The sequence below is a fragment of the Nuphar pumila genome, chromosome 7, assembly GCF_984573655.1.
Source record: "Nuphar pumila chromosome 7, dmNupPumi1.hap1.1, whole genome shotgun sequence".
Lineage (NCBI taxonomy): Eukaryota > Viridiplantae > Streptophyta > Magnoliopsida > Nymphaeales > Nymphaeaceae > Nuphar > Nuphar pumila.
This window is the reverse complement of record NC_143255.1, coordinates 109,756,245-109,828,333: the sequence shown is the minus strand read 5'-3', so window position 1 is coordinate 109,828,333 and position 72,089 is coordinate 109,756,245. Positions and strand designations below refer to the sequence as shown.

The following is a 72,089-nucleotide window of genomic DNA, read 5'->3' as shown; positions in this document are numbered from 1 at the left end:
GTTACGTTTAACCTGGAATCATGGAGTCGTCCACACCTAATGTGCTAATCTATTTGACATCATTGTTTATTGTTCAATTCTATAGACAAATTGTGGTGGATATTTATCATCTTGTTCATTGTTCAATATGTGGACAAATTGTAGTGGAGTTTTCCAAGTCAAAAGCCTAAATTGGTCTAATTGAAATTTGAGAAACTTAACTGATTTAAATTGGGTGGTCAAAACAAAGTTTAAGTGAAATCTTTGGACAATTTATGTCAAATTGAGGTTCAGGATTGTCCGGATGATTCCTTTTACAATTTAACAAATAAAAAAGTTGGAACTAACTCCTTTTCTTGTTCCTTTTTCCTTTTTTTCATCATTCAGGACATAAAAGTTCAGTAACCTATTATGAATGTAAGACCAATATTTTCCTAAACTAAAATAAGAAACCAAAGTGGGGGGTGGTCAGGTGTGGGGGTCGGGGTGGGGTTGGGAAAGAAAAAACACTAATATACCAGGAAACATCCATATACTGGAAGTCAAACTGAATCCCAGGTTACACTAGCCTGGATCCAAATAAGGAAAATCTGTGAAACCTTAAACTGATGACTGATCCTACATGTTTCTTATATGGTATACAAGGAAATCCAAGTAGTGTCAATGCCTGATTGGCAATTTCAAGAGTAACAAAATTTTTAGATATTCAAGACTCTTAAGATCAACCCATGAAAGATCAAAGCCAATCTAGGAATAGATGCTATGTAAGATCAAATTCAGGTTGACCATTGTTCAATCCCTTGTTAAGTATTTAGCATCACCTTTTATTGTGCATATAGACAATCAGCCGTTCCAGGAGAGAGAGAGAGAGAGAGAGAGGCAGAACCATTGGAGTAAGATAAATCTTTTACTATATACAAAATTTGTATTGTATGTATATGGACAAAAGGACATTTTTTTATATCCAATATGTCCACTAAAATTCAGATGCTGAGGTGAAGTTTTATGGATTGAGAATGAGATTGTTATCTCAACAGCATGTCAAGATGTTGAGCAGGGTGACTCTTGCATTGATCAAGCACCAAAACACATCCTCCAACTCATCCTCAACTTCCCTCAAGCAATGATTCGGTGGGGCTGGATAAGGGTTCAGATCTGCCAGGATCCAAAACAGACTGTAGTCAATCTATCCTTGCTGGTGAATGGTCACTCCAAACTAATTATAAGTAATATGGAATTTATTAGATGCTTGTTACCATAGTTTGAAGCATGGCATGGTGGTGTATGATTATAATACTGAAAATTAGGCTCTCCCCCACTTAGAGGATATCATCAGCATTATTGTCTATCATCAGCAGCAGGGCTTATACCAATAGAAGCTACAACTTTAATCAGTCTTAAGAATAAAACTAAAACATACTAACCTAAAGATGAAGAGTAGATGAAATGGATACTCATTTAATATAAATATAAAATGGAGGGAGTTGTTGGAGCCCTTAAAAACTTGATGACAATAGCCCACAGAAAGGAACAAAGAGAAAACTGCTTTATTTTTTCCCTTGTTTTTAATAATGATGGGTTAGGTGTGGATTTGACCAAAGACTTCCAATTATTGCATCCATGCTTACCAACAATATGGTACTAGACAAATGACACATACAAAGCAGATTGCTTCACATTTTCTAAGTAAATTCCTTGTCATACATTGCAAGATTTCCATGTGGATTGGATAAAAGGATGATGAAGAATCAAAACTTCCAATCTTTAGCTCGTGTTTGTCTTTGTTCAGAGATGCACACGATATAAGAATGCATTACAGCAAAGGTTAAAATTTTAAATCTTAGTATTAATGTATTCTTTATCATATTATTAATGTCACTTCCTGTGAGGAACTTGACCCATAGACCATAGGAATGCTCCAATCTGGAATAGCTTAGTGAATCCATTAGACGTTTATGTCATCAACTAGGGATGTCAATGGGCTGGCTTTGTGTCACTTACCTGGCCCTACCTGAACCAGAATATCTGGGTATGGCAATAAAAAAGACTGACCTGAATATCATTTGAGTTAACTCGAATCCGGCCCGCCTGGCCTGAGTATTATGTATGTATTATTAAGTGTAAACATATGTTTTAAATAACCTTTAAGTCTTACAGATCAGGTTTGGGATTCCATTTCTTGACCTGACTGGCAGTTATTTTAGGCCAAACCACAATGCTGATGGGTTGATAGACTACTAGGCCCTAGGATGTAAAGAACAATAGGATCAACTGCATTATGTCTAAAAAGGTGTAAAGAGAAACATGCTCAATATGAATGTAGAAGGGTCATACCCATTTTGCAGCCCCATATTCCCGGAAGTGCTAGAGAGCTGAAGTGCAAAATGGAGCCTCATAACTTTTTCCTTCTTGCACCAAAACGGCAGCTCTCAGGACTTGAACCGTGTTTCCATACTAGCAACACGTGATGCGTATGCAAACACCTAGGTAAAATGGAGTTCAACAAGTAATTTACCTATGCATGCAAGATTACTATCAGATAGAGAGAAGTGATAGGTAATAGCTAGCCGCAACAAACTTCACTAGCCATATGGTAGACACTAAATATATTTTCATCATTAAGAAATTATGGGATAGAAACACCCAGGTGGAAAACTTTTCATTAACCAACAAAAATGAGTGGCACTCATCTGCATTTTTATGACATTTTCATGTAAATGCCACAAATTCACCGAGATCTCATACTAGGACAAGGGAAATCTTGAACAAAAGAAATTTCAAGTCTTGTTCACTTTTTTTTACACCCATTTTCTCATATTTTCAAATATTCTAGCTAGTCCAAGTCAGTAACAAAAAGAACAGAACAGAACAAGATTTCAGTAACGATGTTGCAGTTTTACATAATGTTTCCAGCCAACATTTTCCAAATTATTTTTCCGGGACTCTGTATAAGAGGAGCAAGCGTCACAGGACCATATGCAAGGATATTAAGAATTGACATTTTTATCTAGATTTATTTACATATAGTACTTATATGATTTCCAAGAGATGGGAAAATACAAAGAAACCGTATTTATAAGAGAAGAAATAACAGGGGGAAGAATTCTATAGGCATAGTGACATCCCATTATGGCTTTAGAAGAGGCAGGACAGGTGTTGGAGTGGCAATTGATATAGAAGACATTAAGAAGCATTTCCTTTCATGGATTTTTCAGCAGTTGCTATGTATCGCAAGCATGGATCCTATATCAACAAGACATTTTAAGTCAAACAAGAAAAAAGTCTCGCCGGTAGAGTAAATAATCATAACAAAATTCTCAATCCATTTATAGCAACCCAAGATGCTCAGAAAAGCAAACTAAAATGTAAACCATGAATTATCAGCATGAGGTATTAAACCAAGGTTGCCAAACGAGGAAGTGAAAGCGGGAAACGATACGAAAAATTGAAGTGAGAAGCGATGCATTTTAAAATGTATAGGAAACGAGAAGCGAGGAATAAAAAACAATATAAGAATTGAATGGGAATCAAAATAGAACACAAATAAAAACTAAAATAAAAGTGACTATTCTTAAATTTCATGATTTTTTAGTGTAAAATTAAATCTTTAACAAAATCTATAAATGATGACTGCCAATTTAGAGAAAGCACATGGAAGTGAGTGAGAAGCATCGGAGAAACACAAAAAACATGAAGTGGAGTGAGAGAACATATAAGAAGAACAGATGAAGTGTGTGGAAAGCATATGAGAAGCGTGGGAGAATCAAGATTCTCATCAAGTTTCGGAAGCGACGAGTATTGTGCTTCCGAAGTGAGTTTCCAGGAAACGGGCTTCCCATCTACTGCAGAATAAAATTGTCAGAACACTCAACAGAAAGCTAACAGTAAGTTGGTCATCAATCAAATGGTAAAAACATCCCACATTTGATTACCCAAATTTTTGACATACATTAGATTTCTTAAATATTAAAGCTTTATGTTATATTATCTCTTGGGCAAACAAAGAAAAAGGAGTAACTGAAGCAGTTCATCTTGTGTACAAGCAAACAATAAAGCAAGAAGCATTTGCCTAGTGTTTAGTCTCCATTTTATTAGATGCAGATACAGCAACAACAACAACAACAAGGAATGTGTTGTTATCTGCTCCCACACTGACTTTACAAGTGGAGATGAATATCCAGGTAATTTAGTAATTGCATGAACCAACAAGAAAAGGTGGTGAATAATAGGGCATCATAATAAGCACTTCGACCAGCCAGAAAAGTGGAAGCACTCGGATGTTCACATGAAGCTTTACAGCCAAAGCTATCTCATAGCATCATCACTCACCAGACCAAAAAAGAATCTCGCAAGAGGAGTACAGTCACTCCAAGTCCAGAGTTTTAAGCAATCATAATACAATACAACATACAAAATTATTAAGGAACAAACCACGTTTAAGCAGCAGCTCCAATTTATGCAAACCCTGCACAAGGTGTTAAAGACTCTTCAAGACATTAAAGCTAGCAGTATCAAGAACAGAAAGGCTGGAACTGAGAATGAATGGCATCATCCAGTCCAGACAGGACCATGCCAGTTTCCAGCTTTGCTGCTCAGAATAATGTTCAAAATGGTAAGGATAATGAATACGGCTCCAAACCGATGCAAGAAACCTCCTGATTCTAAAGCCAATAAATTCCAGGAAGCAAGTGTTGTCCTAGCCAACCAAAACCTGCCTGACCAGTTGACGGCATCAGTGATTCCAAGAATATAATTGGATTATATAGACTTTCTGATGCAGAGCATCCTGAAGATCCGAGCTTTGAAGACGAATCGGATCCAAATCCAAATCCCAAGATCCAATCTAGGGCAGATCCAATCGTGCAGGACTATCAGGGTCCAATTAGATCGCTGCCAACCCAGACCCATTTTGATTATCGTGCTATAATATCTGAGATATTTTGCATTTTTCTTAGAGATTGTATTTTTATTATTCGATTCTATTTTGGCATGTGAGGAATTACATTAAATATGTTTTTATTTGTAAACTTTTTTTTATTTTTTAGAAGCCGGATTCTTCAGATCCGGATAGTTCTGGTGCCTTGTAGGATCTTTTTGTAGTACTAGAGGGCGTATGGGGAATGTGGGTAGTTTTTATTTTTTTTGCATTTGCATTTTCTAATACGTTTTGTGCAGGATCCAGTTTGTTGCATGTTTTGGATCTGGATCAAGATCTGTTTGCAAAAGGGGTCCTAGTTGGCGCCATTTTGGAGTGGACCGTTTTAGACCTCATTCAAATTCAGTTTTGACTATTCCAAGTCAAAAATAGTTGTTGGCCCTTGTTAATGCTCATGGCCAAAAATAGGCTAGTCAAGCTCGTTTTTGGAGCTTGGCTTGGGAAGGTCATTTGGCTCTTTAATGTGGCCCTTTCCCAAGCCCCAAGCCCCAAGCCTTTTAATGTGTGGAGGTCGACCAAGGGAGAGGGGAGCTTCTTCATTTTCGTTTTTGGTGTGTGGCTGGTTCAAAAGAGAGGAAAAATTTTGTTTTGGTGGTTGGTTTGGAAAAAAAAAAGACTGCTTTGGTGAAGGTGGAACCGAAAGTCATTTTTGGTATGAAGGTGATCTTGTCAAGATCGACCTTGGCGTGTTGACGTTTGTGGTTCGTGTTGGCTGTTGGTTCGAGCTGCGGTTCGAGAGGATTCTTCCCAGTGTCGATTGCTTCTCAGCGACATTCATTGTCTTCGTCATTCGGATATCATATTCCCAGGTTCTCTTGTTCTTACATCTTCGATGTTTTATCATTGGTGTTTTTTTTGTTGTTTCTATTAAAGTATATTGTTTGTGAGTTGCAATAGGTTATGTATTGTTTTTCTAGTGAATGAATAGAAGTCTTTTATGCTACGGAGTGATTATATTGTTCACAAATATCCAGTTTTATTAGTTAATACATAACTCGGATTTTTCTGTCAAAACCCAGATTCCCGAATCTCGAGTTGTCTGGAACGACTCTGAAGAATCACCTGCATCGACTTCGATACTGGTCAAATTCTTGCGTTTTTTAGCTTCCTGAAAAACTAAAACATTTTCCTACAACTTTGTAGTTGAGGCCATTTCGTGAATCGGCCGTCTGAGCCCCTGAAAAGTGTTGTCAAAGTCTCGGACTGACAGGAATCAACTGGCTCTTGTTAGGTTCAGAACACTCCTAGTGGTGTTCGGTGTTTTTTTGTTATCTGAAGATTACCTGCATGAAAATTCAAATTTTTTTTTATTCCGTGAAAAGCTAGAACCTAGATCTACAATGTTAATGTTTTGAGTTTTAATTGATTTTTCGTTTAAATGCCTCAAAAATATTAATCTTTTCTGTTGTCAAATAGTAAAAAATTTAGTTCAGTTATTAATAACTCACACCATTTTCCAGAATTCAAAAATTCGTAGAGCCTTATAGAAAATTCTGAATTTTAATTCGTTGAAAAGGTTTGGATCTGAACTTCGACTTCTCAGTTGGGAGTTTTCGCAAACTCCATTGTTTGCCGGGTTGAAAACCCTGTCGAACAAACTGTCTGCAGAATCTGAAAGTCTGTCATAACCTTGTTCGTCAGTCCCCGTTTTGAGTCCGTAAAACGGACACCGCTGACCCGAATCCAATGTTTTCGGATTTATTGGAAAGTTGTGCGAGTCGCGCACAACTTTTATTTGGACCGCCTCTGTCAAAACAGAGTGCACGGGTCCCGAAATTTTGTTCTTCGGAGTCTTGTTCGGACTCAATATCGTATAAGCTTTCGTGCATGTCAAGATCCATTTAGATCTTGGATCGTGAATCGAAGCGTGCTGAGTCCACATAGTGTTAATGCATCATTTTGGTATCAGAGCGAGGGTTGCCAGATTTTTCAATCTAACACGATTTTCTGTGTTGTGGGGGGTCCAAAAAAATTTAGGATCCATGCGCCATGTCTGGGCGAACAGGCTATAGGAGTCATAGCGAGTATAACCCTGAAAATGAAATCTGTTACCTTAGGTATGGAACTCAAACTCTGCGGCGTAAAATCGAAGATCTAAGTTGTAGGATAAAAGATTTTACCAGGGAGCGGGAGAGAGCATCCGAGCAAAGTCAGTGTGGTTCACGAGGAACGTGTAAGACATTATTATGACTCTGATGAAGAATTTGAGTCAGAACGGGATAATAAAGCTCTCAGAATCTACAAAGTCAACTTTGCGCTGAACAAATGCGAATTGCATGGATAAAATTGAAGCTTTGTGAACTGGAATTAGAGGAAGAGCATCGTCACAGATCGAATTTGCTTCAACCCTTAAGGGCGTATGGGTGGTCCAACTCCGTTCGTGGGTCTGACCCACATCAGTACCTGTATGCGGGTAGAGAGATGGATCCGCCTAGGAGATCCAGTCGGGAGTCTAGTGCTCCAAATCTGAAGGTCTATTATGTAAATTTTTCACAGAGAGAATTGAGGCAGAGTCCTCGTACGCCCGTCTCATCCTTTAGGCCCCGACCCAACCCCACCTCATTTAAAACCGATAATTTTAGGGTTAGGTTTGAGGAAATCTCGTGTGTGAGTTGCGAGGACAAAGAAAATTCTGATTTTTTTGACTTAGGATCTCAACAATTCAAAGAAGTCATAACGGAAAACAAGGATTGGGATAACAAAGAAGAGTCCCAGTGCGAAGAAATTAATCGCACTCTTGTCATTTTCATAAAGGATCATCTCGATGAGCCTTTTCGTGAAATGGTTGGTAGACCGATATTCGATGAGAAAATCGAGAATGAACCCTTACCTTAATTTGAGGATGTTCTTATCAGTGTGTTCATTACTGATCCAATCTATGAAAAGATGTATGAAGAGATGCCCCACATCTCATCATTTTGGGAAATAGAACCTCTAGAAGACACATCCTATGTCAGTCTTGATGATACGGTCTTCGAGAAATTTTATGAGCCCATAGAAGATACAGTTTTGTCTTGAGATACGTTTGACATGATTGTCAACATTAATCCATCAAATCTCAGTAGTGAACCCATTCCCGAGACAAATATCGAAATTGAAAAACTCAATCAATATATTAGAGATTCTGAGGAAATTCATGTCAATGAGCACTTAGATACTGACAATTCTCTTAGTGAACCATTAGAAAATATTGAGCCTCAGTCGGGTAAAGTTGAAATGACAATCATGCATACCCCAAATTTATTTTGAAAATGTCAGGATTTAGTCGATCATGTTGATTCTACATCCTTCATAAATAAACATAGTAAGTTTGAATTATTATTGCATTGTCTTGCTTGTGACTTGCCCTTATAATTGCCAAAATTTTAGTGAAAATTTTGAAATATTGAAAAGCATGATAAATAAGCAAATTTTATCTCTAGTTGACCCAAATTTTGTCAATATCTGCAGAGCGTTGATACAAGGTAAGATTATTAAATATAATGTCTTAGATGCTTTTGAAATTCAATTCCATTGTTCTGCTTTGAATTTATCTGAATTGCATTTTATATAGCATATTGTATTACATTGCATCAAATATTCTTGTCATTCTTATATAGAATTTCCTGCCTTGTTTAGTTTTATTTTATTTGCCTTGAGGAGATTCTGCGCTGATTACATTTTGAATGTGTGCATGGATTATGGAGAGGTGTTTAAGCATAACCAGGCTCCGAGGAAGAAGTCTTTTGACCCAAGGGGGAATGATGCAGAGCATCCTGAAGATCCGAGGTTTGAAGACGAATTGGATCCAAATCCAATTCCCAAGATCCAATCCAAGATGTGATCCAGGGCAGATCCAATCGTGCAGGACTATCAGGGTCCAATTGGATCTCTGCCAACCCAGACCTATTTTGATTATCGTGCTATAATATCTGAGATATTTTGCATTTTTCTCAGAGATTGTATTTTAATTATTCGATTCTATTTTGGCATGTGAGGAATCGCATTAAATATGTTTTTCTTTGTAATCCTTTTTTTATTTTTTTAAGAGCCGGATTCTTCAGATCCGGATAGTTCTGGTGCCTTGTAGGATCTTTTTGTGGTACTAGAGGGTGTATGGGAAATGTGGGTAGTTTTTATTTTTTTCGCATTTGCATTTTCTAATACGTTTTGTGCAGGATCTATTTTGCTGCATGTTTTGGATATGGATCAAGATCCGTTTGCAAAGGGGGTCCTAGTTGGCGTCATTTTGGAGTGGACCATCTTAGACCTCATTCAAATTCAGTTTTGACAATTCCAAGTCAAAAATAGTTGTTGGCCCTTGTTAATGCTCATGGCCAAAAATAGGCTAGTCAAGCTCGTTTTTGGAGCTTGGCTTGGGAAGGCCATTTGGCTCTTTAATGTGGCCCTTTCCCAAGCCCCAAGCCTTTTAATGTGTGGAGGTCGACCAAGGGGGAGGGGAGCTTCTTCATTTTCGTTTTTTGTGTGTGGTTGGTTCAAAAGAGAGAAAAAATTCTGTTTTGGTGACTGGTTTTGAAAAAAAAAAAGACTGCTTTGGTGAAGGTGGAACCGAAAGTCGTTTTTGGTGTGAAGGTGATCTTGTCAAGATCGACCTTGGCGTGTTGACGTTTGTGGTTCGTGTTGGTTGTTGGTTTGAGCTGCGGTTCGAGAGGATTCTTCCCGGTGTCGACTGCTTCCCAGCGACATCCATTGTCTTCGTCATTCGGATATCATATTCCTAGGTTCTCTTGTTCTTACATCTTCGTTGTTTTATCATTAGTGTTTTTTTTTGTTTCTATCCAAGTATATTGCTTGTGAGTTGCAATAGGTTATGTATTGTTTTTCTAGTGAATGAATAGAAGTCTTTTATGCTACGGAGTGATTATATTGTTCACAAATATCTAGTTTTATTGGTTGATACATAACTCGAATTTTTCTGTCAAAACCTAGATTCCCGAATCCTGAGTTGTCTTGAACGACTTTGAAGAATCACCTGCATCGACTTCGATACTGGTCGAATTCTTGCGTTCTTTAGCTTCCCGGAAAGCTAAAACATTTTCCTACAACTTTGTAGTTGAGGCCATTTCGTGAATCGGCCATCTGAGCCCCTGAAAAGTGTTGTCAAAGTCTCGGACTGACAAGAATCAACTGTCTCTTGTTTGGTTAAGAACACTCCTAGTGGTGTTCGGTATTTTTTTGTTATCTGGAGATTCCCTGCATGAAAATTCATTTTTTTTTAATATGTGAAAAGCTAGAACCTAGATCTACAATGTTCATGTTTTGAGTTTTAATTGATTTTTCGTTTAAGTGCCTCAAAAATATTAATCTTTTCTGATGTCAAATAGTAGAAAATTTAGTTTTGTTATTAATAAGTCACATCATTTTCCAGAATTCAAAAATTCGTAGAGCCTTATAGAAAACTCAGAAAATTCCGAATTTTAGTTCGTTGGAAAGGTCTAGATCTGACCTTCGACTTCTCAGTTGGAAGTTTTCGTAAACTCCCCTGTTTGTCGGGTCGAAAACCCTGTTGAACAGACTGTCCGCAGAATCCGGAAGTCTGTCATAACCTTGCTCGTCAATCCCCGTTTCGAGTCCGTAGAACGGACACCGCTGACCCGAATCCAATGTTTTCGGATTCGTTGGAAAGTTGTGCGTGTCGCGCACAACTTTTATTTGGACCGCCTCTGTCGAAACAGAGTGCACAGGTCTCGAAATTATGTTCCTCAAAGTCATGTTCGGACTCATTATCATATAAGCTTCTGCGCGTGTCAAGATCCATTTGAATCTTGGATCGTGGATCGGAGCGTGCCGAATCCACATCGTGTTATTGCGTCACTTTCTTTTTTATATTTTGACTAACCCATTAGCAGTGCCTGTAAGAAAACCTTGACCCCAGTCCAACCAGAAACAACAGGAGCCCAACCAGCCTAGTGGTTCCATCATGCCCATAGGCTGTTTTGGTGGCAGACAAGAACCACGCTGAAGTGGACACTATGAGTTGAAGTAGCTAAAACCTAGAGTAACCAATTTAACATGCACATTTTCTAAAAGGAAAAACAAAATCCTCACTATGTCCAATCAGTTCAAAGTCATGCCCATCCATATCTAGACCTACTCAATTAAAGGAACCTACATGCAACTCAAAACCCCACATGGACACATAGGTCTCCAATATCCTTTGTTCTTGATTAGGACTTGCTTAAAATTGAAATTCTATATGAATTTCATGTGCTAAGATTCACAAGGGTTCCCCTTGTAAAAGTAAAACTAAAAAAACATACTATTTAAAATTCCTTGAAAAAAATTTGTTGCATCGGAATGCTAGAACAATTAAGTTGCTACCTATTACTGCTGTCAGCCTATAGCAACACCAAACTTCAGCTCTAATGCTAGGTAAATTTGGGATATTAGACATCTCAAAAAAAAAACACATATTGAAAGTCACATAGATGAGAGAGAATCGTTTACGGTGGTTTGGACATATTCGGCGAAGGCCTAATGATGCTCCAGTTAGAAGGATGGAGAAATGGCAAAATATATTAGTTAAAAGAGGTCGGGGTAGGCCTAGGAAGACTTGGATGGAGATGATAGGAAAGGATATGAATGCTTTGAACCTCACCGAGGACATGGCATTGGATAGAAATGATTGGAGGAGAAGGATTCATGTAGAAGACCCAGAATGATTTTCTTTTTTGGTTCATATCACCGACCCCAATTGTTTTGGGATGAAGGCGTAGTTGTTGTTGTTGTATTGAAAGTCACATACCCAACTTAACATGGATTTTAAATTTGTTCTGAATATCAATACAATTTCCAGCATTATTCAGTCACATGTCCACATTGGATACTAATCTGGTTAATCAATTGGGAAAGGTTGTTTTAATATAGAAAAGTTAGGGTATCCAATTGAATTATTGAAAATGAAAATTGAAAACTATCCTAAAATTTTGTAATATTTCGGTTTTCGTATCATACAGCGCACAAGAAACTATGTCGCCAGGGTACGGGTGTGGGTGTGGGTGTGGGTGTGGGTGTGGGTGTGGGTGCGGGTGCGACACGGCAAGTTCAAAAAATGTGGGTACGGGGTTACGGCTATATATATATATATATATATATATATATATATATATATATATATATATATATATACATATATATATATATATATTATGAAAGAAAAAAATAATTACATTTTAAATGTAAAAGAGGAATAAGGGGTAAAATGAATTTTTTTTTAAAATAAGAGGGTGTTTTAAAAATATGTGTGTGTGTGTTTGAAAAAAATATAAAAGGGAAGGGGTTATTTAACTCCATTCTCACCGCCTCTCTCTCTCTCGATCAGGATAAGAAGGAGGACCCATACGAGGCAGGTACTCTCTCTCTCTCTCAAGTGACCTTGCCATCGCCAAGAGAAAGAGATAGAGAGAAAGGGGAAACGACAGTCAGAGAGGGGGGGAAGAGTCAAACTAGAGAGAGAGTCGAGAGATTCGGGAGCAAAACCAATGAGAGAGCGTCGAGGGTTTCGGGGGGAGGGGGGTGGGTGGTGGGGGCGATTTTGCTTTTGCTTTTTTCCCTAAGGTTCAGGTTTGCATTAGACCCGACCCACGGTGTACCCATACTACGCCCGATACCTATACTCATGTCGATGCATGTCGCGGTTACCTAGACAAAAAAATCAATAAAGAGGTTTGTCAACACAATTTTATGCAAGTTGTAACTGAATTCGTAACACACACTTTCACTTCAGGTAGTCATAGTGTGTCAAGCAATATATATAAGCCGCACATTAAGGGTTCTATGTTATATCGCAGTTTTATGAGTACTCTAGAGACAAAGTCGCAGTCCCATAAAAGGTGACCCTCACCTTCACACTTACATAAGTCCATCAAAGATGTAAACCTGTTTGAAACACTCCAGCCATAAGGTCCATAGATCTTATTAAGAGTTCAATTCGAACTCAACCTCCGTACATAGGTTTCGAGCACTTGACATCAGGAATGAAAAAATTATTAAGTGCTCAATCCAGTCACTCAGAGAGTTGTTCTTTCCATTGAACCACTCGATACGGTTTGACCCTTATCATGTGGTTGGGTTTCTGTCGATGGTGATTGTTTTTATAGACTTTAACATCATTTTTCTCGATGTCTTAAAGGCGATATCTCGAGAAAGTACCTTTTACAACGGATTCGCCAATTTGACAAAATTTCACATATTCAATTGAGATTACTCTTTACTTGAGCAAATTATTCACATAATTGTGCTTTAAACTGATATGTTTATATTTTCTACCATAAATATTACTTCTTTCTTTGTATATAGTTGTTTGACTATCACAACGTATAACTATCAGGGGTATATGATTATCTCCTAATAGTATCTTCATTAAGAGATTCTTTAGCCACTCAACTTTCATACTAGCTTATGCTAATGTTATCAACTCTGCTTCTATTGTAGAATGGGTTATCACAGTTTGCTTCTTAGATCCTCAAGCAATTGCACATGATCTAAGGGTAAATATCTAACCACTTGTAGATAATGACTCATTGGAATCAAAATTTTAGTTTGTATCAATATACCCTTCAAGTATAGCGAATTCTTTTTCATAGAATATTCTAGAGTTCATCTCAAATACTTTAGGACTTGATATATTACATCTCAACGCTCTTGTCCTGGATTATTAGTATATCGGCTCAACTTACTCATGTTGGAAGCTATGTCTAGTCTAGTTAATTTCATAGCATACATGAGATTACCAATAATACGTATATGCTCCAATTGAGATATACTTCTTCCAATGTTAATCGACAGCTTAATACTATGATCAATCGGAGTAGCCACAGGCTTACAATCATAATGATTATATTTCTTTAATATTTTCTCAATGTAGTTGGATTGAGTTAATGAATAACCATTTTCGTGTCTAATCAGTTTAATACCAAGTATGACATCAGCTAAACCCAAGTCTTTCATGTCAAATTTAGATAAAATAAAACTTTTGGTATTACTTATCCATTTTACATTATTACTCATGATTAGCATATCATCCGCATAGAGACATAATTATAACATGATTATCTTCTACTTTGCTATATATACATTTATTAAAGTGATGAATTTCAAAACAATATGAAATGATTACTTCATCAAATTTTTCATGTCATTGTTTAGGTGGTTGCTTTAAACCATACAATGACCTTATTAGTTTGTAAACTTTCTTTTCTTGACTTAGTGTTATATAACCTTTCGATTGTTCTATATAAATTTTTTCTTCTAAGACATTATTCAAAAAAAGAGTTTTGACATCCATTTGTTGAATTTCAAAATTATAAATTAATACCAAAGCAACCATAGGTCTAATAGATGCAATCCTACTTTCTGGAGCACATGTGTCAAAATAATCAAGTTCAGGTTTTTATTTAAAAACTTTAGCTACCAGTCTAGCTTTAAATTTTTCAATAGAGCCATCAATTCTAAGTTTCCTTTTTAAAATCTATTTACATCCCAAGAATTTAAAGCGAGGGGGTAAATGAACCAAGATCCAAGTTTCAGTTTCTATAATAGAATATAATTCACTCTTGATAGCTTATTTCTAAGAAGAAGCATCAAGAGAGGTCATAGCTTTCGAAAAAGAAATAGGGCATCTATCTATCATGTAGAGATGAAAATCAGGACGAAAATCTTTTGGTTTTCATATTTTCTACTTTTTCGAATTTCAGGATTTCCAAGTTCATAATTTTTTTTCTTGAATTATTTTCAATAACTTTTGGAGCTTCAAGTGATTTTAAAGTTAAATTTTCTCTAAATTCGGCTTAGATAGATTCTAAAATCACTTTGGTTTCAATATCCATAAATCTATATGTGTTAATATTTTGAGAATATCTAATGGAGATACATGTTCTGGTTTTTTGACCTAGTTTGGTTAATTTTAGTTCAGCAAGCTTCACATAAGCAATAAAACCCCAAACCTTTAAATAATTTAAATTTGGTTTTCTACCTTTCCAATGTTCATAAGGTGTAGTGTTTGACTTAGAATATGGAACTCTATTTAAAATATCACATGAACTAAGCAATGCATCACCCATAAATTATAATCTATACTAAAACTAATAAGCATTGAATAATCTATACCACCTCTAAGATCTAAAAGACTTTATTTTGCAATTATAAAAGTTTTCAACCTCAACTTTGAAAATCTTAAATTTTTCAAATGACTCGTCTTTTGTTTTTATGAGGTAGACATAAGCATATTTTGTGAAATCATCAATAAAAGTTATAAAACAATTGTTACCCCCACAAGTTGGAATATTTTTCAAATCACATACATCACTGTGTATTAAATCTAATAATTTTAAAATTCTTTCAACACTCTAAAATGGCTTTTTCGCAAACTTTGCTTGAAATCAAACATCATATTTTCTAATATGTTCAATTTTATATTTAGGAATAAGTCATAAGTTACTCGTGTTTTTCAAAGACTTATAATTTACATGTCCTAATTTAGCATGTCATAAATCATATGAGTCAAACATATAAACAAAAGCATAATCAACTTTATTCATCAGATTGAGCTTGAACAACTCATTGGTGGTGTAGCCTTTGCCTAGAAACTTGTGGTTCTTCGACATTATAATATTGTCGGATTCCATTATAACTTTGAAACCATGAGTTGTAAGCAGATAGGCAGATATAAGATTTTTCATGATGGTAGGTACGTGATACACATTTTTTAGGGTTAAACATTTCACGAAGGTGAAATAAAGTTTCACTCCATTTTTCATGAACTTTAGCTTCATGTTTATCTCTCATATAAATCATATGGTCTTTCATGGTTTCGTATGTCTTAAACATACTTCTATCATTGCATGAATAGATCGTTAATTCAGAATTCACGTACCATCATTTATCCAAGTTAATCATAAATATCTCACAAACTACAGCCACTAGGTCATCACCGGTTTTACTAGCTTTATTATCTTGAAATTTCTTTTTGTGTCGGTATTATCTTGCATAGTGACCGGCTTTCCACAAGTATAGCAAGAAATAGTTCTCTTCTTATCAATGAACTTGGATTTCTTATTCTTGTTCTTAAGTCTGGGTTTGAACTTTGGTTTGCGTTCAACCATGTTTACCTTAGCACAAACTTCTTTTACTTCATCTTTTCTATCTCGAGATAGAGCTTTCTCCTCGATTCTAAGATGTTGAAGAAGTTGTTCTAAGGTAAACTCTTCATTCTTATGTTTTAATTCATTTCGATAATCTTTTCAAGATGGAGGCAATCTACCAATCATTGCAGCCACTTAGAATGATTCATTAAAGTTCATGCCCTTAAACTTGATCTGATTAGCCAAGATCTGCATCTCATGGACTTAAGGTAGCATTGCCTTATCATCGAAGAATTTGAAATCCACATACTTATTAACCAAAAACTTACTATTTTCTGCATCCTCCATTTTGTACTTGTTTTCAGGAAGTGAATTTAGTATGTGTTTGCGACACACAAAGTCATCATGCTTCCACTTTAGTCTCTTGTGGTTTTCGGCAATGGTTTTGTCTTCTCGTTCTTCTAGATAGTCCTTTATAACTACGTACACCACTTTTGAAATTGTGAGAAAGATGAGAATCGTGTGTTGTCATTGTTTGAAATTGGTGCCATCAAACTGGGACAACTTAAGCAGGTTATGGTTTCCAAACTTCATAATAGCCATTTGCAGAACTATCGCTTGAAAATTATTGAAAATATTGCTTAACTTAGTGGGTCAGGCAACTGAGCTTGAACCGAATACGCTTGAAGGGACGCACTATCTTTTAAGTGATAGTTGCTCCACGTCATCGGTGCAATAGGTACTCGTGCAACTATGCTCCTATGATACAACCAAGCTTTCGCCTTCTCACGAATGATTGAACCACGCCCTGCACTGGGGGAGCCCAACAACCTTGACACAAACTATCTTGATTAACCTCTTAAGTAGGGTTGAATCGAGTATGGATCTGGATTATCACAACAACTGGGTCAGGATCTGAACAACTGGATATGGGTATGATCAGCAACTACATCTAGATCTTGAATAGGGATTCAAACTACAATCGAATCTGGATTTTGGATAGGAATCTGAACTACGACCGAATCTGGATCCAGGATAAGGATCCGAATTAGAATCTTGAAACCCAAAAGAGTAAGAGAGAGCAGAGCTCGTGAGAGGAGGGGAGAGGAGAGAGTTGAGGATGAGAGAAATGGGAGAGGGTTAGGGTTTATATATGTCCCTGCCCCAGGCCACCCATTAAGGTTATAATGGGTCTTTAAGAGGCCAAAATGGTCAGCTTAATAGGCCATAATTAAACTTTGACTAAGTCAAAATCAACCAAGCCAAAGATAAAGGGCGGCTTATAGACCGTTTTGAACCTTTAATGCCTATGTAAAACCGTTGGGCAAGGGTCAAACGAATCCGAATAAGATCTAAAAAGATTCAAAGGGGGATTAATGTCGGGTTCAATTAACAAGCTGGTGAAAAGTTGGTTTTAGACTTGGGTATTAAATCTGTCTTAGGTACCAAGATCAAGATCCTAAGTCCAAAGCTTAAGAATTAAAAAAAATGCACAAGCCCAAGATCTAATGGCCTTGCACTTGAGGGCATTGACGTTAAGGCACAACAGGTTTCTCAAAAACCTTGGGACTAAACTTTTATAGAGAACCCATTACCCACAAACTTTGGGAAAAATGGAAAACAGAGAATACTTAAGGATAGTTTTCGTATCATCATGGCTTCTGCATATATATAAACAATTTGCAATATCTTTTAAATTTACACGATTCCTCCCAAATCGCACAAAGAATATCAAAGCTTATAGAGACGTCAATCCCGTTTGGCCTATTGTTTCTCTAGAAAACAATATATGATCCGAAACCCAAGATGGGTTTTCCAGAAACCGGAAGATCTCCCGCGGCCAAGTTCGTGAATTTGGAGTTGGTTCTCGAATCAAATCAACTAGAAAGCAAGTCTGAGGGAAGTGGGGTTAGTCTAATATTGGCCTTAGGCCTCCCCAGTATCAGATTAGAAGCAAAGAACGGATACACCAACAAAATATGATCATGGTCATTAGTGACACAAGAATCAAAACCTTGGAAGAGGAGGAAGAGATGATGGGTCGGTGGGGAAATGGAGAAAAATGGGGAAATGGGTGGAATGGGAGTGCGTACCACATGATGGCGCACATGCCCTTGCCGGTGAGCACATGCCATCGTTTGGGTTGACGGAGAATGATGCCTCTGTAGGTGACTCCGTGACCACCTCTCATCTTTTGTCTCCTTTCCTCTCGTCGCTATCTCCGGCTTGTCCTTCGTACCAGAAGGAAAACTGGTTTTATTCTATCTTGCCTTTGCATCATAAGAAACCGCTTCTTTTCCCATCCTTAAGATGGGACCTAAGAGCACTGGCTCTGCCTGCGGTACTTACTGTCGCTGTTTTTTTTTTAAGCTGTAAACCCATGTCTCACACCTCTTTGCCCGCAGGTAGTTTGCCTTGCTTCCGCACAAACAGTATAACGCCCTCGCTTTTTTCTTATTATATGCAAGAAGCTATCGCCCATGAGAATGGGACCTGACCATCTGTCTAGCAGCCAAAGCCCTCTCCCACTCTGCCAAATCCCTTTGGGGGCTTTTTTTTTTCTAAAGGCAAGCTGGGATTAGGCAGACCTCTACCTATCTCTTAAGCCCCGGGAGAGGGATTCGAACCTAGGCCTACAGCTTGGCACAGGACCCCACTTACGGCATGGGAGGGCTCTTTTCAGATAAAGGCTTACAATGCAAAAAAAACACATTTTAAAAACATATTTTTCATAAAAAAAAAATCGATGATTAATCCAATCCATGAGATCTCAAGTTTGAAGCATAGCTATTCTTGAATTGTATTTCTATAGTTTACTGCCATAGCTTGTTTTTTAATAAAGGGTCTCTATATATATATGACTGTTTTCCCCATTTTATAAAACTAAAACTAAATTAAATCTGTATATATTGCTCTCTGATTTTTTTATAGCTCATGTTTTTATGTGTTTTTTTCCTATCCACCCTTTTGAATGCAAACCATTTAAATCATGCGTTTGGCATGTAAGAATTTTTGTGTTGTTTCACATATTACTATCAATGCTTTGGACCCTTGCTCAACTGGTAGGAGCGACTGTGACACGGACACACTCCTCAAATTCATGAATGTGATCACCAAGCTGACAGATCGTTACAAAGTCAAATCTTATGGTCAAAGGGGCACGGTTTGGCATGAGTCTGAAAATGGGTATATATTTTGTAGTAGGCAGGGAGACTTGGGGCTTTTTTGTTTCATGAAACTTACTTGGGAAAGTGTTGAATTGACAACCCTGATGCAACCATTTCTCACTATGAATGAAACAAACATCAAATCATCATGTGAAAGTGTCATGCTATCCTAAGTAGGCCCCAAATTTTTTCCATCACACATCACTTTTTACTTGTAAATCCTTTTATATATCCCTCTTAAGGAAAGCTTTCACATGAAAAAAGCTGAGCTGGCAGGGGTTTTTTCAGAAATCCGTTCTCATGTAAAGCCTTTTTGTTCACGTAGGAATAAAACAAATAAGACCTTAGGATTTTTACACCAGTGAGTCAGGTAGACCCTCCTTGATTATCCAAAAAAAAAAATTAACTTGGCCTAGCGCGTGCATATGAGCGTTTCCTGGGCTCAGTCAGGTGAAAGGCTCAACCCAGTGAATGGCTCCTGTTGAATCAGTCCATATTATCTTGTACACCATAGCGAAAAAAAATGGTATTATTATGAAGATTCATATCCGTGGGAACAAAAGGAACATTTAAACCAAAAGAGGGGGTGGGTGTGATCTACCTTGACAGTTTAAGCTGAGACAGATAAAAGTACTGGACCCACTAGACCTTCTTACATGGTGGAACTCGATCCAATGTGCATCCAAAGGAGCTATTTCTCTACTCTATGTTGGACTCAGCCGTGGCTAAACCAAACCGACCCCAAGACCGTCCGCCATGACTGCTAGTTATAGTCACTATCGAGTCATTTGACACTTACCCTCACACATCCAATTATTACAGGAAAGTCTTTTCCCACGTATAAAGATTATAACCATCACTATTTAACCGACACAAAGCACCAGGCACATGGCCCACATCACAAATCTCTAGTCCAAATAACTGTCATGATCGTGCCACGTTGCCCAATGGGATAGTGCCCTCCTCTAAATTTTATTCCTTCTGGGCCCACAAAGGACACGCCGTAGAAACAGGTACCACACGTGGCAAACTCTTATTCGTAGGATGTCCAGTAGGCCCCATGAGGCCATACCACCTACCAGCTCCCTTGCCAGGGGGGCGCAAGGTTGGCATCTCTCTTTTTGCTTCATCGCGTAGACAACGCGTTCCCTGCATCCATTTTTGTGTCTATAAAAGCAAGGGCGATTGCACCATCTTCTCCTCACCAAGTGGCTTTTGCTTTTGTGCGTGTGTGTTTTTCTCTTCGCTATATTATTTTTGTGGTAACTTAAGGGAGAGGGTTTTCTTTGATACCAAACATGGCTGAAGGTCACCCCCATACCAGTGACAATGTTGTTGTTACAGAGAGGGGCTTCCTAGATGCGTTTGGAAAGAAGGATGGTGAGCATCACCATGATGATCATCACCATGATGATCATCACCATCATGGTGATGCCCCCCCAGCTGTTGTGTCAGAGGAGGTCCTTGTTTCAGAGGTCAGCCAAGTCAGTGTGACGGCCGTGGAAGAGGAAAAGGAGGGTCACCATCATGGTTTGGTGGAGAAGCTCCATCGATCACATAGCTCAAGCTCTAGCTCTGTAAGGACCATGTTCTTTTTCCTTTTCTTTTTTGTCCTATCTCTATATTGATGTTTGAAAGGCCGTCTCTAGATTGATGATTGATGTTTGAAAGGCAAAAATAATTATCGATGTAGAAGAAAAATGGAAATATAAGCCCATCCCCTGTAGTTTATAGTTTTGTCAGCACCGCATAATGGCATTTTCAACCTTTTTTTTTCTGATAATGGGAGAAAACCCGATTTCCTAATCAAGTTCTTTTTGAGAGAATTTCCTCATCAAGTTCATTAGCATAAAACCTCAGATCCCCCTTGCCCACCAGGGGAATTACCCAACTTATGCCTGAGGCAAAGGAGCATAGGTTTCGAACTCGTGACATCCCATCGACTTAGTGGGTTTCACGGGTCACCCCTACCATATTAGTGTCTCGTGGGCAGTGTTTTCAATAACCTGATATTTATCTTCTGTCAAACAAATAACTTTTTATTATTTAATAGGAATGATCCATTAGGGCGGTCAAGATCCCAACTCTACAACCGTTCAATTTACACGTTATTCTATGGTCGGTTATTTTGTATAGGTTGAGATAGATGTAATATACGTGGTTTATTTATTTCTACAATTCTTTTTTCTCTTTCTCATTTTTCAGTCAAGTGATGAGGAAGGAGTTGGTGAATCAGAAGGGAAGAAAAAGAAGAAGAAAGAGAAGAGCCTGAAGGACAAGATCAAGGAGAAGATTCGTGAGTGTGAGAAGCCTAAAGCTGAAGCTGAAACGGTTGTTGTGGTAGAGGAGAAAGAAGGGGTGGTGCAAGTTGTGGAGGTGGAGGGGCAGCCCTCTGAGAAGAAGGGCTTTCTGGAGAAGATAAAGGAGAAACTGCCTGGTGGTCACTGTGCACCTGCATCACCGCCGCCGGTGGACGCGGTGCCTGCCGATGCAGTGGTGCATGCTGAAGGCCACGTCCATGAAGGTGAAGGGCCAGTCAAGGAGAAGAAGGGCATACTGGAGAAGATCAAGGAGAAGTTGCCTGGGTACCATCCTAAGAGTGGGGGAGAGGAAAGTGCCAGCCACTAGGAGTGCCTACCGCATGCTTTCTACCTAATACCATTTCTGTTTCATTTGTTTGTTTGCTACCCTTTTGGCATGGTTTGATAAGTTTTTTGTGAAGACGATGGTATTGTTCTTTTTTTTTTTAAGAAGATGATGCTATTCTTGATGTTGCTTTTATTATAATATATAATGTTGGTTGAGTTTGTTTAACTTGATGGTCAGATTTGTTGGTCATTTCTATTGAGAGAGAGAGAGAGAGAGAGTATGTTGAGGTTATAGTTGCCAAAACAACAAGTATTTATTTCTACTGGTACCCCGAGGTTTAAAAAGTTTCATGTACATTTTTATTTGAAATGCACGTTGATACAACTTCAAAAATTTTAATACAAGTTTTTATGATATGGTTTCTAAAAGTACTTGTATAAATTTCTAAATAACTGATACAAAGAATGTATTTTCATAAAAATACCTGCAAATTAAAATAGTCAAATATGCATGTTTAGTCAATCACTATTGTGTTATAATTTCTTTAACAAGTCCTGATATTTAAATGTCTTGACGAAAATGCTATCTTTGTGACAGCGTCGTCGTGGTTTGTATTTATAGAAACTAGTTTGATACTCATTCTTGATACAACAGACACAAGTTTCTACTGAAAATAGTATTGAGTTTTAAAAAGAGAACCATTTTTTCAAACATTTGATATTTCTATTTGTGATGTATGGTTTTTTAAACGAGTTTTTCTACTGCTGATTGAAGTTGACACGCTTTATATGCAATATGAGTATATCAAGAAGCAATGCCTTATGGGTTAGGGTTTTGCTCATGCACATGCTAGGTACTTTTTCACATAAAAGATTGAAATAGATTGTTTTAAGGCCTTTTAATGGGCTGGACCTCGATTGAGGAGCCAGGTTGGTTTGTATACAGTAGCATGGCATCAAAACCAGATCCACATTCGATGGATTCAAAGTCTTTTGATTCAGGTCGTACCACACAAGACTGATCAGGCACAGCAAAGGTGGGTCCATCCATGTGCTTCCAAGCTTTCATTCAGAATTCCAAGTGTTTGGTACATATACTTGACCTGGCTCCGGTTCCTTTTCACGAGCCCAGATTTTTTAACTGGCTTTAAAGATACGGCTCATATCCTAGGACATGGGTTAAAAAACAGGGTCAAAATCGAGTTAAGGTCCAACCACATGGCAGCCCCAATTGGTTTGAATTGAACAAGGCTCTATACTTTGCTAGAAAGATACAGTGGACACTTGCTTGTATCTCATGTGACTCGAAATCTCGAGATTTTGAAATCATATGATTCCGAGATAAAGGGTGGACAATATAATTTGCAATCACATGTGAAAAGAGCAAAATGGTACCAAATGTGATTTCAAATCTCACTACCCCGTTTTCTCAAGTTTGCTTGCACTTGAGAAATTGGGCAAATGATAATAGCTCTCTCACCATTGTGTGAGAAAGGTTCTCATTTGGGGCCAAGCAGAGAGGCCCACCAAAAAAATAAGAACCATCTTGTGCTCATTGTTACATCCTTTAAACAGAAAAGGAAAATGCACAATTTATAGACTTAATTTAAACAGAGGACTTTTTTTCTCCTTTTCAGTAAAATTGAATGGAACATAATGATCTGTGTTTGGCATATGAATGAGTACAATCTGATACCATGGTCCACACTCTCTTAAAACACCAGGCGTAACGGCAGAGTAAGAAGATTGTTTACTCAATTTGAACTTGAAAAATCAATTCGAACAGTTATCTGATGCCACATGTTAAAAGGTAGTTTTCTATCCAATATCAATCTTCAATTTTTTATGTTGATTTGGAAACAACTCAATGTAATTAGGTTAGAATGATTTTGCTAGTAATTACATGGTTATCTGATGACCATAAAACTTAATTTCTCTCATATGGGCAAGCTAAACAATCCTATTCATCAGAATAAAGGAAACATGAAACTAAAAATTTTCTCAAAAGCGTCCAAAGCTTTTATTATTCTTCAAGATCTGCAATTGAGTAAGACTTCACCTGAAATTCAAACGCAGCTTCCCCAACATCAAGTTACCATCCAACCAAGAAAATTTGAATTCAACTTGTCACAGGGGCTTTATCCATTTCTTTTATAAAGGGGGCCTAGACCGATTGATAGGCAGTCAAGGTTCAAATCCCATGGGCGTCAACCCCCTGCATAAGCCAAGCGACTCCCTAGGGTGGAGGGGTAAGCCCTTGGAGTTTTACGCTAACCTGACAGCGACCGTAAGTACGGCAGGGTAAGCCAGCGCAGCTAGGTCTCTGTGCCTAGGGCATTTTCTCCGAGTAAAAATCAAAAAAATAAAGGGTCAATGCTCTGAGATTATATAGAAGCACATACTCCAGTCGGTCCTAACCTTCAGCTTTTCTGCAAGATGTGGCCATTCTCAAGACTCAAAGCCGCATCTCCGTGCTGACAGCCCGAGCACTCATCATCACACCAGGGGATGGCACTTCTTTTTATTTATTAATATCAGATTCTTAACAGCTTTTACTTCTAGTCTCTTTATTCTGTCATCAAGTTAGAAACAAGTTCCACAAAAGAAAGATGGATGCATGTGGTAATTAAGCAATTTGGATTATCACAAAGGTTTTGGATGTCAACTAAAGGAAAGATGGTGGATGCCAACCACATAAGGGCCTACCAACTAAAGAGACCTGCCAGTTATCATCTTTATCAACTATTCATGTTTATGATGGAATATGAGCAACTAAAATTTGCATATTTACAACTTGGCATTCTTTAAGAACTGGCTTTATCTCCTGTATCATAACCACCAAAACTTTTTCGTTCAAGGTAGTGAGTGTTTTGACTGCTTTTGGTTGTTTTTTAACAGTTTGTCGGGGCCACACCCCAAGAGCAAAAAGCTGTTGATGAAGAAAAAAATCTAGAAAAATAAAGAAGCACGTTAGCACATCCATAGATCATTGCAGCCAGAAGGAAACATCAGCTCACTCTATGAAACTAGACAAGTTATCATGTGATAGCATCGTTTCTAGCTCTTGGTTTAGCAGCATGTTCAATCGCCTAACATGGATAGCTGAATTGATCTTTTGAAACCTGTCAATGCATGTTACCCACGAGTCTGTGCTATATAAGAATTGGTTATTTTGCTAAATAGGACTCCCATCATATAGGGTAAATATTTGTTTTTCTTTTGAAACGTATCATACTACCCAGAAGACCTTATTAAATTTCTAGCAACCTATTGAATGTTGCATGGATTGAAACATATAGACGTGATATCATAGTTTATTCAGCCAAAAAACGTGTCTTAGATTCTCATATTTAGACAAGTCTTTTAAGAGTAATAGAAATCAACAGCCCACAATGCACAAAACTGCATGATGAAAAAAAATGAGTTTCGGATGAAACAACTCAGACAAAAACATATTTCCAAGCAAAAGAGCAACGATAACACATCCATGGGATCCTATTAAGCAGATACACTCGCAAGTTGCAACTACGACTTTTCATTGGATGATACTGTCTACATGTGTGTGTGTGTGTGTGTGTGCATTATCAACTTCGACAACCTCATGGACATTGACAAATTTGTAGATATTGTGTCAACAGTTAAACTCACGGGCTACAAGATTAACTCATAGTGAGGATTACTTAACTGTGAATAATCTATCATCAAAATAATAAATTCCTGGCGCTTTTTTAACTTTATTTAATGTGTAAGATAAGATAGATAGTAGAACTTCATTCAATTTGCAACTGACCTGAATGAAAATTAGTAATTATTTCTTGAACCTTGAAAATATAAAACTTGACAACTAATTGCAGCCACTTTCAACATATTGAATGTTTTCCCAAATCACCACCACCACCTTTTAATCAGTTTAAAAACTACATTTGAGTTTTTCAGAATAACATAGATTCCTCTCTACATTGCAAAAGTTGTAGTAGCATCCTTGCAGAAACAAGTAACTATGATCATTATACTTGTATGCAAATGTGAACGTCAAGCAATTTGGGCTCAAATTAAGGAAAAAGACTAAGGTGGTATTCATTGTAGATATTAGGGGACTAGATTTTTTCATCTCGGCAAAACCTGTTAGATGAAATTCATGAAACAGAGTAATCTGCAATGCATCTACCTGATGTTCATCCCCACCATGCCACCTACGAAAAATGCATGAAAGGATTGTTTATACTTATCACAGAGTGGGATAGGCCACTTAAGCAATTTATGTCACTTATTTGATAATCAAATTGAAGGGGCAAGCTCATGCCAATTTTTTCATCTTCTTCAGCAATTGCCTAAGAGCATTCAGAAGAAACAGGAGTACATTTGTATGATAGGAATCTAGGCAGCTGGAACTAAGGAAATGGCATTTGACTTCAGAAAAATTACTAGTTTATGCCAAAAGACCTTGTTACCAACACTGGGCACATTTCAATCTTCTACAGCACCATTCACCACCAGGGTAACATCCCTCCTGTAGGAATCGATAACGCCATCTCCTTTAAAATGTTGCCTTTGTTGGTATAACTGAAAGATGAAAAGCTATCACGGAGCAGCAGATAACATCTGCCTCTTCCCGGAGTTCCCTACTTCCCTTAAACAAAACAGTGTCCTCTCTTGTCGTGGAACACAAAATTAGTATTGGCTTGACCTAGGATTAACAATAATAATTCATATCTTTTTACAATCAACAAGGGTCACACTGAACCACTCTCTAGGAGAGTGACGCATAAACATAATGCTGTCATGCATTATCATCAAAAATGTGATAGGAAGAACAAATGCTTAGTAAACCATGATTTGGTCATTGCATGCAAATTGTAAACACAGTAGCAATGCAGAAAATCTAAGAATTTCTTGTTTTTCTGAGCTCCAAGAGTGTGCTCTCAAAGAAAAACACTATGCAGAGGGTAACATTTTGCTCCAAAAGTGATTTTGATCCTCATTTGGATTAGCATAGGAAAAGTCATCAATTGTGAATCACAATTTGTCAGCTTTTGGCTTAGTACATCAACTCACCAGAGCCTGGCTGAATCTGTTAATGCCATTGGTTTGTTAACACCAAGCAGAACTGAGTTCAGGCCTAAAAAAGGCACCAACCACATTACATGTAAAACAGAAATCTGGAAGAGGTTCAGGTTCAATCAAGTCAGACCAAACATGAACTTGTTGGGTTTTCATGCAGGTGAGTGAGTTGGACTTGATTTTGTGGAAGTTCCCAAGATGAACTTGTAGGCAAAAAATCCAAGTCATTGAGGAAGTTTCCAAGAGGAACTTGTATATATATAGGGAAACTGGAATATTTACCAGCAAAACAAGTTTGCTGGTATGAACTAGGCATTTCCGATGCTTTTTTTGCAAATCTAACCCTGCAGATGCATTCGGAATGGTCCATTTGCTAGGAATTGACTGTTGGATCATGTATTTTCGATCAAGAAATGCAATTTTTTTATGCTTGAATATTTATGAAAATTCTCAGCTGTTGATTCAAGCCTTAAGAACCTTATCATACATTGTAATCAGATGATCCAAGAGTCTGTTTCTATAAAACCAAGCATCACCTGTATTGTTCAATGCAATTTCTTGCCAAGGGTTTTTCTCGAAGAGATTTTCAATAATTGGTTTTTCTCGAGAATATCTTGGAAGATAAAAAATAAATAATATAAATAATAATAAAGTATTGTATTATTTTTCTTGAAAAAATATAAATAAACAACTTTTAAAAGTTTTTAAAAAAATAAAAGAAACAAAAAACAGAAAAAGTAAGCTTAACAGATAAAAAACAAGATTTTTTTCCTTAAATATTACAAAAATGTCATGATATTTTGACAATATGGGCATTATCGGTGACAATACATACATACATACATATACATATATATGTGTGTGTATTATATATATATATATATATAGAGAGAGAGAGAGAGAGAGTTGTAAAATTAGGGGTTCAAATAACAAGAGTAAATGTAAGAAAATGAACCAGTAGTCCCAAACCATCCCTATCTTTAAGATAACAAACATCTGCCACAATCAGTTCAAAGATTTTTCATGTCCTATCTTAGGAATACAACAAGCCCAGTCACTGTTCTAATCTTCCCACATTTTGTACAAGATGGAGTTGACAGAGTATACCAGTAATATTTTGATTCACCTTATATGCTATAGCACCACCTATTTCACACCAAACATATAGAATATAGTTGATTTCATCACTGCAATAATTTTTTTTTTCTCTTTTAACACACGCTTTGCGATCTTCAATAACTCTAGGGAGGGCTTACGTATTGTTGATTCATAGAGACGAGCTTTAGTTTCTTCCATTCAGGAAGTTAATAATAAGTCTCTTGATAGACATTTAATTATGGATTAGCCTTTGTTTGGCTAATTTATAAAACTTGCACAGTCGTACTACTGGAGAAGTTATATCATAAGCACTTCTCTATGCCTAGATTTATATATCAGTTTGTGTTCACCATGGCAATTAGCCAATTACCCATGAGATAAAATTTATGAAGCTACTTGAATATGCTCAATGTTCAAAATATGGCAATGTAATAATGCACCATATATATCATAGCCTCTCACAATGACCATGCTTAGCAACCATACTTTGATACAGGGCAGGGAGCCACATTAGGGCCAGGGTGGGCACATGCCCAGCCTGACCCCAAAATGGGTTGGGTGGGCCCGGTTAAGGGTCGGTGCCCACCCTGACCATGTGAAAGGTCGGATCAGGGTGGGCACGACCCGGACCCGACCATTCAAGTGCCCCCACCTGACCCTCTCTCTCTCTCTCTCTCTCTCTCTCTCTCTCTCTCTCTCTCTCTCTCTCTCTATATATATATATATATATATATATATATATATATATATATATATATATATATATATATATATATATATATATATATCATGGTTGCCAATTGAGGAAGCGGGAGCGGGAAGCGAGGCACTTTCAAATTTTTAGGAAGCGGGGAAGCGTGGGACCACTTAGGACCGATTCGGGAAGTGTCTCGGAAGCGACCTAGGAAGCGTCTCGGAAGCGAGGGGGAAGCGAAAAAAAAAAGTAAAAATAAAAAATGAAAAATACAAAAAAATTGAAAAAAACAGGGGAAGCGTGGGGGAAGCGTGATGGGAAGCGTGATTCCCATTAAAGGGAAGCGCGTCCCCCATTAAAGGGAAACGCGTCCCCCATTAAAGAGAAGCACGCTTCCCAAAAAAAGGGGGACGCTTCCCCCCACGCTTCGAAAGCGCGACGTTTCGCGCTTCCAAAGCACGCTTCCCCTTTTAGCTAGGCGCTTCCGGTAACCCTGATATATATACTCCCTGAGTCTGATACTTTCTGCCTCTCTGCACTCTGGCATCCACCGACCGGCGGCACCATGGGTGGCCTCTATGCCGAGTGCAAGCTCTCTCTCTCTCTCTCTCTCTCTCTCTCTCTCTCTCTCTCTCTCTCTCTCTCCTGGTTTTCTGCTGGACTCCATCCAACTGTCTAACTTTCGACAACCTCTCCAACACACGGTCCTGGTCAAGTGGTTGTGACGGGGTCTTCTTCTTCTTCTTTCCAGTACGTTTTTTTTTTTCAATATTCCATGAAAGCATAGGGTTTTGATTTTAGGTTTTTTTCAATTAGCATAATGTATGACATATGATGTTTATTAGTGTTTAGGTTTTTTATTTAATTTGTTTTTAAAAGCATGAATGTTTAATTAGGGTTTTAGGTTTTTTCAATTAGCATTAGGCATGAATAATGAATGCTTGATTTTGATTAAAATATTAGGGGTTTCATTTTTTTAATTAGCATAAATTTATTTCTTTTTAGTATTTAGGGTATTCATTTGGATTTTTCAAATGATGAATGTGTAATTAGGGTTTTAGATTTGATGGGTGCTATTTTTTTTTTCAATTATCACTAAGCATGATTTTATTAGTGAGTGGTTGATTTTGTTTATCAAACCCTTAAATACCTTGATTTTTTGGGACTTCATTTATCAAAAGTTTCTATGAGACTAGATTAATGAGGCTCATTATTAACTTTAACAGTATGCTTACAAACTTCATTGTTTCCACTTCGCATATACTGAATATTTGAATTTATTCAAGTTCTCTTTCATTTGTTAAATCAATGTTGTAAGTATTGTATCGTTATCCATATCGGTCGGGCACAAATTAAGACCGTATCGTATTATAAAATATCATAAATTTTAAAAAAAAAATCTAAAAAATCTAAAAAAATAAAAAAAATTATAAAAAAAAAATCATATCACATGAAACAATGATGAATTGCACAAAATACAAGCATAAAATCACATATGAATCATTTATGTCTCTATAAGTTGCATAAGACATCATAAAACATCAACTAATATAGAATCATAGATAATATTGCATGCATATCTCATAAGAACAATGCAAAATATTAAATATCTTGCAATTAAGAACATGTCACAAGACTCGTACTTTCATATTACATAAACAAAAGTATTATGGCAATAGTTGCACTTGATTTCTACTTTGATATAAATCTCTAATTTTTGTGGATCCAACTTCGTGGTAAGTTGGCAAGAGATTATAGAGGGGCAACGGGCCCCCAAGGAATTTTTTTTTAAGGTAGTTTTACAATTTTACTCATATTAAAGATTTTTTATCTTAACCCACTTCTTTAAGTGAAAAAATGGTGAAAATGCACTTTTAATTTAGCAAACCATAAAATTCTTCTCCCTTGTGCACAGATTAGCCCTCAAATCACTCTCACGAGTCCTAAGATGAGTGAATACCAGTCTAATGGCCTCTACACAAACGAAGGAGTTAGTTCTCAAGATGTCTTTAAAACCAAAAAACTGAAAATTTATGATTTTGTCATTTTTTAAGAGTGTTGACCCTGTATCGTACGATATGTAACGATTGAAATTTTTTTTAAACAATTACGAAAACCAAAACCCAAGAATTCAAGGTCTCACAGACTTAACAACTTTCAAACCACAAGTGATCTTTACATTTAACCAATCAATCAAATAGCTAACTTTATTAATCAATAAATCAATGTCTGAGAACATGATTAAATTAAAGTGTGAAATAACAAAGCTACACTATCTAGAAATAACAGAAGTAAGTCACGCGATCTCGCATACTCCCTATAGCAGTCATCTTCATCACTAAGCTCCAGGTCCTAAGAAAAACATTGAAAATACTGGGTAAGAATCAAAGATTCTTTATACGAATTCTTATAAAAATCCAAATAGGCAAGAAAGTGCATAAATCAAATTCATACAACAACAATTTCATAAATCATTTACTATTCAAGCATTTAAAAGCATGATGCAATAACAATATCTCACATGAAACTGAACGACTAATAATGCATGAACTAGTGCAGAACAGTAAAGATGCATGATTCAATGCACATAGATGAACAATTTATTAAGTTATTATCAGAGTTCTCTTTTGCATGTATGGTCCTATTAAATGGACACAAGTTTAGTTTTATTTTTTATTAAACCCGCGAATACTCAAAATGGCTACACAATTCTCGAAGTCCAAGATAGGTTCCCAGTTCTAACTCAACGCACAATTTGTATTTTATTACTGGGTTCCACACTTATCTCTCGACCGATATCAGGAATCAACACCATCCATCAAAACATTAGAAATCAACATCTAATGTCAGGACACAAAGGAAATCAACATCCACTGATACCACTTTCTTGGTATATCAATAACTGTTAAAATATGTAATATCATATAATATTTCATATGTAATCTGATAGGCTTCTCATAGGCATGTAATCTCATGTAATATTTTCTTTTTTTTCTAGTTAGTTTTTTGTTTAGTTATTTCTAGTTGAAACATAACTAGAACTAGCTAAACTCACCCCTTTTAGGACTCATTTAGGGTTCACCTTTTTTACCAGTCAAAAAGGTACTTTTTGACCAAGTTAAAAAGGTGCAGCTTCAAGGGAGCCGTTAGACTCCCAACGACTCTAATAGAGCCATTGGGAGTCCAATGACTCCCTTGAGGCTCCTCTCCTTCTCTCTATAAATATGGGGACTATTCCCCTTGTGGTGTGGGATTTAATCCCAATCTTATAAATCTATTTTTCAAGTATTTTGAATACCCATTTTTGGGTATTGTGTTTGTTCTTGTGTTGAAGCTCTCTTTGTAAACCTTTATGGTTCTTATGATTCCTTTGTGAGAACTTGTTGAGAGACACTCTTGTTGTGGATTGTGCTTTGTTACATGGTATCAAAGCCATAAGTGGATTTGCATTGGAAAGCGTGTCATTCAAGTTTTCTTCAAGAAAGTGAAGATTTTTTAAAGAATTGGTAGTGAAAGCTTCGAAGGTTGCTTGCTCTTGTTCTTTGTAGTAGAATATTCTCCTCTCTTTCTCTTTCTCTTTCTCTTTCTCTTTCTCTTTCTCTTTCTCAAGTGTGTAAAATGGATGACAATGATAATGTCACCATTAAGCCCATAAAATTCAATGACTCAAACTATGTAACATGGGATTCTATCATGAAGCACCTTATTTGGGAAATATGTCTATAGGGATTAGTAGATGGAACCGATGAGGAACCTAAACTAACCCTCACCAAAGGAGGGAAAGAAGTACCTCTTTCGGAGGTACAAAAAGTGAAAGCCATCTCCACATATGAGAAAAAGTGGAAAGAATGGAGAATGGGCCACGCCAAGATCATGTCTTGGCTTATTTCTAGTGTTGAAATAAAGAAGTGTTCAAGCCTTGCAAAATTTGAACACGCAAATGATGCATGAGATTATCTTAAGAGAATGTACTCTCCTAAAGATATTGCCCACATATGTAATCTCCAAAAAAAGGTTCGAAATATGGTTCAAGGAGATAAAAGTGTTAGGGAATACTACAATAGCCTATCTGAGCTATGGGAAGAATTGGCTCTCCTTAAACCAAAGTAGCATTGTCCACAAGACATTGAACTTCGCCAAAATCAAGTAAATGCGGAGCACTTTTTTCAATTTATTAATGGGTTGATGTCCGAATTTGAATCAACCAAATCCGCTCTTCTTCATCGAGGAAAGGTTCCCTCTATTGAGAACACAATTGAATACCTAAATATGAAAGAAAATAGACTCAAGAAAAGAGTCGCCAAAAGATATGATGATTCAGTTCTAGTCGTATCTAGACCGGGTAACCATATTCGCACATACAAACCTCCACATATTGGGAGGACAAATGATGAAAGGCAAGGAAGCGACTTTGAAAGAAGGAAAATTATTTGTTATTATTGTCGCAAATCAGGACATGTCAAGACTTATTGTCCAAAGTTGAAAAAGCCTTATGAAAAGAAGGTCTCTTCTGTCGAATCTTCAAAAGAATCAAATGAGGCATCTATTGGAAACATATCACTAACTCAGCTGGTGGAGGCACTGCAACCACTTCTCAAAGGAACTTCCTCCTCTGCTAGAGTCATCGTCTTTTCTGTTGGCGTCTCCGATCCCGGTAAACCTCTATGGCTTCTTGACTCTGGTGCTTCTTTTTATATGACACCAAACATAAAATTACTTTTTCAATGTGATAACTCAAGTGGATCTAATGTTTTTACTGTGGATGGAACAGCTCTTGAGATAAAAGGAATAGGGAATTTCGAAAATAGTTTTCAAAACTCAAAACGATTTTGTATTCCAAAAATTAGATATATTCCTAAACTTAATTTAAATCTCTTATTTGTATCTCAGTTAATTGACCATGGGTGTAATGTTTCCTTCTCTTCTCATGATTGTCGAGTACAGGATCACCAGTCAGGAAAGCTAATTGAGGAAGACCATAGAGAAGGAGGCTTGTATTACATGAATTTTTTGAAAATACCCAAGAATACATTGTACTGTAATGTTTAAAAATTAGGCTTGGATCTTTTGCACAAAAGATTTGGTCATCCTTGTATGTCCAAGCTTCAGTTTTTTCCAAACATGGAAAAAATTTGTAATCATGAAACTTTTAAGTGTGAAAAATGTATTTTTCGAAAAATGAAAAAACTACCCTTTAATGAAAGAACCTTTGTTTCTACTCGACCACTAGAATTAATACATTCTGATGTTTGGGGTCCTGCACCGGTTATGTCAAAAAGTGGTTTTCTGTATTATGTAAGTTTTGTAGATGACTTTACACGATATACTTGGATTTACTTTCTTAAACATAAGTCTGAAGTTTTTCATTTTTCCAAATATTTCACAATATGGTCAAAAATCAATTTAAAAATGATATTTCAATATTTCGTATTGATTCAGGAGGAGAATTCTTATCAACTGAATTTAAAGAATATTTGAACTCATATAGGATTTCAGATTAAAAATCTAGTCCCTATATTCCACAACACAACGGGTTAGCAGAAAGAAAGCACAGGCACCATCAATCTTCCCTATGTTGCTTCTACAAACACACCAAGCATATAGAAATGGATTGTCATTATATACGAGAAGAAATTTTGTGCGGCACCATCAATCTTTCCTATGTTGCTTCAGAATATCAGTTGGCTGATTTCCTCACCAAGCCTCTCACTGCTCCTAGATTTAACTTTCTCTTAGGCAAACTTTTGGTTATCCAACCGTAAGTTTGAGGGGGAGTGTTAAAATATGTAATCTTATATAATATCTCATATGTAATCTCATAGGCATGTAATCTCATGTAATATTTGCTTTTTTTGCTTATTAGTTTTTTGTTTAGTTATTTCTAGTTAAAACATAACTAGAACTAGCTAAACTCACCCCTTTTAGGACTCATTTAGGGTTCACCTTTTTTACCAGTCAAAAAGGTACTTTTTGACCAAGTTAAAAAGGTGCAGCTTCAAGGGAGCCGTTAGACTCCCAACGACTCTAATAGAGCCATTGGGAGTCCAATGACTCCCTTGAGGCTCCTCTCCTTCTCTCTATAAATATGGGGACTATTCCCCTTGTGGTGTGGGATTTAATCCCAATCTTATAAATCTATTTTTCAAGTATTTTGAATACCCCTTTTTGGGTATTGTGTTTGTTCTTGTGTTGAAGCTCTCTTTGTAAACCTTTATGGTTCTTGTAATTCCTTTGTGAGAACTTGTTGAGAGACACTCTTGTTGTGGATTGTGCTTTCTTACAATAACAACTATTGTGTCACAACACCACCCTCAGGCAAAATGGCTGGAAACTCCTTAAACCGTGGCCAGAAGGCGAACCATCATATCGGGTTCAGGGGCACAATCGCACACGAAGTTTTAGTATTCTGACGGTTTCCCCAAAACCGTCATCCAGGATTTCCACACTGTGGAAGGAACACGTAAGAAGAAAATTAATTACATTGTTTATCTATTTTATCTTTTTAACAAAAGTCAAGTTATACAAGAATTGTTTTGCAAATCAATATGCAAAACCCAACACGTGACCTGGCCCATTACAATCACAATAGTGCAATTAACTTAGAAAGCCAATAATTTCAAGAATTAATTTTGCAATGCATAAAACAAAACTTAGAGCAACACATGCTCCTGGGCCTACAGTGGTTCACACCTGGCCACCAATGCATCTTATGCAAAATCCTCAATGAACATGCAAACACATAGTTATTCAACCATGTCCATAATGCACATTCATTCACACACAACAGAATATACATACAAAACAAATTGCATATGCATACGAGCACATGCTTACAACATGCATTTTTCATGATCCATTATATGTATAAACTCTCAAATAAGCACATGATCATATTCATGCATGTAATAAATTTCATGAGTTTTCATACGTAAGACATAAGCATGATAATATAATTCATATCATAACCAATAAACACTTTTGTCAATCACATGCAACAAAGTTGGGAATCCTTAGAATACAAAACATAACCACCGAGTCATAGTTATGTTTCCACAATGCACAGGACAGCATTAGCATGTTGTTCAGAGCATGTTTCTCAGGCAGAAACATGCAGCCAAAAGCAATGGACAACGGACAATGCTGCACATAAATGTGCTGCATTTTTCTTCCCTACTAGAAATAATTAAATCACATGTATAAAGATGTTAGGCAGACCTTACACGAGTCAGATTAAAGGCCAAGAAGCCAAACAGTTGATTTAAGCAATTGGTCAGCACACTTAAAGTGGCCTAGACAGATCTGAACCAGATTTGTCTACACTATGTGCATCGGTTGATCGGTTTAGATCTGCAGGTACACAACCAATCCTACCCCATGTACACACACACACACACACACACACACACATATATATATATATATATGCAATCAGCTCTTAAAAGTTGTTGCACGACCAACAAAATTCCAGCATAATTGTTATGAATATTAGTCGCTCAATCATAACTTTGACAACAGCCAATTGGAGGAGACAGCATGCTGGAAATGATCGGCTGATGCATATGTATACCAACAGTCAAATACAGAAAAATAACATGCTGGAAATACTTTCCATATGCATGTTTATGCAGAGAAATCACATGCTGTAAATACCATATACTGCATGGTCATAACAGTTTGGAAATGTCTAGAATCAAAACATAATTTTAATGGATCACGTGTCGATGTCCAAGCCAGTTTTGAACAACCTAACACGGTCCATTACAGTTGTACTAAATCACAGCCATGACAGCCACACAACCACAGTACTGTGAGACTTACGAGAATACTGGACAGACAAGTCTGCTATATATATGTCAACAGAAATTGGACCTTCCATTATTTTTAATGGTCACTGATTTCAGCATATATATAAACACCTCTTACTGGCAGTCTAACAATGTCCAATAAAAGTTTCGATATAACATAGTCATGACAGCTTCAAACAATACTTTACCATGAACATAGATAGTGCTGGAAAAAGATAATTTTGTTGTATATCTCATCATAAATTCAGATCTTCAAAAAAATTTAATAACGGCCAACGAATTTCAGCAATTGTAAATATGACTGAGTGAGTTTTAAAACATAACATTTAGTCAGCTAGAAATAGCATTTTTGAACTACGACAAGTCTTATTTGGATCAGATCTTATCCCAAATCAGACCACGATAGATCAGCCAATGCACGGCCAATCCCCCCCCCCCCCCCACAACACACACACATATATATAATAGGTCCCTGCGGCAGGCCTGGTTTGGGTCAAATAAGATCCCAAACCAGAACTGCGATATATATATATATATATTAAGCATGTTGCTACTCTTTCATGAAAGAACCTTTGTTTCTACTCGACCACTTGAATTAAACATTCTAATGTTTGGGGTCCTGCACTGGTTATGTCAAAAGGTGGTTTTCTATATTATGTAAGTTTTGTAGATGACTTTACACGATATACTTGGATTTACTTTCTTAAACATAAGTCTGAAGTGTTTTTATTTTTCAAATATTTCACAATATGGTCAAAAATCAATTTAAAAATGATATTTCAATATTTTGTACTGATTCAGGGGGAGAATTCTTATCAACTGAATTTAAAGAATATTTGAACTCATATGGGATTTCACATTAAAAATCTTGTCTCTATACTCCACAACAAAACGGGTTAGCAGAAAGAAAGCACAGGTACCATCAATCTTCCCTATGTTGCTTCCACGAACGCACCAAGCATATAGAAATGGACTCTCATTATATACAAGAGGAATTTTTGCGCGGCACCATCAATCTTTCCTATGTTGCTCCAGAATATCAGTTGGTTGATTTCTTCACTAAGTCTCTCGCTGCTCCTTGATTTAACTTTCTCTTAGGCAAACTTTCGGTTATCCAACCGTAAGTTTGAGGGGGAGTGTTAAAATATGTAATATTATATAATATCTCATAGGCTTCTCATAGGCATGTAATCGCATGTAATATTTTCTTTTTTTTCTAGTTAGTTTTTTGTTTAGTTATTTCTAGTTGAAACATAACTAGAACTAGCTAAACTCACCCCTTTTAGGACTCATTTAGGCCTCGCCTTTTTTACTAGTCAAAAAGGTGCATCTTCAAGGGAGCCGTTGGACTCCCAACGGCTCTAATAGAGCCATTGGGAGCCCAACGACTCCCTTGAAGCTCCTCTCCTTCTCTCTATAAATATGGGAACTATTCCCCTTGTATTGTATGCTTGTGGTGTGGGATTTAATCCCAATCTTATAAATCTATTTTTCAAGTATTTTGAATACCCCTTTTTGGGTATTGTGTTTGTTCTTGTGTTGAAGCTCTCTTTGTAAACCTTTATGGTTCTTGTAATTCCTTTGTGAGAACTTGTTGAGAGACACTCTTGTTGTGGATTGTGCTTTCTTACAATAACAACTATTGTGTCACAACACCACCCCCAGGCAAAATGGCTGGAAACTCCCTAAACTGTGGCCAGAAGGTGAACCATCATATCGTGTTCAGGGGCACAAACGCACACGAAGTTTTAGTATCCTGATGGTTTCCCCAAAACCGCATCCAGGATTTTCACACTGTGGAAGGAACATGTAGGAAGAAAATTAATTACATTGTTTATCTATTTTATCTTTTTAACAAAAGTCAAGTTATTTACACAAGAATTGTTTTGCAAATCAACATGCAAAACCCAACACGAGACCTGGCCCATTACAATCATAACAGTGCAATTAACTTAGAAAGCCAATAATTTCAAGAATTAATTTTGAAATGCATAAAACAAAACTTAGAGCAACACATGCTCCTGGGCCTACAGTGGTTTACATCTGGCCACCAATGCATCTTATGCAAAATCCTCATTGAACATGCAAACATACAGTTATTCAACCATGTCCATAATGCACATTCATTCACACACAACAAAATGTACATACAAAAAAAATTGCATATGCATACGAGCAAATGCTTACAACATGCATTTTTCATGATCCATTATATGTATAAACTCTCAAATAAGCACATGATCATATTCATGCAAGTAATAAATTTCATGAGTTTCCATACGTAAGACATAAGCATGATAATCTAATGCATATCATAACCAATAAACACTTTTGCCAATCACATGCAACAAAGTTGGGGACGCTCAGGATACAAAACATAACTACTGAGTCATAGTTATGTTTCCACAATGCACAGGACAGCATTAGCATGTTGTTCAGAGCATGTTTCTCAGGCAGAAACATGCAGCCAAAAGCAATGAACAACAGACAATAACAACAACAACAACTACGCCTTCATCCCAAAAAAAAATGGGGTCGGCGATATGAACCAAAAAAGAAAATCATTTCGGGTCTTCCACATGAATCCTTCTCCTCCAACCATTTCTATCCAATGCCATGTCCTCGGTGAGGTTCAAAGCATCCATATCCTTTCTTATCATTTCCATCCAAGTCTTCTTAGGCCTACCCCGACCTCTTTTAACTAATATATTATCCCATTTCTCTATCCTTCTAACTGAAGCATCATTAGGCCTTCGCCGAATATGTCCAAACCACCGTAAACGATTCTCTCTCATCTTATTTTCAATGGATGCAATGCCTACCTTCTTACGTATCTCCCCGTTTCGAATCTTATCTTTTATTGTATTTCCACACATCCATCTAAGCATACGCATCTCAGCTACACTCATTTTTTGAATATGATGTCTCTTGGCAGCCCAACATTCCGTACCATATGGTAAAGCGGGCTTAATTGTCGTCCTATAAAACTTTTCCTTCAACCACAATGGCATTCTACGATCGCACAACACTCCAGTTGCACTTTTTCATTTCATCCACCCAACCTTTATCCTATGATTTACATCTCCATCAAGTTCTTCATTCTTTTGAATGATAGATCCCAAATATTTAAAACAATCATCCACCGGTATTTCCCGCTCACCAAGCTTCACTACACTCTCATCACTACTTAGTTGCTTACTAAATCGACATTCCATATATTTTGTCTTACTCTTACTCAACTTAAAACCTCTGGCTTCCAATGTCTATTTCCATAATTCTAACTTAGCATTAACCCCAGCTCTAGTCTCATCAATCAAAACAATATCATCAACAAACAACATACACCACGACACATTTTCTTGAATTGATCTCGTAAGCTCATCCATCACTATAGAAAATAGGAAAGGGCTTAAAGCAGATCCTTGATGTAACCCAACCGTTATAGGAAAATTAGTTGTCACCCCTCCACAAGTGCGGACATTGGTTATTACTCCTTCATACATATTTTTAGTTATACTAATGTACTTGAGAGAAACACCTTTCTTCATCATTGTCTACCAGAGAACGTTCCTAGGTACTCTATCGTACGCCTTCTCCAAATCAATAAAAACCATATGCAACTCTTTGTTCCTCTCTCTATATCTCTCAATAAGTTGTCTAAGAAGATGTATAGCTTCCATAGTTGATCTTCCAGGCATAAAACCAAATTGATTCGCCGATATCATGACAATCTTCCTCAACTTATATTCAATCACCCTCTCCCAAAGTTTCATAGTATGACTCATGAATTTTATACCACGATAGTTTGTGCAATCTTGTATATCACCCTTATTCTTATATAGGAGCACCAACGTACTCTTCATTCACTCATTAGGCATCTTATTTGTCTGTCAAATCTTGTTAAAAAGATTTGTCAACCATTCTAAGCCTTTCTTACCCAAGCATTTTCAAGCCTCGATAGGTATACCATCAGGGTCAACTGTCTTTCTTGATTTCATTTTCTTCAAAGCCTTTGCAATTTCTTTCTTTTGAATCCTGCGAATGAAGTCACGATTCATCTCATGAAAAGGAATGGAGAAGTCTCCAAGATCCTGAGCATGACTTTCATTGAAAAGCTTATCAAAATAATATTTTCATCTCTCCTTAATCTCCTCATCTTTGACTAAAACCCTTTGTGTTTCATCTTTGATACATCTAACCATACCCAGATCCCTTGATTTCCTATCTCTCCTCTTTGCAAGCCTGTAAATATCCTTCTTGCCCTCTTTGGTATCCAACATGTCATAAACCTCCTTATAGACCTTATCCCTCACGTTTCGCACTACTTTTTTAGCTTCCTTCTTTGCTAACATATACTTCTTCAAATTCTCATTACCACGACTCTTACTTAGATTCATATAACACTATCTTTTAACCTTAATAGTTAATTTAACATCCTCGTTCCACCATGATGTATCCTTACCTAGCGGTGCACCGCCTTTATACTCACCCAATACCTCCTTAGCCACTTTTGTCATGCAACCCGCTATCTTATTCCACATTGATTCTGAATCCTCCTCGGTATACCAATCAGCTTCCTTAACTACCTACTCTACAAACATTCCTTGTTTAGCTCCTTTCAGTGCCCACCACTTAATTCTAGGATGTATCCTTTGTCTATCCGTTTTGCGGCATTTTTTAATTCTAAGATCTAAAATTAAGACTATGTTGTATAGCTACACTTTCTCCCGATATAACCTTACAATCGATGCAAAAACCCCTATCTCTCTTTCTAAGTAGAAAAAAATTTATCTGACTCATATTAACCCCACTTTTAAATGTTACTAGGTGAGACTCCCTCTTCCTAAACCAAGTGTTTGCTAAGATCATATCATAGGACAAACCAAAATCTAAAATTCTTTCTCCACTTTCGTTTTTTTCTCTTATACCATAGCCTCCATGGATACTCTCAAATTCATCCCGATTAATGCCTACATGTCCATTTAGGTCACCGTCGATGAAAAGTTTTTCTCAATACGATATCCCTTGTACTACTCCATCTAAATCTTTCCAGAATTGACACTTAATGGAATCATCTAAACCTACTTGAGGTGCATAAACACTAATAATATTAATAATATATGTACCTAATACTAATTTAATAAGTAAAATCCTATCACCCTTCCTACGGACCTCAACTACATTATCTATAAGCTCACAACTAATAACAATCCCTACTCCAGCCCTAGTCCTATTTATTCTTGTATACCAAATCTTATATGCCCAAGGTTCTATCACTTTTGCTTTCTCACCTACCCATTTGGTCTCTTGTAGACATAAAATATCAATCTTTCTCCTACACATAACATCTACTAACTCTACCAGCTTACCCGTTAAAGACCCTATGTTCCAAGTGACTAACCTAAGTTTATGTTCTTGAACTATCTTCTTTACCCCCACCCGTCCAGCAAAATGAGAGAACCCTTGCCTATTTGACACCACACCTGGGCGTCGGTGTGACGCGTTGCTTCTGGGTGACGACCTAGCAACCCTTGCACATTTATCACTGCCTCCAGGCCTATCTAGTACAGTGTGTCGCTCAGTAGTGAACGCCCTAACAAAATTCTCATATTGGTTCATATGCATAAGATGTGACTAAGTTTTTATGTTGGTTGTCACCGACCTACCGCAACCCTCCTCCTTTATCTGGGCTTGGGACCGGCAGTGTACACTAAAGAGTTATACACAACCTAAAAATAGTTAAACAATTAAGCAAAAAAGTAAATTCAGCAAACAAGAAAATAAAGAGAAAGAAACCAAATCAAAATGCATGACACCTGGGTCGAAATTCCTATTTGAGGAATTTTAACAAACACTTAGTCTGCAGTTCCAAAAAAGTTCCGTAGATTTTAGTTCCTTAAACGCAGGCATGGAGGCCAAATCAAGCATACAGATTTCTCAACGTAGAATCAGGAAGAGGGTAGAGGGACTCAAACCGTAATAGACTCAGGCAGGGAAGGGATCCAACTGAGGGGGGATGAAGTCGACAGCACCGACGTCCCACGCAGGCCAACCGAATCCACTTCACACCCCACGAACTCAGCACGCGGGTCTCACCGACGTAGAATCAGGAAGAGGCTCTTCCGGCGAGGCACAGGGGGGTCGTCGTCGTGGAAGAGGGCGGTCACCGGCGCAGGGTTGCCAGAGAAGGTGAGTCTCCGACAAGCGAGGTGCGCACTAGGGGGGGGGGGGGGGGGGGGCTGGATGGCGTGCGACACTCACTGGGTGGCCGGTGCTGAGAGAAAGCGAGGGCTCGTAGTTGTCAGAGGTCAATGGGGGCACAAGAGGAATGAGAAGGCTCGTGGTCGTCGATGGTGGCCGGTGTTGGATGGCGTGCGACAGTGGTGGCCGACGATGGGGTGGGATGAGGGTTTCCGGTGAGTGCACAAGGTGCTCGGTGTTGGATGGCGTGCGACAGTGGTGACCGATGATGGGGTGGGATGAAGGTTTTCGGCGAGGGCATAAGAGGTCTGGTGTTGGATGTCGTGCGACAGTGGTGGCGATGGGGTGGGATGAGGGTTTCCGGCGAGTCACAAGGGGGCAACGTCACAAGGGGCAACCTCCGGCGAGTCACAAGGGGCAACGGTCAATGTTGCACATAAATGTGCTGCATTTTTCTTCCCTACAACAGCCCACTGAAAATAATTAAATCACATGTATGAAGATCTTGGGCAGACCTTACACGAGTCAGATTAAAGGCCAAGAAGTCAAACAGTTCATTTAAGCAGTTGGCCAACACACTTAAAGTGGCCTAGACAGATCTGAACCAGATTTGTCTACACTATGTGCATCGGTTGATCGGTTTAGATCTGCAGGTACACATAACCAATCCTACCCCATGTGTACACACACACACACACACACACACATATATATATATATATATATATATATATATATATCATCGGTTGATCGGTTTAGATCTGCAGGTACACATAACCAATCCTACCCCATGTGTACACACACACACACACACACACATATATATATATATATATATGCAATCAGCTCTTAAAAGTTGTTGCAAGACCAACAAAATTTCAGCATAATGGTTATGAATGTTAGTCGTTCAATCATAACTTTGACAACAGCCAATTGGAGGAGACAGCATGCTGGAAATGATTGGCCGATGCATATGTATACCAACAGTCATACAGAAAAATAACATGCTGGAAATACTTTCCATATGCATGTTTATGCAGAGAAATCACATGCTGTAAATACCATATACTGCATGGTTATAACAGTTTGGAAATGTCTAGAATCAAAACATAATTTTAATGGATCGGGTGTCACCAGAAATTGGACCTTCCATTATTTTTAATGGTCAATGATTTCAGCATATATATAGACACCTCTTACTGGCAGTCTAACGATGTCCAATAAAAGTTTCGATATAACAAAGTCATGACAGCTTCAAACAATACTTTACCATGAACATAGATAGTGCTGGAAAAAGATAATTTTGTTGTACATCTCATCATAAATTCAGATCTTCAAAAAAAAATTAATAACGGCCAACGAATTTCAGCAATTGTAAATATGACTGAGTGAGTTTTTAAACACAACATTTAGTCAGTTAGAAATAGCATTTTTGAACTACGACAAGTCTTATTTGGATCAGATCTTATCCCAAATCAGACCACGATAGATCAGCCAATGCACGGCCAATCCCCCCCCCCCGCAACACACACACATATATATAATAGGTCCCTGCGGCAGGCCTGGTTTGGGTCAAATATGATCCCAAACCAGAACTGCGATATATATATATATATATATATATATATATATATATATATATATATATATATATATTATGCATGTTGCTATGAAATCATCAGTTTAAACATGAATACACAGGAACAAACCATATTTTCATCAAAAATCGAGTTTCACCATTGTGCATAAGGCATGAGATTGAACATGTCAAAAAAACCAGATTTATTATTTTTTTTCCATCTGAAATCTCCACATAAATCAAATTTAGCCTATTTCTTCCCGTTCGAATCAAGAGAGGAACTCGTACCTTCGATTGGACACAGAAAAGATCCGAGAAACCTATGTCGGTGATCGAAAAGGTACTTCCTTTCCTTTCTCTCCTTCTTCTTCTTCTTCTTCTTCTTCTTCTTCTTCTTCTTCTTCTTCTTCTTCTTCTTCTTCTTCTTATTCTTCTTCTTCTTATTCTTCTTCTTCTTCTTCTTCTTCTTCTTCCCTTTTTCCTTTCTCTCTCCTCTCCCACGAGTTTCCCTCTCTCTCTTTTTCTTTCTCTCGCTCTCTTTTTCTCTTTCTTTCTCTCTTCTATTTTTTTTTCTTGTGTTATATAGTTAGTGGGTTCCTCTAGAGGATGACGCCCCTCTAGAGTCCCCCATTTGGTTAAAAGATAGAGTTCTTTTAGTGTAGAATTCTATCTCAATCCTCCTTTTCTTTTCTCCTTTTTCTTTTTTCCATTTTAACTACCTTTTTATTTATTTGTTATTTTATTTTAATTATCTTAACCACATTTGGGCGCTTCTAGAGGGTGACGCCCGCCTCTAGAATCCCTACATAATAGGTAGAGTTTCGCAAATGTAGAACTCTGCCATATCCAAAATAAATTTTTGAAATTTATTAATTTTAATATTTAATTAACTAATTGTTATTTATTTATTAAATAATAACTTTTTAGATTGTTCCAGAGGGTATCTCCCCCCGGGAGTCTTTTTAACAAGGAATTTACTCAATTTAACCTTGTATATTGAATTTAAAACTTTAAATTGGTTGGGCTTGGATTTCAGATCTAGATTCAAGATCTAAATCCATATCCAATATCCATATGGATCTCAACCTGGACCATATCCTAATTAATATGGGTCTTGAACTGGGTCCAGATCTATATCAACTGAGATCAAACGGATCGGATCCGATCCAATCCAATCCAAAACTGGTCACATCGAGGAAGATCATTTTTTAAAAAATGCAATTTTTGGGTCAACCGTAACCCGAATTCATAAAAACAAAATATCAATGTTTTCAAAATTATGAGACGCATCTAATTATATACTACCTGACTTTTGCCTCCGAATTTTGCTGAATTTAACCCAAATTTTGCTCGATTTTCGCTTGATTTTAAAGGTCAAAAATAAAAAGTTTTGTCAAATCTTATTTGCCTTGTTTAGGTCTTGTCAATGGGTCATGGGCCACGCCCAGACTCAACTGACGCCACCTAAAATCAAAGTTTTTAACAACTTTACAAAATACTTAGCCAAATTTTCAAAAATCATAGAATTTAATATAAAGTAAAACACACGATATTACAGCATGTATCATATGATACATACGATACGTCTACAATACAAGTGTGTATCATAGTGATATTCTAAATAGTAACGATATGTATCGTACGATATCCACACACACACACGGTGAGTCGTGCGAGCGATTTGGGGGTCGATCTGTGCGTAAGGAAGAGGGATTTTACGGTTTGCTCAAGAGTGCATTTCCACCATTTTTTCACTCAAAAAAGTGGTTTAAGGTAAAAAAATCATATTTTTTGCTTCTTATTGAGTTTTCACTCAAGGAAGTTGATGTTTGACGATGGCTTATGCAGCTCATAGAGACATAAATGTTTCATATATGATTTTATGGTTGTATTTTTGTGCAATTCATCATTGTTTCATGTGTTCTAATTTTTTATGATTTTTCTTGATTTTTTGAATTTTTGGAAAAAATTATTAAAAATTTATGATTTTTTATGATATGCAGCTTTTTTTGGGCCCAATTGATACGGGTAACAATACAATACTTACAAACTTGTGTTAAATACTTATTATTCGCCATTAGTATATGTTTTTTTAGGAAGATTTTGAAAAACTTTGGTCGGTTGGTGATTTGATTAGAGAAATAGTCAAATAGGTTATACAAATATAGGTTAATACTTTTTTATCAAAGAAAGTGGGTGTTAATTACTGCGCATTTGCGCCCACCCTAGTTTAGGTTCCTGGTTCCACCCCTGCTTTGATAGCTAGCATAAGTATGTTTCTTGATATATTTAAGCATGAGTAGCAATATCATAATCATAGACATTGCCTGGATAAATAATAAATCATGCTTGTGAGCATTCATACATCATGGTTGTTTGATTCAATCAAACTCATCATGAAGTAAGGAGAGACTCATTACATGCAAGGAAAAGAACGACTGTATAATTTTTCCAAATCTTTAAATGCGCTACAAATAATCAAATTCTCTCAAAATAACATTAAAAGACTTCAAACTTTAACAAAACATCATGCAAACAATGTTGAAATATTACATTTTTAAGAACCAATATCTCATCGAGTTTAAATACATTCTGCAATTTTAGGAATCGTGAAGGAACTAAAACAATGACGCGGTTAAGAACACTTTGGCAAACCACAGGCACAGATTTCAAAACATTTATCAACAAACCAATGAAAAGTCTTTCTCAAATGGTAACATGATGTGGGTAGATTCGAAACAAATCATAACCATTTAAAAATGTTGGCTTGAACTGTGCGCCATGCCTCTCCAAGCTGTGCTTCTCACCTCACCCTTGTTTTCTACGAAGTTAATTTCATACTCTTGCATAGCACCATGGAACCTACGTCATCATGCTCACATTTAGCACGCAAAGACAATACCACTTAATGTCTCCTGTTCTACACATATATGCTGCCCTTTGAATTATTCCCTCACACTATATTGAGGATCAACAAGATATATAATTCATTCCTAATCAAATAAATGCTTATTAACAGCAAGACACTCCCATGGCGGATACTCAATTTCAAGTGAGTAAACAGAATTCGGTACTCTCATAGATACATGTAGAATTCTGCGGAAAGCCGTATTCGTAATCGTTGAAATTCGCATGTACGGATTGGAGGGAGACCTTTCATATCTTTCCGGATCTACCATAAAATATGAGTCAAAAAGCCAAAATAAGTGATTCAGTTTTATCCCTTATAAAACCGATTCTTGAACCTTTTTCACGCTCATGTCAATTCAGTGAATGTGATGCAAAACTGCATTAAACGCTTCGCAACTCAAAATCTTCACGCTTCAGATTCAGATTCTACATTGCCCCGTTATTAACCCATTTAAATAAAGCCATCGTAATTCAAGCTTTGCACTCCCAAGCAGAATCAAGAAAACCAAAAAAGAAACAACAAGGCAAAGGAATACAGAACTAGGAAAACCCCTAAATAGGAGACAAGAAGCGGACCTAAGAATCGGCGGAGGGCGAAGAGTTGCCGAAGAGGAGGCTGAGCTTGGCGGAGAAGAAGCCGGTGGGCTCGAGGGCGGCCTCCTGCAGCAGCCGCTGCTTCACGGACTCCATCCTGGAGATGAGGGCCTCGTTCTCCTCCCTGAGGGAGGCGGTGTCGTCCTGGAGGTCCTTGATCTGGTACTTCTGACCCACCGACTTCATGCTCAGCAGCATCACCCCCGTCATGAGGAACAGTTGGATGAAGCTGTCCTTCCTCTTCCTCGCCTGCCCCAAAAGCCCTAAATATTTAGGGCTAGGATTAGGGTTAGGGTTTTTCTCCACCATGTGGCGTCCTTCGCACGGAGACGATGATCGGCAGCAAAGCTAGCAACCCTTGTCTCACTGTAGACTGTTGCAGGAGGGAAGGGCATCGAAAATATTGCTTCCATGGATCGGGTCCGGATCCGAGTTTGTGGTACTGGTTCCTGTTCCGGCAGGACCTGACTTTTACCGTTTTACGGGTTTTCGTAATGTAAAAGTGGACTTTTTTTTCTGACAGGTGTGCAAGGTCCCCATAACTGCACATGTGGCAACATAACATTCTGCAAATTACTTTAACCTTGTCTTCTTGCTAGACAATAATTTTCTATTTTTAGTATCCAAATAATGCGTAGGGTACCTACAATAATCCATGCCTACTGCGAGCATACTGATTTTTTTTTATGCTTTTCTCAAATCTAACCATATAGAATACTTGTTTTTATAAGACTAGACTCTTGGATCGCCCTATTTCAATGGTCTAAAATTTTTATAGATATTCAAGCCTAAAAATTTACAAATTTTTGTCAAAAAAAACAATCTATTACAATCTATGTTTCTGGCAAATTAACTATTCTGAACACATCTGCAAGGTCAGATTTGCGAAAGAATGCCTCAAAAACAAGTGTTCGCTCCGGGTAGGCACCTAATCCCCTCTCCAAATAATTGCTAGGGCTTTTTTTTGCTGCTTTTCTTGAATTTTGACGGTAGGAAATGGCAATGCATGGCTCAGCATTTGCAGGAAAGCTCCCAGCCATGAGCAAATGGCATGCATTTCACATAATTTATAGTGAAATCTTGGAGATGCTCATGAGCAGTTTCTGATAACTTTAGTTAAAACCTTCAGGCCCTTTTGTTTCACAAAGATTTGTGAGGAAAATGTGAATTTTCATATGAAAATGGCCAGTTCTTACTGCATGTGAAATGCATGTCCAAATAGTAAGGGTCCTCGTTTTCATAGGAAACGCACCTTTTCCTACAAAACGCTTCGACCTCCACAGGCAGAACCCCCTCCTCGAGACCATTTTCACAGGGGTGTGTTGGAGTTCTTCAAGCAACGCACCACCTTTCATACGAAACAGGCATCTCTTATAAGCCCTTGAAACAAATGAAAGGCCCAAGTTTGGAAATGGGAAAAAGACAGAAAATTCATGTACGAAATGTGAAAAATAGAATCTTCCCATTTATACGGTATTCACATCCGTACACATGAATTTCCCCACCTAAAAAAGGTGGAGAAATTTCGCTCGGTATAGGAATTTCCCCACCTAAAAAAGGTGGAGAAATTTCCCCACCTTAAAAAGGTATAGAAATTTTTTTCTTAGAATAGTCAGCTTTTGTATGAAAAACTTTACACTTGGCGCTCAACTCTCAACACATGAATACTAAAAACATCAAATGTAATAAACACAAAACGAAATTCATGTTAATGTGAGATTTTTCTTGAACATAATGAAGCATAACACAGTTATTGAAAGAACCAAATAGAGATCAATTGCACTTGCACAAAGCTTGACATGGCAACTATGGGACCACGTTGTGCAGTAATGGCACTTGCTTTGTGTAGGCCCTTTCAGCAACACAGATGAAGTTGATACACTATTATGCAGTATGGCTAATTGCAACATCAAACCTGAGGTCAGAAATCCAAAGACCCACATGGTTTACTTTGAAAACTAGATTCCCTCTTGTCTGCATCCAACAATGTTTCCTTCTCCCTCTGCAAATGGTAGCGGCCTCCATTCTTTGCAATGCCCAACTTTGGTAAACCTCGATTGAGGCCATCAAGCAGAACACAAGCTTTGCATAGTTTCTGCACACACAATCTTAATTACATCAAACTGCGCACGTAGCAGAAAATTATAATTTACGAAACATATGCTCCGCAATTAGAACAAAAGGAAAAAAGAAAAAATCAAATAACAATCTCTCGCCACCTATCAACTGCTCTATCAATTTTTATTCTACCAAAGTTTCAGATGCATCTGTAACAGAGATTAGTTCATTACCAATTTGCATTTCTTCAGTCTCACATATCCTTCTCAGTTACATGTACATTTAGGAATATGAAAGTCGTAAGAATACCAAAGGTAACATGGATGACATAGATGCCATCTACAATGGAAATGGTTTCATTTTATCTACATTTTGATCAGGGGTATGCCAGGCTTGATCACATGGATTCAATCCTTGAAAGAAGATAAGAATGAAATGGAGAAACGGATCTTAAAATGGGAAGCAGGAAGAATGAACAGATCTGGCTGCAAAAGCTGCCATGGACTAGCAAATTATTAAAAGTTGCATAACCTTGACATACGTAAGAAATTGATTTCCCTCAGATTTTACTGGTGCAGCAAATGATCTTTACATAAAGAAAAAATAATAGTTTTTGATACAGTCCTAATCAAAAAGATGGTTTTTAATTAAACATTTTAACAAGAAACTTATTACCTAAATGAACTTTATTGTCTAAAAAATGTTAAATGACCAGATTAATTTGTTTGAACCATAGTCACCGGCTATGTCACGTAGGTGCGGGTACGGGTGCGGGTGCAACGATGCGGCACTTTAAAAAAACTTGGGTGTGGGGTATATATATATATATATATATATATATATATATATATATATATATATATATATATATATATATAAAACTTATCCATAAAACAAGCTCTCAATAAAAAAATCCGTTTTTCACCGGAAACAATAAAAAATTTAGAAGTATTGCTTAATCAAATTTTTAATCAGGTATTGATTAATCAGATTTGAATTTATATACATTTAATACAAAAGTCCATTCCAATGCAGTTTTCACTTTTTTTATTAATGCATTTAATACAAAAGATTGACCTACTCGGTTCTCCCGATTTAATACAAAATTCGACCTACTCAGTTCTCCCCATTTAATATAGAAATTCATTCCAATGCAGTTTTCACTTTTTCTATTAATACATTTATGACAAAGCTCTATAAAAAGTATAAAAGAATATAATGGTTCAAACTTTTTATGACAAAGCTTTTTAAAAACAGTAAAAGAATGTACGTGGCTCAAAACACTTAATGCACATTTCAAACTTTCAAAGCTTTGTATATGGGACAAAACTTTAAATAATTCAAAATGTTTTTTAGTGTAACTATTTTGGACAAAAATAACCTTGGGTGCGGGTTGAATGCACCAGGTGCGGGTTGACGGCACCAAGTGCGGCGGCCTCTATGCCGAGTCCCTGTGACATAGGTTATTGGTAACAGCCATGCAATAACATAGGCAAGATTTTTTTTTCTCATGAGAATTCACATATAAGTGGTTTTCTTTGGAATATCTTGGGAAGAACTTGGAGATTAAAAAGTTACATTAAAAATGATTAAAAATAAAACATATTTATAGTCACTGAAGTTCTCAGAACATATCATGATGGTATCACATTACAAACATTATAGTTTGGTGACTATTATTACAATTAGATTTTTGTCATTAAAAATACAAAGCTTCAAGAATATAGTAAAATCGATACATCGACATATCTGGTGACTGGTTTGAATTCTTGAAATAGAATTTTTTCTGTTGTCTCTCCGTCCTTTTTGACAAAGGATGAGCCGGACTCAATTTTTTTTCTTCTATAAAATATAAACCTCTCAAAACCACAGAAGTACCTAACATGCAAATGTCTATCAGCTGCCCACATGCCAACCATGACACCTGATTTGAACACGATGCTAACAATATTTCATGGCCCCCAGAATGATCGGTGCGGCGGTTAGGCATCGTTAGACGAAATAGTGGTCTTTCAGGTTTGGTCGTTGTGTGTTTTTTTTTTGTTCAAACTGGTAAAGTGTAAATGTGAATAGGCCATCATTGACCTTTGACCCTTTTTTTATGCTGACTTTGTAACTTCAAATGGAGGTCAATATGTTTCTGCAGATCCTGTTAGTTACTATTCCTGCTTGTGTGCTTTCCCGAGTATTCTTTTCAATAATCCATATTTATAGCAATGATATACTATTCTTTTGTTCCTACCCAAATGATATATGATCTATTACAAATACCTATGCTCTTGCAGAGCTCCCACACCTTGAACCTCAGCAGAACTTGCTCAAATGCTTTAATGTCACATCAACCAGCCATAGCCTCAAGTGATTAGTTTTCAGACACTATGCAAGAAGTGTAACATACTTGATGCTGGAAGGTGACCAAGGGAGGAACACAGACACAAGTAGCATTGAACAACTATCCAAAACATAATAAAAAATCACCCACCAAACCGCTCTTCCGTTCAGGCCCTTCGGAGTTCTATCGACTAGGAACCAGGAGCCATCCATATCAAAGTTTCAAGAACCAAGAGAGAATACAAGCATAGACAGACTGCAAAGATTTCTCCCCAATCCATGGATTAAAAAAAAAAAGATAGAAAAAAATGAATAACAGTTGAGGAACAAATTCTTGCTTGAATTCTGTCAAGGATTTTGAAACTTTGCTTACATCATAAGGAATAAAATCAAAACCTGTTCTTTAAACAATAATGCATCAGAACATTCATTCAGTAAGGTTTTTACAGGGTAAAAGCAGTTATAACTTATATAAATCAAACAGACTATATTCAGTAGAAATCTGAAACAATGATACAAATATGGGCACAGACTTGGACACCAACTCGAGACAAGGATCCTTAGTTTTCAACAATTAAGGTACAAAGATACGTACAAAAATAAATAAATTACATATATATTTATTTATATTATATATAAGTGGCATTTATAATATTATGAATATATTCAAATTTTAACATTTTGAGTTATTTTTTGAAGTATTCTCATAATATATTTTATTTTCAAAATTTATTGACATGACATGACAAGAAGTAATCTAGTGTCATGAGTCAAAATTTCTTAAGTGTCCAATTTTCTCTCATATAAAATATCTTATTATGCTCATTAAGTAATTTTAAAGCATTAGACATACAAGGAATTTTTGATAATTGAGTTTAAATTTTAAACCCACCCACCCCCTCCCTCCCTTCCTCCCCCCTTCCCTCCCTTTTAGCGTTTAGTTGAAGCAGGAAGATCCTGTGTCAGATACTGCAGTAGTGGAGTCAGAGGCAGCAAGAACATATGAATTTTGAACACAGCCTCTCTCTCTCTCTCTCTCTCTCTCTCTCTCTCTCTCTCTCTCTCTCTCTCTCTCTCTCTCTCTCTCCAACATTTTGACTCTCTTTTTCTGCTTAAAAAGATATACTAGTCATCATCTAAGAAGCAAAGACTTGCATAAAATGTTAGTACCAATAACAAATAAAATACTGATCATGTTCTTGAATTTGCTTCGTATCAAAACAATACCTGACTGGAAATATAACCACAACGCTCACAAACTCCTTGCTCGGGCATCTTTGTCGAAGTAGATATCCTGAAATTCTCCCCTGACCTAATAATATCCAGTATTGCTCTTGGCCTGTAACATACAAACAACTCCTAAATATAAGACCTTTACATGCTTAAGAAATGACTGACAAATAAATAAAATAAAGCAGAATATACTGAAAAAAAGCACAGAATAACTAAAATACCGATATTAGGGATATCCAATTAGCTACCTAATGTGTTCTAGATCTTTGATAAATTCACGAGCAAAACCACGATATGCATTAGGAGAATATATGCCTACAACAAAAGACATTTAAACAAGTGACTATGAGAAAGAAGAGGACCAATTGAGTTTTCAGAGTTATAAATGCTCAGTTAAAAACACTCGATTAACTAAACTTGAAGAAGATTAGGCAAATGAAAGAATTACATTCTGTAGAGAAGTAGTCGAGCTTTTTGAAATATGCATACGTGACACTTGTTAAGGTTTCCAATGCCAGGGGGTAACATTATGCCAATCCTGAAAACACTATTAGAACAAATGCAAAATACAAAGGATATATGACAATCTCCTTCTCATATGAATACTTGAATGGTTTGCATCTAGGAATAGGTCCATCTTCTCCAGTTGTTATCAGTGTACATCTACTCAACCTACACTATAAACAGTATTAAAAAAAGAAAAAAATCAGATAACTCATTGCAACAAGAGGCTTACATGAGGATATGCTCAAAAAAGACAGGTACTACCTGGCTATGTCTCCTCGCAATATATTCAATAAAACTGTTTCTGCTATGTCATCTGCATTGTGACCAGTTGCAATCTTGTCTGCTTTCATCAATGCAGCGCCTCTATCAAGAGCCTGCAAGCATAATAGTATTGCATATTAAACACCAATTTATGACCCTTGAAAAGTTTTATAAGGAAAAATATAAGCAGAAAACAAAGGATGAAACTCAGAAACAGCTTAGGCTGAAACACAAAGTACACTCAAAGAGAATAAAGAGATAGAAATATCATTTTGTTTGTGCAGATAGTGTGAAGCTGTACACTTTGCCCAAGTTGTTGAGAGATTCATTTATTCAGACTATGCTAGGTAGGAGTCATCCGTGGTGGATGAACGCCTCAATTATTCTTTTCTGCATTCTGCCAAGCAGCATTGAAATCTAAAAGTTATAAGCACAAGCTGAATAGATAAGGTACACAAATTTTATAAACCAAAATCATCCTTAAGTTCCAGTGAGCGAGAGAACTATAGGCTTTAGGAATGGACAGTATCAAAAACTTGGAACCAAGCAGATCTGTTCAAAGGGTTGACTTAAAAGAATAAAGAAAATCAGTCCTCTATAATGCTGACATCATGAAATTTTATCAGCACAAGTATTCCTATTATGGGAATTTTGACCACATTGATTACTATATCAAAGTCATATGCCTAACAAGATGGCACACTATAAAAGATGAAATAACATGTAAACTTTCCTTACCTGACGGCGAAAAACACCACAAAATGTGCAGTTGTTCTTTAATCCTATCTCCTTAACAATTTCATCCATCGTCCAATCATAAAGTGACTTATACGAAAGAACTTTCAGTGGAAGGCCGTACTGAGAAGGAACAATTACAGAAACACATGTCAGGCTTACTATCAATTTTAAATGTGATCTGATAGAACTCCTATTTCAGATATCTTTTATTTCTCAACCCATTCATTATAGAAAATTATCATGTTATCTGAAAAGCATACTGAAATTTACATGTTTCTAATTCTCAAATATATTCTTGAGGAACAAGGTGCACATTATACTAAAATGTTGGAGCAGGGAGTGGAGGGTGCAACTTTATGGCTTATTGAGCTTCTATTTGAGCCTCGTGAACAATGTTCACAATATATTGTACAATCTAAATGAATATGGCGCACAGGATACTAACATGTAGGAGCAGGAGTGGAGGGTGTGGTTATGCATTTGATGGCTCATTGAGCTTCCATTTGAGCCTCATAAACAAATGTTGATAAAATATATTGTAGAATCTAGATGAATATGATACTAATTTTGACAATATAAGAAAACAAAGACATCGCCAAATACTTGTGGCAGAATTCATTTGGCAATAGAAAGACTTATTTTATAACGTGAGTCCGACTATACTGACACCAGGCACCTTTACTGTATTGATCCATCACCTGGCCTCAATCAATGTGTGCCAAAGCACTTTTACTCATGCCATCAAAATTAGCTCATATAACCATATTTCACTCAGGTCCAAACCTCACCACACCAAGTCAACTGTATCCCACACTGCCAATCCAACCTTGATATGTTACATTGATTTAACTCTGCAAAAAATTTGTAATCCACCCATATCTAGCAAATATTGGCTCAAGTACATTAAACTGACACTGTATACACATTATTGTGACATCAACCAAATTCATGGCCCAGTGCCAAAGTCAATCAAACACCAGATGCTTAGATGATACCATCATATGCTTTTATAAAATGGTCTTGTTACTATTTTAATGGTATTGGTCCATGTCTCAGTTCAAGGGATAATAAGTAACAACCTAGATAATAGGTCGAGCTACTTTATTGGTGTGGATCATGCAGTTTAATATCCTGTCCAATCATGTTAGCCATTATATAGCGATGACAAGAACAGAACACATGGACTCAGGCCAATATGGTTTGCATCGAGTCAAGTTATTTGGGTAACAGTAGGGTTGCATGTCCCAGTTAGTTTTGATTGTTTAAGTTAGATTGTTCATGTTTTGTCGAGGTAAGGTGCAGATAGGATCATCCAATTCTTGCACATGGTAAACATGCTGACAGATGGCATTATGTAGTTGGCTAATGATAATATCAAAGGTATGAGTTAAGTTGGTGCCAACTGTGGAAGATATGATTTTCATATTTTATGTGTAATCATAACACATGTATTACCAATCTTGTATTTTTAACTACATCATGGATATTTTTATCATTTAATCTATTGGGTATTAGAGGGTCCTTATAAAAAGAACTTCACAAACCCCCAAGGGTTGAGGCTTGGGACAAATGTTGTGAAAAGCGATGAGGCGTAGCAAGGCGCTCCACCAAAAAATGAGGCGAGGCGTAAGTGATGCAGGGCAGGATGGACCCAGACCCTACCCCAAGACCCGTGACCCAAATTCAGATCCATCAAGAAGAAGACCCGGATCTCGTCTCGGGTCCATGACTGGACCCGAGACCCGGATCCGCTAGCTGAATATTTAAAACCCTCTCCTAGGGTTTTACGAGGGCAGAGAAGATTGATTCCTTGGCAGCAGCCTTTTCGTTCCAGCATTTTTTTTACTTTCTTGACCTTTTGTCTCATTCCTTTGCATTGTTTGCTATTTTCATTCATAGTTTACATTGTTATTCGTTCATTGAAGTTCTCTATTTCAATAAAAAGGAGGTTCAACACAGTCACCATCATTTTGGGTGACTGTTTCTCTTATTTCTGCCCATTGCTGAACGTGAGAGTCACGTTTCCTCATCCAGCCAGCAGATACGTTGCAGCCGACCATCGCCACTGCATCAGTTGGTATCAGAGCCAGCGCCTTTTCTCCATCATGTTAGCCATTATATAGCGATGACAAGAACAGAACACATGGACTCAGGCCAATATGGTTTGCATCGAGTCAAGTTATTTGGGTAACAGTAGGGTTGCATGTCCCAGTTAGTTTTGATTGTTTAAGTTAGATTGTTCATGTTTTGTCGAGGTAAGGTGCAGATAGGATCATCCAATTCTTGCACATGGTAAACATGCTGACAGATGGCATTATGTAGTTGGCTAATGATAATATCAAAGGTATGAGTTAAGTTGGTGCCAACTGTGGAAGATATGATTTTCATATTTTATGTGTATTATAATCATAACACATGTATTACCAATCTTGTATTTTTAACTACATCATGGATATTTTTATCATTTAATCTATTGGGTATTAGAGGGTCCTTATAAAAAGAACTTCACAAACCCCCAAGGGTTGAGGCTTGGGACAAATGTTGTGAAAAGCGATGAGGCGTAGCAAGGCGCTCCACCAAAAAATGAGGCGAGGCGTAAGTGATGCAGGGCAGGATGGACCCAGACCCTACCCCAAGACCCGTGACCCAAATTCAGATCCATCAAGAAGAAGACCCGGATCTCGTCTCGGGTCCATGACTGGACCCGAGACCCGGATCCGCCAGCTGAATATTTAAAACCCTCTCCTAGGGTTTTACGAGGGCAGAGAAGATTGATTCCTTGGCAGCAGCCTTTTCGTTCCAGCATTTTTTTTACTTTCTTGACCTTTTGTCTCATTCCTTTGCATTGTTTGCTATTTTCATTCATAGTTTACATTGTTATTCGTTCATTGAAGTTCTCTATTTCAATAAAAAGGAGGTTCAACACAGTCACCATCATTTTGGGTGATTGTTTCTCTTATTTCTGCCCATTGCTGAACGTGAGAGTCACGTTTCCTCATCCAGCCAGCAGATACGTTGCAGTCGACCATCGCCACTGCATCAGTTGGTATCAGAGCCAGCGCCTTTTCTCCCCGACAGCAAGATGAGTTCGGAGGTGAGGGGCGATCCGGTGACAGAGATCGGGCAGGAGGATGTCGGCAACACGGACCCAATACTACGGATGATGGAAATGATGACGAAGATGCAGGAAAGCGTATTGCGAGTCAGCCGGGACGTGGCAAGTATATCACGGCGATTGGATGGGGTGGAGAGTCGAGTTGCAGTGACTGATTCACCAGCAGTACCACCCTCAGCGTCTACTCAGCAGGTTGGTGTCGTCCCTGTCGAATCTGTGGCTGTGACCCAACAGCACTTCCCGTTAGTCGTGCCATCTGGTGATACAGGGAAGGAGTTATGCACGGACGTCGGCCAGCCGTTACCCCAAAGCCTGCCCATCAGCAACGTGGGTGTGCAAGTAGGGAAACGACCCACGCAGCAGGGGCTGCCAATCGGGCACGATCTGCGTGGGCCGAACCTGATGCCGAGTCAAGCTGCAAACACACCCACCTCAGCCCAGACTGGGGTGGGTCTGTCAGTTTTCCCAGCACCTGTGCGCGGGGGCGCTGTTGCAGCACATTTGCAGACCAAGGGGACTGACCCCCTATGGACCGGACCTGCTCCAGCAGGGTCCGGTCGAGATCCCACTAGGATCGGACCCATACCCGATTTCCAGGGCAACTCTTTGGGTTCCCGGTGGCGGGTATGGGTCCTGCAAACCCATATCTAGCCTACCCAGTTGGGTTTGGATTGCAGTTTACTACGAATCCGGCCCAACCCGTTATTTTCGAACCCCAAATGGGACCCCATACCGACCCAAACTTGTATCGGACCCGGACGAAGCTCCAGTTTGATGTTGAGCCGGGTCAAAACCAGACCCATAATTGTAGGGATCGTGGATCGAGTTCAAACCAAGCCTTTTACCCCCACAACTCGATCCCCGATCCAACCTATTCAAATTTGGGTCCGACGAATAGTCTAGGATTAAGCCCAATCCATATCCAGTCGGGCGAATCATCTCAGTCCAATACCAACCCAACCAGAACCAACCCGATAACCCACCCCAGATCCAAAACCCAATACCATTATCCTAACCTGACCTATAACCCAAACCCATACTATCCAATTTCTACCCACCTAGAGCCCGAGATCCGACCAACCCTTCCGCCTATCGCAGGACCACCCGTCATACCGGTACCCCAACGTCGAACACAGATGGCTCCCGCCCATGGGCCAGCCAGACCGAGGCAGATTCAGCAGGGACCGGCGCGACCTGAGCGCCCCCCACACGTCATTGGAGTAGCACAACGCCAACAGCCAGGCGAGCAGAACCGCGATGATAGAGCAGTGTGGGACGATACTTTTTGGGATGAATACCCTGCAGGCATGGTGGAGGCCCGTCAGCAGAGAGCACCAGAGCGCCCCTCCACGTATGGGGTGAAGTTAGAGCTTCCAGAGTTCGCAGGTCGGTTCGATGCAGAGCAGTTCTTTGATTGGTCATATGTCGTCCAATTCTTCTTCGACTACCACGATGTCGCCGAGCACCGTCGTGTCTCCCTAGCCTCTACTCGGTTGAGAGGCCTAGCACAGACATGGTGGGTTGAGATGCAGCGATCGAGGGAGCGACAGGGATTAGAGCGTGTACAGACTTGGGAAGAGATGCAGCAGTTGATGCAGTCTAAGTTTGTGCCGTCAGATCACGCTGAGAGAGCCTACAAGGAGTACCTGACCCTGCGTCAAGGCATCAATACTGTGGCGGATTACACTGCGGAGTTCCATCGTCTTTCCCTACGAGTGCAGATCGAGGAGACCGCCTGCCAGCAGGTCACGAGGTATATTTCTGGTCTCCGTCCTGCTATTTCTGACGACTTCAGTTGTATCACAGTCGAGTCACTGGATCAGGCAAGCAGTTATGCTATGAATGTAGAGGAGAAAGTGAAAAGGAGGCAGGAACATAGGACATCCCGTAGTGATCAGTCCAGTCAACCCAAGTCGAGTTTCCCAATCAGGGGAGCGAGCTCCCCTAGGAAAGAAGACTCAAAGTCCGCCCAAGGAGTCGACCCTAGCAAACCCGATCAGTCTGGACCTGCGTACCACACCAGATCCAAGGGTAAGCCCAATGAGTCCATTGTTCGTTGTTTTAGGTGTCAAGAGTTAGGTCATATTGCATCCAAGTGTCCCACTATGAATAAGAACACTCATCTAGCAGAGGGCATTGTTGAGTCTGCGTCCGATAGTGAGAGCGAGGGTGAGTCGCTTGTTGAGGGGAATGACGAGGTGAAAGTCATAGAGTTCGATGGCAGCATCGAAAATTTGTTAATCATTCGTCATGTGTTGACCACATCCTGAGAGTCGACCCCCACAAAATAGTTGCGAAATAATATTTTTAGAACTCGGTGTAACTGTGAGGGGCGTGCATGTGATGTTATCATTGATACTGGAGTGTGCGAGAATATGGTGTCCGAGAGTGTCGTGTCAACCTTAAACCTAAAAACAGAAAAATTGTCCCAACCTTATAAAATGGCATGGTTCAAGAAAGGCAACGAGGTGCCAATCACCCTGCGTTGTCTAGTTCGGTTCTCTATGGGGAAGCATTACCACGATGAAGTGGGGTGTGACGTGGCGCCCATGAGTGTGTGTCACATCCTATTGGGACGTCCCTGGCAGTTTGACCGTAAGACCATCCATGATGGCCGTAGGAATACGTACACATTTGTCTTTCAGGGTCATAGGATAGTTCTCCTTCCCACCAAGGAGACCGGGTTGCCCCGGCTAGCGGGCCTAGTTGACCGATCTTCCCTCCTTGGGCTGCCCGAAACTTGGCACCTTTCTCCTACATCTAATGTGTCTGATCTATATGCTTACTGTGGAGACAACAAGTCGTCAGAGCCGACTTCTTTCCCACCTGGGGAGAATGATGCAGGGCAGGATGGACCCAGACCCTACCCCAAGACCCGTGACCCGGATCCAGATCCATCAAGAAGAAGACCCGGATCTCGTCTCGGGTCCATGACTGGACCCGAGACCCGAATCTGCCAGGTGAATATTTAAAACCCTCTCCTAGGATTTTACGAGGGCAGAGAAGATTGATTCCTAGGCAGCAGCCTTTTCGTTCCAGCATTTTTTTTACTTTCTTGACCTTTTGTCTCATTCCTTTGCATTGTTTGCTATTTTCATTCATAGTTTACATTGTTATTTGTTCATTGAAGTTTTCTATTTCAATAAAAAGGAGGTTCAACACAGTCACCATCATTTTGGGTGATTGTTTCTCTTATTTCTGCCCATTGCTGAACGTGAGAGTCACGTTTCCTCATCCAGCCAGCAGATACGTTGCAGCCGACCATCGCCACTGCATCAGCCTCGAGGCATAAAGCATAAGCCTCAAATTTTTTTTTGAAAACTTAAAAAAACTATAATAATATCTAAAATTACAAATAAATAAAAAATGTTTTATTGATTAAGCAACAACCAACAAGAAATAAAAAATCTCAAATAAATAATGAAAAAATATGAGATTAACATGTAAAAGTAACATTAATGCAACAACTTGATCTACGTAAGTATCAAGAAATAAAATATGAGCATTCATTCAATAAAAAAGTAACATTAACAATCAAATGCATATTAGCATTAACAACATCATGTCATCATTAGAAAATGCATATTGGTATTAACAACTAAATGTTAATATATTTGTTCAAAACTCTTCAAAATGAGAGTGTTAACATTCACAAGTGAAAATAAAGACCCAAAAAAACATATAAATGCCCATAGCCCTATGATATGAATTAGGGCCTAGGCTCTTCTTGTCTCGTCATCATCAATATCCAAGTCTTCAATGTCATCATTGGAGAAATTCATATAAATAGGTTTTCCTTCATCCCCATTCTCCGACTCTTCATCATCTGTACTTTCTCCCTCCATATCATCGGTCACTTCTTTTGCTTTTCTTTTCCTTCAATAAAAAATCATGTATTAAATACTTATTTTATCTAATTAAAAAATACATTTATATTCATAGCAAGGTAAAAAGAATATAGCTTTACTTGGATCTCTTGAAGACCTGCCTAGTCTAAAACTACTTTGTGAATAAGAAGTGACTTTTTCAATAAGCACATGCTCAATAGCGTTTATGTCGAAGTTTTGATCCAACCATAAATCCTCCAACCAATTAGGATGGCTAGGAAACACTGGATCTTCCTTATCCACAACTCACTCATCGTCTGAGTCTATATGATTTAGACATATAGGGTCTTTGGTAGCCCTCCTCATATTTCTCTCTCTTAATTTCATATTGCACATGACAAAAACCAATGCATTCATCTTCGCTTGTTCAAGTATATTCCTTCATTTTATATGCACCTATAATTCCAAATAATTGATAATCAATTATAAAATAATTAAACTTATACAAACGTATTTCAAAAATAAAATACAAATTCACAAATCAATGAAAAGTACTCCAATTCCTTTCACAACCCGATGCACTATATGTCAAACTTAGAATTCGAATTGCAAAATTCATCAATTCAGGATTTTTGTACCCAAATGAATCAACTGCATTCAAATAAAATAATAAAATAATGATAAAAACATTAAGAATGTCACAATTAACAAAAAAATAATAAAACATAAACAAAATATTAATAAATAACAACATAATTACAAACTTACCAAGACTTTTTAATTTTCTTATTGTAACGGTTGCCTCTCTACCAAACATCCCCTTTGCCTTTTTAAATACATCAATTTGTATTGTAATTTTCAACCGAACATTTGCATCAAAAACCAATTTTTCAACATAATAATAAAAGTCGTTCATAACTTCTTCATCGGGTTGAATTTGTTAGCATAATGAAAATGAGGATTTAAATAATAGGGAGTTGTATGCAAAGGCTTATGAAGTTGCAAGTCCTATCGTCTATCAATGATGTCCCAAATAGGTTTATATTTTCTTTCAACATTGTCAAGGTTTGAAGTAATTTCTTTCTTTGCTCTATCCATTGCCTCGTACAAAAATCTCATAACAGGCTCATCTGCATCCACTAATCGCAACACTTTCACAAGAGTCAGTGTCTTATGATCATTAAGAACAATATAAAAAATGTTTTTAGCATCAGATTTCTTATACTAATTAAATCTAAAATTTGAAGACAAGAACATCGACTTCAATTATTTCTTATAACATCCAATACTATGAAGCATGAGATATGTTGTGGCAGAACGAGTGACGGCTGGACATAGAAGTTCTTTCTTCTTTGTGAACTTTCTCATCAAATTTAATATACATGCATGATTATAGATATATCTTATAATTTTTTTGTTTTTTTTCACTATCTTTAAAATTTGATATCTTTCCAATATTTTCTAACATTAGATCAAAGCAATGTGCCACACATGATGTCTAAAAACATATTTTTTCTGTTGTTAACATATTCTCAGCTGCCACATAATTTGGTGCATTTATTCTCTTCACCAGCTTCTTTAATAACTTCTTCAAACAACTTACATAAATTTACAATAGTTTTTTCCATGTCGTTGATGTCAACAGACTTCAAAAATATTAACCAAGATAAGTTGTTCACAAGAAAATTAATTAAGCTTATTCATTTTTCATCTGTCCAACCATATGTCATAATGCTGCAACCAACTTTTGACCATTCTTTTTTTAACTCTTTTAAAATTTCATAAATACAATCTACCTTATCCTTCAAAATCCACATTCTGATCTCGTGGTAAGAAAGTGGTTTGAATCATCCCCCATAATTTGCAATAGTTTTTAACATGGGACCAAAATATGGATTGTTGCAAAGATTAAATGATAGGGCATCGGAATAAAAAAATCTATCAATGGCACGACATACGCTTTTTCTTTCATCCCTTTTGAAAGCAGAATGTATTGTGGTTTGTCGTACTTCTTTGTTCACATAGAGGTCCATGGGACCAGTTGTGCTTATTTTTGCAACTCTACATGATCCACTGGTTTCTTTGTTCATATTATCGCCTTTTAATGATCCAAAATAAACACTCCTCCCAATTTTGAACTTATTTTGTTCCTCCTTTTGTTTCTTTTGCTTCTGATCCCTTAAATAATTCTGAAAAAAAACCTTTTCACATCAAGTGGAACCGCTTTGCATAAGCTTACACCATGTTTTGTGCCAGCTAAGTGATGTTTCAGCCTGTAAATGCCTCATGTAGTCTCTTTATGACATTAATTGCAAATTACATGTCTTATGAGTTTGGGATCTTTAGTGGGATTTGAAACTTTAGCTCCATAATCTCATCCTACATTTCTTCTCATTGTTCAACTGCAAAAATGCATATAAGAAAATATATATTAACATAGAAATTTATAAAAACTCAAAGAGTCACATGACACTCCTAAAAAAATGAGTTAATGCTTTATCTAATCCAATGAATTGGATATGTTTAGAAAGCAGCCAAAAAAACCAACAGGGGCTCGACTTGTCTGGTAGGAGCAGCTAGTACATGTCACCTTGTGTTGGAGTGTTGCAGGTTAAAACCCAATGGTATAGTTGTATAACTAGTAGGGGTTTGACTAACCCCAAGTAGCCTTTCAAAAAAATGCAGGGAGAGACTGAGAGACGTAGAGGGAGCAAGGAGAGACTCAGAGACGCAGGGAGAGCAGAGAGACACAGTGAGAACAAGGAGAGAGAGAGAGAGACGCAAGGAGAGACCGAGAGACGCAGGGAGAGGAGAGAGAGAGGTACCTTCTTCTTCTTCTTCTTCTTCTTCTTCTTCTTCTTCTTCTTCTTCTTCTTCTTCTTCTTCTTCTTTGCCAGAGACGTAGGGAGACTGAGAGACGAGATCCAGAGAGCAAGGAGGGAGATAGCCCGAAAAAATTTTGGGGCTATTTAGCCCCAAAATTGAGTCAAATGGGGGCTATTTGGCTCATAACTGTGATGTGCACGCCTCATAGCATATGAGGCATACGGTGCAAGTGTGCCTCAGGCTTGCGCCTCAAGGCAAAAAGGCCCTCTCCTTGAGGCAAGGCGTGCTTTTTACGCCTTGAGGCACGTTTTTAACAACACTACTTGAGACTTTCACAAGTTGTTACGCTCTCTTTCTCTTCTCGCTTCTTTCTCATATTCTTCATGTGCAGGCACCGGGGACAGCAAGACACACATGAAAATCTGACATGCATATATACCTGAATATCAGATGAATCAATCACTTGGAGCCTCTCTATTCACTCCTTGATTTGGCCTGGTTTCAGTCAAGTCTCTTTGCCAATGCAACCCAGGCTTCATAGAATATGTGGGTATCTTCTGGCACCACAGCAAAGAGTTTTCTCACAACTTGCTCAAATAGAGAAAAAAACATACTGCTGTACTTGATCAATAGAACTACTCCTGCATTTAGTCCAGACATGTCTAATCCAACTTTATCAATGTCATTGCTCCCGCATGTCCTTCAACATCTTCACAAACCAACAGCGCTCTAAGGAACAACTTAAGTGGGAAAGGTTTCAGAGACTTTTGTTCAGCTTTTGTAGCCATCTGGGTTCTGATTAATCAACTATAGTTTTCTCAGGTATATCTTAGGTTTTAAACTCCGAAGAATCAAATACATAGATTAAAAAAGAAAGTTGATACCCTTGCTGGAAGTTAGGGTTTCTTACTGGGAAGACTGACACAGGAAGTTTTTCAGGCCAAATATTACTATCAGTTGAAAAATGCATATTATGCAGTGAAGCTCATTAAAAAATCTTTAGCCCTTGGCTTTCTAAACTTCCCGTGATCTAGAAAGAACATTATTAGGGACACTATGTCTCTTCCATAGTGTTGAGTTGGAACTTGTCTCTTCACACTATGTTTTCTGTAGAATGACAGGTAACAGAATCATTGTCCCTTCATTAAGGCATCTCAAAGATGAATGTTCTTCTATGTTCAAGAGTTGCACAAAACACAGCTACCCTTGGATGCACCTTCAAGGGTTGTTTTCTACTCGTTTTGTTGCTTTTTTGTTTTTGTGTGGACTCTTCATCGTTGAACCTTTTGCTTTGCAATTTTGTTCTGAATCTGGTGCTCCGTAAATTTACCCTGCTTTTCCTTAAATATGAAATGATGCAACAAAAGCTTAAAGTTTCTAATGTTACACACTTGCAATTTAGTCAATATCACAAGAAAAAGATGTATTAGACTGGTCATAGCCACTGAATCTTAATCTGAACCAAAGTAGAAAGTTCTAAAAGTTCTAGAGATGCAGAGTTGCATTCTGGTCACTATTACAAGAAAAAAAAATGTATCAATTAACAGTTTCACTAAAAAAAGGATCCATAAGATCACACTACCTTCTCTCCATTTTGTAAAATGACTGCTAGCAACACATGCAATAAGTGGAAAGACAATAAAGGACAGAAGAGGGCACGTATTTAAAAATGAACATGGTTAACATTTAGTGCAGATTTTGGGAGCTTTGTTGGATATATCTGACTCAACCTTGCCACATTAGGACCTTACAGTACCTGAATCTCATTTCTCTTGACAGTTTCTAGCGAGTCATCCCTATAACCTGTAATTCCCTCATCAATGGATAACAAAAAAAGATCGAGACCATAATTGTGACGACGGTTCAGAGCTGATAATACGTAAGCAAGAACAGTGGAATCTGCAGAAAGGAAAAAAGATCATAATAAATAACATGGCTAACATGCTCTCACTGAGGATGAAAAGAAAAGAATGAAGAATGAAATGACTACATTTTGCAGGCTCACATAGTTTCAAAAGCAAAAAATTGTTAAAATAAATTCTTAATAGGAAAAAGGGAAGATTATGCATCTAATATTTCTACATACCATACAACTCTGGAACTTTTAACATCGGCTAAGACAAATTCTTGACAAATAGAAACAACTTTTTAAAAGCAATAACTCGCTCATAAAGCATATAACTGGCAGAGACACCAATCTAATTAATTGTCAGGAAGATTGCTAAGTTATAAAATGGACAAAAGCAAAATGACTGACACCATGGTATTCATCAGACAAAGCTCAGTTAACATGTTCAAACCATTTTTTTTCTATATACATTATACAATATGCAAAAACTTCAATTCCTTTACAGTTCTACCTTTCCCACCAGAAGCTGCAATTGCAACACGTTCCCCAGGCTTAAATAACTGATTGTCCACTATAACATTGTGGATCTCCTCCTCAAATGCAGAGTAAAAGCACTCCTTACAAATCTTGAGAATGTTAACAAGTTTCAGTAAAAATCCAGAACTGGGATTGAACAAAGCATACAAATAACTCATCACTTGTATAGAAGTCTAATACCAGTACCACCTCATCCATGAGCCTGATATAATGAACAATTTATGCATGTCTCAAGTCTCATACAGACAATTGCCAAAAAAAGAAAATAAAAAATAGCTACAGTTCAGAAAGAATAAAAATTAAGCATCTTGAAATGTATAATCTATTCTTGGCATCAAAATGTCCATTGCTAAATACATATTTCTTGATCACTACCTGTCAGTTAACTATATACCTTTCGCAGGATTTTATATATATATATATAGACACACACACACACACACACACACACACACACACACACACACACACACACACACACACACACACACATCTTTTTGAAATGCTTTCCATGCAGTACCCTATACTTGCACCCATGCCCATGTTACATATCATTAAACAATATGATGCTTGTGAAATGGATACTTGCTCTTGCTATTGTATTTTCCAATCCATACACTAAATTGTTATTTGAGATCATCTGGCAAGGACTGTTGCCTGTTGGCTTAATTGTTTGCAGCTTCGTCTCTCTAGCACTCAAAAGATTTGGTCGAATGACAAAATTCCGATGGGCAAAATAGGCATCACATCCCATGAGGTAAGGAGAGCCCAAATAACTTTATTCCCTTCTAAATCAACATCCCATGAGGTAAGGAGAGCCCAAATAGATATGTCTTCATAAAAATATAAAAAAAAAAAAGACATGACCTTATATGTCTTACATTTTCTTTTCTCTAAATAATACTACATTCCTTTTGGGTTGGTGATCATATATCAAATTGTCCAGTCTCCTTTTAGTGGTTGGATAAATTCAATTAAATTAAAATGAGTAGGGCAGGGCTCCTTCTCAGTACTTAGTAGGCATTTTCAACAACATATTTATTATGAATATATGTTGATAAGATGGAATTAGATAAACAAGGTGCCAGTAAAATGTTTTTTATGTACCTTGCCTAGTGAAACGAAAATGTCACCTAAGGAGATGCTAATTTTTGCAATCTCAAACTCTTTGTCCTGTAGCAGTACATGTGATATAAAGCACATTTTGAGGCACTAAGTAGTTCCGATATATTTCCTAATCAATAAACTCTCATTCATTGTTCGAAAAACAATTAACTTTGACACTGAATGAATAGCAGTCATTTTGTTAAATTGCATGGTGGCTGAGGGCACCACCTCAATTTCATCAAAAGAACTCATGAGAAATAGAGAAATCATCCCATGGCCATGTAACCTTACCCATGTCAAACTAATTTGTTCCTACATATAGAAAGTGATCAAAGAAGAAAGGTACACCAGCTGACAATGCCCATCACTGAATCTGCTAGTTTAGTTTGTGATGATACAAGCTATACATGATCGACCAAATACTTGTTTGATGCATAGAAAAAATGGTGAGTCCAACAATATCGACTATGAATACCATCATCTCCTTGGCAAAGCTGAACCCATAAAAACACTACAAAGTTCTATATGAGATGAAGAGGGTGATGAGATCATGACTGCAGAAGGATTACAACGAGCTTTCTCATTAAACTACCAAGTACCAACATGATAAACCACCAACCCATCAAATAAAACCGAAAATCGATTACCATTATGACAGAAAAGCTCGTCTAAAGACTCCAAAAGAAATTGGGCACACGTTTTTTTAGTATAACACCTGATTCGATTCCAAATCCTGTAGAGATACTGACAACTTCATGATTCAATTGCACCAACATGTTTATATTTCGTCTAATGAAGAGGATGCACTCGTTAAAACAGGAAACGGGAAGAAAACAATAGAATAGAGGGGTGGGACCTGTTGGTGGGTTTTGGGGCGCTGGAGGGCAGCCCTTGAAAGGTTGCACATGTGACAGAGTCGGATCCCCGCCTTCCTCTTACTCTTCACCTCCACCGCTGCTTCTCCCTCGCCCATGGAGCTCTCTCTCTCTCTCTCTCTCTCTCTCTCTCTCTCTCTCTGACGAAGCAAGACGGCAATCGATAAGAGGGAGGACCGCAGGAGGGTCGGTGTGTTTGCGTTCTCCAGACGCACAACTCTTGAAACGGGCCTCGTCTTTGTGGTGAACTGTTTCCCCAGGCATACTAAAAGGTTGGAAATTTTTCAAATACCCCCAAACGTTTCGTCCTAACTCAGCCGCACACAAGAGCGCGTTTGAAAGAGAAAAAAAATCTCATAGAAAAAAAATGTTTTGCTTATGGGAGTTTTTTTAGAAGTTCTCAAAAAAAAAATAAGTTTTTCACTTGTTTGTGTATCATGACAATAACAAAACGGGAAAATGTTAAAAAATAAGAGAGCAGAGAACGGGTGGTGGTGGTGGTAAGATGAGTGGTGGGAAGTGTAAAAATAAATTTTCTCTTAATAGAAAATATTCGTGCACTACTCTCACTGAGAAATATTTTTTTATCAAAAGGTATACTTTTTAGAAAAACTACACCTTTTATAAAAACTCTCTCAGCCAAAAAGTCTCTGGTTTGGAGGGTCATTTCCCATCACTTTTTCTACGTATTTCTCTCTTTCAAACGTACCCCACTTTGCAAATGCCCACCAAAGTTTTCTTATTTTTTAAATAAATTAACCTAATACGTTGGGTTGTTCTTAAGTTAACCTAACTGACGCTGTAAAGTTACAATTTTACCTAATAGTAAACCGTTACTCTAGAAGGGCGAGCAAATGTCCCACAGGGCTCGTTTATTTCCTCTACTAATCTGAATTAGGGATGGCAGTGGGGCGGGGCGGGGGACAAGGTCTCCACCCCCACCCCGCCTCAAGATTTTGTCCTCCACCCCCGCCTCCATCCCGGGCGGGGATGGATTTTATCCCCCACCCCCGCCTTCATCCCCGTTTCATGTCCTTCATCCCCGGTTCAAACGGGGATGAGGTGAGGCGGGGTGGGGCGGGGATATTGCAGGGAAAAGTGGTCGGGGCGGGGACAGGGCGGGGCGGGGAAAAGTGCACGTCCATCCCCGGACGGGGATGGATTTTAACCTTCGTCCCGGCCTCCATCCCCGTTTCATACCCTTCATCCCCCGTCCAAACGGGGTGAGGCGGGGCGGGGCAGGGCCCGCTTTCCCCCAGTCCACTGCCATCCCTAATCTGAATAATGCAACCATACCTGCATAAGTCGATGATACATTTTTTCCTATTTCGAGTATCAATTGTTCGTTCAAAGATCAGGTAGCAGAGGTACGACTTCGCATGTTAGTGTAATGGTTTTTCCTTGCCATTTGCAGGCTTTTTGTTGCTTCATTCTGTTTTTTTTTTTTTTCGTCCCTCATTTTCAATTACACTGTCAAAAGTATAACTGATGCTTTAGGTAAACAATCACTTCAGGTTGTCTGTGTTGAGACACGCTTGGAAGTGGGGCATCATTTACTAATGCAATGAATATTGCCATCACTGTATCTGCAGGTGTCAGCTGGTATGGTTCACAATCTTGGGTACAACTGGTATGGTTCAGAAAACAAAAGCACTTCTAGATCGAACATAAGTTCACAATCTTGGGTACAGCTAGTCTGGAACAAAAAAGTGTTCAGTCTTCAGAAAAGGGAAGCACTTCACAATCTTGGGCATAGCTGGTATGGTTAAAAAATGGGTTCAAACAAAGAAAAGGGAAGCACTTCTGGATCGATTGCTACAACTGGTATGCTTCACAATCATGGGTGTCATTCATGAGGAATGTTCTTATCCTTCTATAAAGACAATATGTACGTCGTAGATTTGCTTTCAGTCCTGTAATACTTTGTTTCAGATCGCTTACCAAGAAGCAATGTAGCACAAAGTCCTTTTCATCGTATTCACGAGGGGAGGCTACGAGTAGTCGTGTCGTGTAGCCTCAGTGAGGTCTTATGCACCCTCTAGTTTAATGTAAAGGCAGAGAAGCAAGTTCTGCTGGTTCTGTTATATCATTGACGTTATCTTCGATCATTAGGTTGTCATCCTTGTCATGTTTCGTTCATGTGAAGAACGCACTAAAGAGGATAGTTTGTGTCTAATATGGGAAGAAAGCATAAATCGTGTTGCGGATAAATTTGGATTGATCAAACGAGCAAACATCGTGATTACAGCGAGTAGCAATATCGAATAATGGAAGAGGGATGTATCAGGAAAAAAAAAGAAAAATTACTTTCACAGGAGAGAATAAAGAAGAGGAGAAAAAAAAAAGAGAAGAGACAATGACAATGGGGGCTTAGTTGTCATGGTGGCTGCGGTAAGGCACTCACGTTTTCCCTCTTTCTTGTCTCTGCATCTTCACGTCAATGAGAGAGAGACGTTCATGACTCTTGATTGTGATAAGTTAAAAAAACAAAGAAAGTTACTTGGAAGCTAAGGCTTTTCATATGGCATATAGGAAGTATCGATATTTTTAAAAAATTATAATTAAATTATTTAAAGATAATTAAATTGGGGTCATTTGATTAACTCAAGTAAAAACTTTGTTGGGCATTAATTTGAAAAGTCTCAAATGTTTAGTGTGCGGATAATTAGGCCTAAACGTGTGTGTGTGTGTGTGGGGGGGGGGGGGGGGGGGGGCGGGAGGGGAGGAGGGGGAGAACAATACATATATCATATATATTTTTATCTGTTTAATTTTATTTATATATATATATATGAGAAAATATTTGCTAATATATATGAAGGCAAACAATATAAACATATTTATGCATATATATTTTTATTTGTTTATTTTTTATTTTTATATATATGGGAAATATTTGCTAATATATATATAGTGGAGTGTATTTGACTATAAAAAATTGGAGCGTATCATCGATGCCCCTGGCCCTGGGGCGTGGGATGAGCTCGGACGCCCAGCCGCGCTTCAAAAAAATTTCAAAAATTTGACTTTTAGCTGCTGTTCCTTACTACACCTGGTTTCCGCCAAGGCCTTTAGCAGTGATCAAGACCATCGCTAAAAACAAATAAATAAATAATTTTTTTGTGCCACTGG

At 37.8% G+C, this 72,089-nt stretch overlaps 3 protein-coding genes across 5 annotated transcripts; 1 reads left to right on the top strand and 2 right to left on the bottom strand.

Annotated features, from left to right (window-relative positions):
- The first annotated feature begins 20,362 nt into the window (after window positions 1-20,362).
- LOC149832890 (uncharacterized) lies at window positions 20,363-21,977 on the top strand. The gene is made up of 2 exons (XM_090014765.1): window positions 20,363-20,740; window positions 21,369-21,977. Exons 1-2 carry the CDS (start codon window positions 20,462-20,464, stop codon window positions 21,789-21,791), a joined length of 702 nt encoding a protein of 233 aa, XP_089870891.1. The 5' UTR covers window positions 20,363-20,461; the 3' UTR covers window positions 21,792-21,977.
- Window positions 21,978-22,669: 692 nt separating this feature from the next.
- LOC149832889 (uncharacterized) lies at window positions 22,670-48,048 on the bottom strand. Of its 2 annotated transcripts, none has more exons than XM_090012627.1 (2): window positions 47,676-48,048; window positions 22,670-22,918 (listed from the first exon to the last, which is right to left on the bottom strand). In XM_090012627.1, exon 1 carries the CDS (start codon window positions 48,000-48,002, stop codon window positions 47,676-47,678), a length of 327 nt encoding a protein of 108 aa, XP_089868753.1. In that variant the 5' UTR covers window positions 48,003-48,048; the 3' UTR covers window positions 22,670-22,918. The 2 variants fall into 2 exon arrangements, with proteins under 2 accessions (XP_089868753.1, XP_089868754.1); XM_090012628.1 differs by lacking the exon at window positions 22,670-22,918 and adding an exon at window positions 30,858-30,956.
- A 1,284-nt stretch (window positions 48,049-49,332) lies between these two features.
- On the bottom strand, window positions 49,333-69,193 carry LOC149832888 (cytoplasmic tRNA 2-thiolation protein 1-like). Of its 2 annotated transcripts, XM_090012626.1 has the most exons (11): window positions 68,939-69,186; window positions 67,156-67,177; window positions 66,950-67,064; window positions 66,346-66,488; window positions 54,822-54,941; window positions 54,084-54,196; window positions 53,895-53,987; window positions 53,764-53,804; window positions 53,564-53,630; window positions 53,310-53,421; window positions 49,333-49,788 (listed from the first exon to the last, which is right to left on the bottom strand). In XM_090012626.1, exons 2-11 carry the CDS (start codon window positions 67,171-67,173, stop codon window positions 49,615-49,617), a joined length of 996 nt encoding a protein of 331 aa, XP_089868752.1. In that variant the 5' UTR covers window positions 67,174-67,177; window positions 68,939-69,186; the 3' UTR covers window positions 49,333-49,614. The 2 variants fall into 2 exon arrangements, with proteins under 2 accessions (XP_089868752.1, XP_089868751.1); XM_090012625.1 differs by lacking the exon at window positions 67,156-67,177 and having other exon boundaries at window positions 68,939-69,193.
- Window positions 69,194-72,089: the final 2,896 nt, after the last annotated feature.

Coding starts and splice junctions, on each gene's coding strand:
- LOC149832890 (XM_090014765.1), top strand. CDS start 20,462: ATGGCTGAAGGTCACCCCCATACCAGTGACAATGTTGTTGTTACAGAG. Junction 20,741..21,368: donor ATAGCTCAAGCTCTAGCTCT/GTAAGGACCATG, acceptor CTCATTTTTCAG/TCAAGTGATGAGGAAGGAGT.
- LOC149832889 (XM_090012627.1), bottom strand. CDS start 48,002: ATGGTGGAGAAAAACCCTAACCCTAATCCTAGCCCTAAATATTTAGGG.
- LOC149832888 (XM_090012625.1), bottom strand. CDS start 69,055: ATGGGCGAGGGAGAAGCAGCGGTGGAGGTGAAGAGTAAGAGGAAGGCG. Junction 66,489..66,949: donor TGCAGCTTCTGGTGGGAAAG/GTAGAACTGTAA, acceptor TCCTTTCTGCAG/ATTCCACTGTTCTTGCTTAC. Junction 49,789..53,309: donor GTGGTTATATTTCCAGTCAG/GTATTGTTTTGA, acceptor TTGTGTGTGCAG/AAACTATGCAAAGCTTGTGT.